The 72,089-nt window shown below is 38.8% G+C and overlaps 3 protein-coding genes and 1 non-coding gene across 4 annotated transcripts; 3 read left to right on the forward strand and 1 right to left on the reverse strand.

Moving 5' to 3' along the window:
• Positions 1-18,866: 18,866 nt before the first annotated feature.
• Positions 18,867-19,280, reverse strand: LOC143621855 (uncharacterized). The gene has a single exon (XM_077093155.1). The coding sequence runs from the start codon at positions 19,278-19,280 to the stop codon at positions 18,867-18,869; it is 414 nt and encodes a 137-aa protein (XP_076949270.1).
• A 1,103-nt stretch (positions 19,281-20,383) lies between these two features.
• On the forward strand, positions 20,384-20,490 carry LOC143622505 (small nucleolar RNA R71). Its single transcript, XR_013151721.1, has one exon. It is a non-coding gene; the product is annotated as a small nucleolar RNA R71 (small nucleolar RNA).
• Positions 20,491-41,776: 21,286 nt separating this feature from the next.
• On the forward strand, positions 41,777-42,250 carry LOC143621866 (uncharacterized). Its single transcript, XM_077093163.1, has one exon. It carries the CDS (start codon positions 41,777-41,779, stop codon positions 42,248-42,250), a length of 474 nt encoding a protein of 157 aa, XP_076949278.1.
• Positions 42,251-53,863: 11,613 nt separating this feature from the next.
• Positions 53,864-63,461, forward strand: LOC143622204 (vacuolar protein sorting-associated protein 54, chloroplastic-like). The gene is made up of 20 exons (XM_077093409.1): positions 53,864-54,766; positions 54,836-54,898; positions 55,041-55,120; positions 55,389-55,506; positions 55,592-55,666; positions 55,762-55,918; positions 56,025-56,113; positions 57,245-57,483; positions 57,561-57,732; positions 58,579-58,662; positions 58,746-58,928; positions 59,802-59,890; positions 59,985-60,138; positions 60,222-60,303; positions 60,786-60,865; positions 60,950-61,111; positions 61,198-61,265; positions 61,942-62,022; positions 62,141-62,371; positions 63,245-63,461. Exons 1-19 carry the CDS (start codon positions 53,966-53,968, stop codon positions 62,277-62,279), a joined length of 2,916 nt encoding a protein of 971 aa, XP_076949524.1. The 5' UTR covers positions 53,864-53,965; the 3' UTR covers positions 62,280-62,371; positions 63,245-63,461.
• Positions 63,462-72,089: the final 8,628 nt, after the last annotated feature.

A 72,089-nucleotide genomic window follows, 5' to 3' on the forward strand; every position in this document is an offset into this window, starting at 1 on the left:
GGCAAGTTGGCCCCGACTTGGGAAGGACCTTATAGAGTTAAACAAGTGTTATCTAAAGGTGCCTACAAGTTAGAAAAGTTGGACGGGACTGAGATCCCTAGAACTTGAAATGGGGCCCAATTGAAGAAGTGTTACATGAAGTACGTTTTTTCCTTTTTGGCATGCGCGCCCAAATAGATTAGCAGAAAAATGTAATTTCATCTTTTGTAATTCGGCTTATGCCTGATCTATGGAAATTTTATTTCATTCGTATATAATGTGTATTATTATGTAATCCTCTATTGACAACCAAGAAAATCCTACAAAAAATTACATTATGAAGAATAAGACAAAGTGTATCGGAAAAACAAAACTTCTTATTACTTATCAAAAGGGATTACAAAGAGATCTTAATTACAAGGAAGAAAATTTATATCTATGATGCTACGTCTTGGTCTTTTTTATCTTCCGCATCATCTTGTGATTCTTCATCTTCTCCTTCAAAATCAAGTAGAGCTTTCAACTACTCCATGCCGTCCTCCTTATCCGCAAGCTCGGATATCTGCTCCGCGAGAAAAAACTTCAAAGTATCAATTTTTTTTTGTTTTCTGTACAAGTACGGAAGCAGTATCTTTGCCATGTAAAATGTGTTCTTCTGGAAGCTTAGATTCCGAGGAAAATTTATAGCCTTCCTTGAAGCCCATTTGACGACCAGCTTGCTTGGACGCATTGAGAAGAACGGCGACACAATTCCCGAGTTCATCACTCGCCCGGACTTGGGTGATAACATGGCAAACAAATTATAAGCAAGTGTTTCACGAGTGATCATGAGAATATAAAAGCACAATTACCTCTGGGATTCCTTCCGCCAATAACCACTTTCTGTCCGCCTTAGCTCGGATAAGTTCCATTTTATAACCAGCACACTCCAAGGCCTGATCGCGGCTTTTGGTGGCTAGGTCAGTCAAACGCTTGTCCATCGCTGTTGACTTAGCTTGAAGAGTTCTTATCAATTCTACCTGTTCGTCCAACTGCTTTTGGAGGATGGTCCTGGCTTCATCTGCAGCACGACGATTAGCCCTCTCGGTTTCCAAAGCTTGACGGCTCTCTTTAGCTTCATCCATCGCCCCGAGGGCTTTTTTCTTGGCTTCAGCCAAATTAATCTGTAAGTCATCCCACTCCTCATTCATCGCTAGCCAGTCTCGGCATATTTCCTGGTTGGTGGAAATAGTATTCACCAAATGATAAGAGTTTGAGCTTAATTACTCTTGGCGAATACGGCGACGTTGTCGCTCTCTTTCCACGAGAGGAAGGCTTTCCCGCAGATATTCGAAACATACATCCACGTCGTTTTGCGTCGAATTTCGACGTAAAGACCAACGCGGATGATGTGGGGAACTATCTTCCTCATGAGGAGGAGGAGAGGTCTGACGCCCATAGGCGAATGCACTAACACCTTCCTGATCCCTGAAGCGATGAACATTGAAGGAAGGTGACATATTAAAGCAATCAGTGTCACCAACTTCCTTATTCGTCAAAGGAGAATCATCCGCAATAAAGATTGGATCTTTGGTGGTGTTAGATGGTGCAGATTATGGAGGCAGTGGTGTTGTCGAGCTCTTCAAACCTGAAATATATCCGTCATGGCCACTGTAAGATAACAACCGTCCGTTGAGGAAATACGTTTGGCATAATACAAAAATTCAGAGAATGTTCAAATTACCTAAGGAAATATCCTTAGAAGAAAGTTCTTCGAGGCGGGCTTCCAAGTTTACTGTCTTTTGTTTCTTGGACGGGGCGACCTTGGTATGCTTAACTTTACGCTTGCCAGCCGCCTTAAAAACTCCCGCGTCAGCAGCTTGTGGTCCCGCCTTGACGTTAACATCCCCAGCAATGGGATGATCGCCCCCGGCAGTAGCATCAACACCGTCATGGTCGGCCGCTTGGCTGGTAGTTGCTTTCTGACGGGTCAAACCTGCAGTTGAATGCACGACATTAATAGCATCATTTGGTAAACTTCCTTTGCAGAGTGACGACTCCTCGCTAGATGAAAAGAGTACAATCACTCCGCCGGAAGTAATAGTAGTCACGGGTCGGGGGTTGTAAAATGCCCTCACCTTTCTGAATGAACTCTTGAACGTAATCCTCACCTTTAGCGTACATCGCTTCGGAAACCACAGGTTCCGAACGAAACGCGGTGTGAAATAGAAAGTTGACACGTGTGCGTTCCAAAAAGGGCACGTCCCTTGGATCGATTGGATGGCGCACCATCATTCCCCCTTCATGGTCCAACAGGGTGGCGGAACCATCGCATGTACGAGCAATAATAAAAGTCAGAAATCAGACACTTATTAATTGGAAAATTGAAATAACACCAAGCTTACTTTTGTTGGTCCTCTCGTAATAAGGCTCCAAATCCGGGAATGGCCACAGGCGGCTCATCTTAGCACTCACCATCGCCCCCTCGTGTATGGGGCGCATGGGATTTGGCGTGGCGGTCATGTCATGAACCACGGAAGACCCTCATGAGCAGCGGCCAGAACCACTGGCATCGCGTCCTCCGCCTTGCGATGAGTCATCACGAAAGGAACAACATCCTCTCGGATCCAGAAAAATTTTGGTTTTCAACCATGGAGGCTGCGGATCCATTCCGTACCGATGACTCCCTTCCCGGTAGTAGCAAAGCTATACCAACCATCGCGGTAGGTCATTTTGTAAAAAACGACAAACATGCCAACAGACGGCTCAAAGTCACGAGCTTGAAAACAGAATTCAAAGTGTCGAATTCTTAACATTCCGAAAGGATGGATTTGTGATATATGAATTCTGTAGGTTGTTAAGATCGATTGCACAAACCTCGTCACCGGTATCCGGAAATTCCCCGTCGTAAAATGATCCACATAAACAGCCATCTTCTTCGCGGGTGGACTGGTTGCAATAGAACCACTCGTTGGATGCTCTGGTTCCCACTCAGACGCCAGGCCATATACGTTAACAACGTCTTCATAATCCTTCTTCTTGAGGTTCACAATGACCTCATGAATAGCAGGAGCACTCTTATTGTCTTCCACCATCTGAATAAGATCGGTATACTAATATCTTAGAGAAGAACTTGAATCAAAAAGAGTAATAGAGAGGAAGAAATCTCAAATCTGCTTTCAATAAGAAAAATGGAGAATTATGTAAGTGGTAAAGGTTGATTGGGAGATGGATATGATCTATTTATATGCATCGCAATTAATGCGACTGATGGATTGCCAGAAGAGAGAGAAAAAGTGGACCAATAAATGATGGACACGTCAGGCGGGAATGACGAAAAAGGAGAACAGGCTGTCAAAAGGCGTTGCACATGTCCTGTCAATTATCTCACTATATTTCTCTTTCCACCACGTCACTATAACCATCTCACTTGCAATAATTCAAATTATTGATAAGGCAAAATATCTCAGAAAATATTTTCTTACAATAATATAATATTCACAAAAGTTTCACTTTCATTCATAATCAAAAAGATAATTACAAAATAAGGAATGAAATTACAAAATCTAGCCTATCCTATCCTGTGGATTAGGAGCAACAGTATCTTCCGAAGGAGTTGGTGGCGTGTCCTTAGATGAGGCGTCCTCAGATTCATCGTCAAGATAATTCCTCTGCTGTTGCACACCATCATTGCCGGAGGCAAACTCCGGAAGCATATTTTGCAGCTGGAACACCAGGTTGTCGTAGCCCTTGATCCGCAGGTCATATTCCCGCTTCACATCAAGAACATGAAGCGGATTAATATCAAAAGAACGCCCGGATTGAGCGTACACCATCCCTTCGTTAAAACCTTTCACTCGACCAAGCTGGGAGGAGGCAGTCATCAAATTTGCAAAGCAATCAGTAAGCTCAGCACTCCCCTTAATATGGCGGATGACCTGATAAAATAAAAAGATAATTTATTCAGCACCAAGGCATGAGATGTATAGTAAACAACAAGTGAGGAAAACTCACAGAATCAAGCCCTCGAGTGAGGAACCATTGGCGGTCTTGCTCTGCACGCTCAGCCCTCTCTCGAAGTCCTTGGAACTCCTCGGCCATTTGTCGTTTTTTGCTCAAGGCTACAGTGGCACGGGCTTCTGCTTCTTCACGACCTTGCAAAAGAGACTCATAGGCAGCTTGCACCTCAGCAGCACCTTTATCCTTAAGTTCAACCTGCTCCCTTTGCAGCTTCAGTTCTGCTTCAAGTTCTTGGATTCGGTTTCCTTGAAGGGTCACTTGGCTTTCCAGGATTGAGTTTGCTTCTTGGGCCCGCGCCAAGTCATCCTTTTTCTTTTGAGTTTCAGCCCGGGCAGCTTCAAGAATGGCATTTTGCCTTTCACAGGCCTCCTTTCATTGACGGGCAGCAGCAACATTTCGATCCTGTTCACCCCTAAGGGCGATATTTGCATCCGTTTGTTTCCACTTGGCTGCGCTAGCTGCCAAGCAATGCTCTTCAGCCTCTATCCTCGCAGTCTCGACAGCTCGAGAAGCTTCACCCAGTTTCCCGCCCATGGTACGCCATTCGCGTAAGATTTCCTGGCTACAGGCCAAAGTGTTAGCAAAGGAAAAATATAAGTCAGTGTGAAAATCATGGCGGGAACGTTCACGCTGGTGTGCCATTTCTTAGGTGGCACACAGTGTTTGACAAAACTCATACAGGTTCCGGGGTCGGAAAACCGGGACCCATTGACAATATCCAAAGGCGGGACGAACAGATCAAAATCATCTCCTAGATTCGCCTCCCCATAATAATGTGAACTTGAAGTTTCAAGGCGAACAGGGATCGAGGAGGACGGTTGAGGAGCACCATGTGTTGAGCCTCCTCCAAGCTCATGGACAGATGGTCCAAATTGAAAACTTCCACCTACACCCGTAGTCAAGGGTGAGGAAGTAGAGAAAAGTTGAGGAGGAGATCGAGGTGGAGACTCATTAATCCTGAAACCCTTTTCGTTAACCTTAGGGTTATCATTCTGGGAACCAGCAACGTTCCCAGACCGGAACAAATAGTCTAAGGAGTCATTAGCTCCGGACTGACGATTGGACCCCTCCACATTCACGCCAGTGGGAGGGGTAGAAGGCTTATCTTCCATCTTCTTTTCTGGAGGAGGAGAGGGTTGTTTCTCGAATGTCGGGGTGGGTGATGGTAATTTCTCCGACATATCATCCCCAACAATCGGCGGATTTGTACAACAAAAACCGCGCTTAGCTGACATTCCAAAGCAGTAAAAATATAGAAAACGAAATACGTACCATCAACCGTCTTCATGCGTTCTGTGAGGCTAAACTGCGGCTTTTTACGACGATGAGTCCTCCGCTTATTTTTTGAGGATCCTTCTCCGGCGTCCGCGGTACTCTCTCCCGCATCACTCGCCTAAAAGAATGTGAAAGACCTCTTTTTCTCCAACTCTGCTAATAAGTGTGAGACAGAGGAAAATTCAGAGGCATCGTCATCAGAGCTCCCTCCTTCTTAGGATGAAGAATCGTCACTCAAGGATATAATGGCGATCACCCCATCAGAAGTAAGGGCATTAAGTGGAGGAGGGTTTAAAACAAACGCACCTGATTCAAAGGTTGTGTCCGAAACTAGGGGTTCGGCTCGCACCTTCGTTGGGAAAAGGAATCGGTCCTTAGTCTTTTCAAGGATGGGTCTATCACCCACATCACAAATTTTTTCCAGGTACAACCCCTATCCTCGAAAAGAGCGTTGAGCATAGGACCCTGACCTGTAAAAGAGACATAAAAAATCAATCATAAAGTTCAAGCAAGAGAAAAATCAAAGCGGGTAACTTACGTTCGTCCAAGCCAATAAAAACATGCTCCAAGAACTCCGATGGCCATAGGCGGCTCATGCCTGCCCAGACAAGTGCCTCCTCAGGTAACGCCTGCATCGGCGGAACCTGGTTCCGACATTAGGACACGAAACCAATCGCGACCCTCATGAGGAACCGAGAAAACTTCCGGGAGCATGTCATTGGCCGGACGTCGGACCATGGTAGTAGGCACTACGTCCTCAGATATCCAAAAGAACTTTTTGCGCCAATTCTTTGAGCCCTTTTCAACCTCATAACCGATACTCCTATCGGAAAGCCCCTGGCACGTGAACCAACCACCACGGTTGGCAAATCGGTAGAAGACAGGGAATCGGTTAAGGTGACGTAACATTCCATGTGCTGTACACACAAATTCATAATGACGAATTCGCATGACGGCACGGGGATGCAATTGGGATAAATGGATCCCATATGATCTCAACACCTTCATGAAAAATTTTGTCATGGGAAAACGGAAATTCACATAGACAAAAAAATCGAAATACACAGCCATTTTGCCAGGCAGTGGCAGGCTGGCTATAGAACCAGGAGAGGGAAATTCTGGTTCCCACTCTGGTGAGATACCATAAATCTAAATCATCTTCTGGTAGTCAGATTGATCCCATTGACCTTCCACTTCGTCAATCTCAGATTGAACAGTTGTCATTATAATAAGATCTAGTGAAATGGCAAGCGATTATATGAAAAATTGAGTGGGTAAGTCAAAGGTTCAGAAAGAGAAAGCAAGATGATAATCAGAAATCAAAGGCGATAAAACTTCGGACATAAGATAACTCCCACTATTTATACCCATCACAATTAATGCGATGGGATATGAACAATGGAGAGAGAATCATCGCCGAATCAAAGACCGCCACGTCACGCGGGAAATTCGAAAAAAAGAAAAAGTTGTACAGTCGGGTACAGTAACAGCCGTCATAAACGTCTCATCATTTGTTCACACGGCTGCGAGCGTTCAGCTTGTCCTTTTTCATGATTATCCACACCAATAGAAGATATTTTCTACCAAACTTCAAAATTCAAAAACTCCCAATTTTACCTTAAGTCCAAAATTTCGCCCGCATAAAAACTTCAAGCGGAAGAAACACTGAACTGGGGGACTTATTAAGGTAGGGTACCAAAAAGGCCCAAATACCCTTAAGTACCATCCTCGGGTAGGAGAGGAACCCCTCACATGCCACCCGCGGAACATACGGATCACCCGCACAACATGGTAGAGGAAGAACATCCTTACACCACTCGCGGAAGCATCTAGGCACCCTCAAAAGTCATTCGCGGGACGAGACGTCTGTCCGCCAAAACGACCGGAAGGCAATGCCAACAGGACAACTGTAAATAACTAATTACCTTCTAGAAGAATAACCATAATTGTTACTTGAAGAATACGTGACCTGTCAGCCAATGAATGAAGGACACCTGGCCAAGTTGTTATAACCGTGCACATCGCCAGGGTTTAATTCGTCCTATCATGAAGTGACGCGTATCCAAGTTGTTATACCTATGCACATGGGACGTATAGCTTAACCTATTACAAAGAGACACGCGTCCAAACGGTTACCGAGATCTTCTAGAAATGGACAGCTGGCCCAATCACCTTCCCACATCCTTCGGCTATAAATACCTTGTCAAACTGCATGAGGTATTCATTCACTCACATATACTCTCGCTGTACTTACTCTGTTTACTTTAGTACTTTTCTCTCTTAGGAACGTTACTGATTCTCACGCCGGAGGGTGGTTACGGGTAGACCCCCCTCTTGTCCTTCCCATAACGAGACTCACGGTGTCTGTTTTGCAGGTTCCGATCACTGGACTTTAGGAAGTTGTACTCATATTGTGTTGGTTGTTATCGTATCCTACCCTGTGGACTCATTGGATCCAGGACCCGGTTAGGGGAACGGATCCGTGTTTCTTCAGAAAGCACACACACGAGTGTAGAGGATAAGGTAGTTACATACAAACTTCAATACCTTCAATACCTTATGTAACGATAGTTATATATCATATAAAATTAGTAAACCCCCCCCCCTCCCCTCCCACCCCACCCACAACAATGTTGTGGTGGGGTTGTAAAACCATGAAACAAGTATTCTTTCATCTTTGTTATGATAACATGCTCACGTCATCATCATTATCGTACTCAGTTTATCCCACCAATAGCAAAGTTATGGTAGGGTCTGAGGAGGGTAAGATGTAGACAGTCTGACCTCTACCCTTTAGGAATAGAGAGGCTGCTTCCGGTGAGACATCTGGTTCGATAGTAGTTTTGCATCAAGCCTTGAACATAAGGCACATAACACTCAACCATCGGGACACCGCCGATTGGTGCATGTACCCTTGTCTTTCGGCTATCAACGCCACCACATGATGCCTGATTAACTTTCCCCCACTTTTAACGTTATTTTCACGATATTAGTAAAATAACGTCAAAATTAGTGCAATTTCACTTTTGCCCACCTGAGGGTTCACACATATATACATTATATGCGCGCACCGCAAGCAGGGCGATATGATATAATACTCACATATGTTTAAAATTTGGAATTATTACAACAAAGTATGCTAGTGTTCTTAACTCCTTTTTTTCTTTATAAATTTGTTAACTTGTGATTTTTTGACATTAAATTTCATATTACTCTTTTGCATTACTATCTAGTATCAAACCAATATTTTTCAAAAATTTTTATTGAGACTATAGTTGATGACTGAATTTCTTAATTATATTAGGTGACTATGAAGAAGAAAAAAAGTTGGCCACTTTATGCCGAAGATGCGGATTTTACATACGAGCAACCCAACCCTCGCAAATGGTCTATGAATTAAGTATCTAGCTTTCATTTCGCAATTTGTGTTATATATGTGTTAAATTCATAGTGTTACATCTTAATTCATAGGAGTAGAGTTGTACTTTAACCGACTAATTTATATACATACAATTTCGGGAGAGTTTGGCATTCATCTGTTGTACTACAAGCTGTTTCACTGGTACTTCATCTGACTGTGTGTTGCATGCACCTTTCATTTGTTAGGTGTTGTGACGTATGTGAATATATATATATATATATTATATATATATATATATATATATATATATATATATATAAATGTAAGTAAAAGTTCCACACAAATCGGGTTTTAAAATAGGTTTTACCTACAACTAAACCACACACGAAAGGCAAGTGTACCTATCGTTTGTAATAAAGTGTCGGTATGAACCGAGTATCAATCATGGACATGACAAATTTCTAGAACTAAATCTTTGTAAATGACCAACCGAACAAGTAAATCTTAATTTGAATTTTAATTAACTAAATTTGCATACAATGAAAATAAGCAAGTAAAAACACAAGAATATAATCAATCCAACAAACTACCTAGACATGAATCCACTCTACTAATATGATAAAATAGCAATAATATAGTAAAACATCATGAATCTAAACATAAATACTAGATTACTGTAAAGCAACCTAATATTAGCAAATAATCATCATGATGGGTTTTCAATCAAGAGATAAACATAGACTAACTTGTTTGTCAAAACAACAAAGTCTCATAATCAAAGGAAAGCTAGCATGAACAACATTCTAACCACCTAAGATTACACTAAAGTAGCCAAATTCATGAAATTAGTATAAACTTATGAAAATTTAACTAGCAAGTCATCACCAAGTCAAGAATCATAACAACACTCATCAATTTTCCAATATTAAGTGTAGGGTTTCATACTCATCAATAATTATATAACCAAGTTAATTTTTACTAGTCATTCCTAACTTAGTAACGTAAACAAAGATTTCATGAACATTTAAAGTTTATAAACAACCATCTAGAACATAGTTTTCCAACATGAATGCCTAAACATTTGCAAAACTAACAAGGTTATGTAACATAACAAGCATGAACACCATCAATATCAACTTAAAAATTCAACCATATTCTTGAAAGAAAACCACTTTACCAAAATCATGCATAGATAATATATCACATTAATAAGAGTTTCAACATTGTCTAGATAGCAAAAGTAATTAGCCCATAAGGCTTAATACAACTACAATCAAACTAGAAATAAGCTTACAAAACATGTTCAAGAACAAAGGAATGAAACTAAGATCAAGCAAGGATTGAAGAATGGAATGATGGATCTTGAGAATGGTGGAAGCCTTCAAACTCTCAAGTAACACATAAACTAATTTTCAAGGGTTGAGAGAGAATCACCAAAGCCCCACATACCAAAATGAAGTGAAAATAAGTGTTTCTAAGCTTCTGGACAAAGTGCATGGTCATGCACAAAAAGTGCATGGTCGTGCACTATTTTGGGTAAGTTAAACTTTCACTTTCGGTGGCTCAGAGTTGCAGGTTCCAAAAAAGTGCACGGTCATTCATAAAAAGTGCATTGTCGTGCATTTCCGGAACTAGCTAGTGCACTTTCAAAGTTGATGTGTTTTGTTCTCGGCATCAGATAGTGCACGGGCTCGTGCCCTCGGGAATGCACGGTGGTGCACAAAAAGTGCATGATGGTGCAGTTTCACTTTTGGCACGATAGTAGATGTGCACGGGTTCCAATAAAGGTGCACCATCATGATGGTGCAGTTTCACAGCATGGTCATGCACTTTGGCACGATATCAGATGTGCACGAGTTCCGATAAAGGTGCACCATCATACCCATAAAGTGCATGATGGTGCAGTTGCTCAGCATGGCCATACACTTCCTTAGCATGGTCATGCACCTGCTCTGCATGGTCATGCGTTTTCTTAGCATGGTCATGCACTTTTGGCAGATTCTTGATTTTTGTCCGAAAAACGCCATCTTTTCATCGTTTCTTCGTCAGGCGGGCGCCCGGACCTGCAAATTCATAAATAACTCAAATAAGTACCGAATACAGCGAATTTTCATGGAGTTTTACTAAAATAAGAGGATAATTTGATACTAAAAGGTGTACACTTTGTGTTACATCAAACATCCCCACACCTAAAATTTGCTTGTCCTCAAGCAAATGAAACAAACTCCACAAAAACAAGAATAACCCGTAAGCAATAATCATTCAAATTTTTTAAAAGATTTACAAGAAAGCACTATTGATGTTTCCAAACAAGCCTATTAAAAATGAAGACATAGTCTAAAGAACATTAAATTTGTTGCCATCACATTCCCACCTTGCAAACCTCACAATGTTCACTCATACACTTGGCTATATTTAGTGATCATATATGTAATATTGTATGTTGAGAACACTCGATGCCAAGACGATGACCAAACAAAGCATAGGCTTGTTTAAGGCTCAAATTTAACCGACACATACATAGCATAAAACACGAGTACTTGAGGGTTGTAATTTGGCTTAGGGTTAGGGTGAGGAATTTTTGGGAAAAGTGGCTAAAAGGCTAGAAAATCCGGAACTAAGCTAGCTATAAATGAAAACAAACTAACTAAACCATGTGGTCTAAACAAACCGAGAGCTAACGAACCAAAAATTGCTCTTTGAAATCAAACTTCATCTATATAGAATGAACTAAATTTCTTATTCTTCTCTTCTTTTCTTGTAACATTTTTTCTTTTGCTTCTTTTTTTTTTTCTTTTTTTTTACCATAAAGACTATACAAATGATACAAACTAATAAAATACTTTGGGAGATAGCATTGTGCTTCTAATATTCCCAAAGTGATAAAATACATGAAAATGAAATGAAAAACAAATTAACTTAGCCTAACCGGATTTCTAACCAAAAATGGGTGAAAAATAAAATGCTTTATGGCTAAGTGGGCGATAAAAATAGGGCGAAAAAGAAAAACACAGGAAAAGGCTAAACATGGGCTACTAGGGGAATAATGTGGGTAAGGGAATATAAGTGGAAAATGGCTAGACATGGGTTTATTCTAAATTCCTCAAATGATTTATACTATGTATGTGTATATGGTTTGAAATGCATGCCAAAAACAAGTTCTACTTGCAATAATCACCCGGCTCACTCAATTGCCCGCAAAAACATGAGCAAAAACAACTGACGAGGCTAACTCACGAAAACGGGCGGAATGGGTAATTTTTGCAAAGTAAGAATGTGAATCTTTTTGTTTGTCATGTTTAAAGGTATGTCTTTCTAAAGATTTTTGGCTTGAATATCTTAAAGATTTGTGCTTCAGGACAATGCAATTAAAGTTAGAACTAAAAATTGCTTAATGGTTATTATTTGTTACAAAAATTTATTTAGGAGTTTTGCAAAAAAAATTTAATTTTAGACAAACAAAGTTCAAATTCCCTCCCCACATTTGAATTGTACAACACCCTCGATGTACAACAAAAACTATAAAAGTAAAGTGCAAAAGAGAGAACAGAAAATTCCCTGAAATCCAGAAAGCTGCTAGAAGGTGACTCCCAAGACTCGGCAATGTGACAATCCAAAGACCCGACCATGCGACCGTGAGCATCCAACAACCAACCTGGCAAAGCAACCAAAGCAAAACAAAACAAACCAAACCAAAACTTGCCCTTGACATGCTCAATAAACACAACAATCTCAAATCCATAACATAACAAAACAACCAAATCCATAATACAATCCATGAGATAAAGTCTACACACCAACAAAGTACTACACAAATAAACATAAGCACAAAGAAACACAAAAACACATAATAAATAAAAAAAACTACGAAATTCCTAAACATGCTAAATTTTGAAGGAGTCGATAGCTAGACTCACATTCCACACTTATTTCATGGGGTGGAGGGCGAGAACCTCCAAGGCAACCTCGACCGGCTCACCCAAATAGTGTTTCAAACGGTGACCGTTCACCTTGAAGATGCGTCCATCCTCATGGCCAATCTCAACGGTACTATAGTCGAATACTTGCCTCACACTAAAAGGGCCGGACCATCGGGATTTCAACTTCCCGGGGAATAAACGAAGGCGAGAATTGTAAAGCAAAACATGATCGCCCACTTGGAATTGTTTGTTGTCACACCCCGACTAGGTAGTTGCGGAAGCGTAAAACGGGAATGTAACAGATAATACTGGTATCAACAACATTGTTTATAAAGAAATTCACAAACTAATTTACATCATATTACATGGGTTGGTACTATGTTTACAAACTAGATGAGAATCACATAACCGGTTTACGAGCTTCTTATTCAATATTATATATCTGCGTCTATTCACAGCTATTCAACTTCATTCCTAACACCAAGAACGTAAGCAAATCATTCTACCTTTGCTTTACCTGAAAAGCATGTTAAAACGGGTCAACTACGTCTAGTTGGTGAGTTTCAAGTTTCACGAGTATCAACGAAATCAGTATACGAGTTCGTAAAGTTTACAGTGTGTATGTATACATGTATGTGTATGATGTATTATACTAAGCCACAAGTGAAACCGAAACGAGCTAAAACACATGGCCACCCCTGCCCATACACTCCCGTTGGCATTTAACAGCCACTTTGCCCCAAGTATGTACTATGTCTAACACCACATAGCAGTATGTAATAAGTTTAAATGACAATGTGCAACTAGGTTAACATGTTCCGGCATACCCCACCGGCTCTGTCAGTTGGGTTTGTCAAACCGATAGTACTATCCACACGTCACCGGCACGAAGTTAATCACTTGTGTTTGTGGGGACTTTCAAGTGTTAGTACTTAGATAATTCACATCATCACACGTTTTCAAGTATATAAGTATATGTAAACATGCTTTCCACCCCAAAAGTTCGTAAAACAGTTTAGGAAGTGAGGTCGTGAAACTCACCATATTGTAGTTTGAGCAGGTAATATACGTCAATAAGTGTTATGCCTCGATTATAACTCGTATCCTATAATCGGTATCGTACTGTTAATACTAGTACAGTGTTTAAACCAAATTGGGCTGTATAACTAGTCTGGTTATAGCTGTTAGGCCCAAAACATGACCATAGTCTTAGATTGTGACATTGTATACTGTGAAATACTTAAAATCAGATTTGGCTCAGTTTCACCGTTTTCCGAGCCTAGCCAAGTTGATCGTTTACGCGTTTCGGGAATAAGTAAGATCATAAAAACTTAAGTAAACATATTGATTGATAAAATGATTTAATTTATAAAAGAATTTTAAGGTTTCGGTATCTGGATTGATCGCAGGGTCCGTTTCCGTTTTCACACGGGTTTGATTATACAAAACACGTACAATCCACCCAATTTGTCCGGAATTCTCGTAAAAGGTTTGTTTTTATAAAATTCATTCGAAACTATGATATTTGACTACTTTTGACATTTTGACATACCAGTCAGTCCGTTAAACACGAAACTGCCGGTTCGTTAAAACAAATATAGTTTAAATCTTTGATTAATCATAACTAATTATGTACTTATATATAAATTATGGAAATTTTAATAGAAATAAATTAAAATATGGAGAGATTTATATAAATATTTTCAGAAATTTTATGATTAATTATCTATTAATAAAAATTCATTTAATTTGCTATAATTGAGTAATAAATAGCCCGTTTATACCAAACGACATTCGAAAAATCCGATAATTTTTCCAATTGGTCTCAATATCAGTAAATATCCCATGCAAAATCTCCAGAATCTAACTCTTTGGTCAAAATGCCTTTTTGTGCTTTTTTCGGCTATTAAAACTCGGTTAAAACACAATTGCACAAATAATACCTAGTCATCTCCAAATGTTCTCAAACTTTACCAGTGATCTTAATATATCATTTATGGGTTACAAACCAAATTTCATAATTTTTCATGATGTTTACCTATTTTTCCCGAATAAACGCCAATAAACGGTAATAAATTCGCCAAATATTCTACGTTTATCGAAAAATTACCAAGTTTGATAAGGGACTCATTTAAATGATCCCTAATGTCCCTGAAAATTTTCACAAGCTAAAAACAAGAACGTCACAACCTAATACTAAACAGCCCCTAAACGAGTGTTACGGGTTTACCTTGTCGGTTTTCGTGAGTTTTGCTGGCTTAAACGACTTTCCTGGTGTCGGGTTGCAAACTCAGTGTATCTACATATCATATAACATCAAACCAAGCATAAATCATCAATGTAACAGCCTTGATAATTAGGGTTTCGGTTTTGGGTTCAAACCGAACTTTCAAACCGGAAAAACGTTGTATTCATGTTCTAATCCGCGTTTTTGACCAAAAAAGTATATGTTCCTGGTTTGTAAAGATGTTTAACATCAAAACATAATTTTACTTGATTTTTATGATTTTTGAATGGTTAAACATGTTTAAAACTAAACAAGACTTAATTTTTCATGCTTAAACTTTGTTAATCAAGCATGAAATGGATGAAAATTTGAAGATTACCTTTAGGGTTTTGGCTGGATAATAAAGAACTTAGCTGTGATTTCTTATCTAGGTTGAAGTTTGTGTGAAAATATCAAGTAACAAGCTTGTATAACAAGCCTTATACAAGGGGTCCCACCCCATTTTTGTGGTCGGCCCATAAAGGGGCCCATTGGGCCTCCTTTTGGCCCATTAATGCCTCGGTTTCCGTGCCATGCGTAAATATCGGTCCAAAATTTAATTCGGATTCGGTTTTTCGCAAAAAAAACTAGTTCGAGTGTGAAAAACAGCGCGAAAACGAGTGTTTTTCAGCATATTTTTGTAAAATAAGAAAAACGTACTGACTCATTGTAAAAATCCAAAATATTTTCACGGATTGCTTAGAACATGTAATATAAGTGTTTTATAAATCTTTTTCGGTTTAACGGATGCTAAAATGCTCGTTTTGATGTTAACGATTGCGTTTAAACTCATAGCGTATCAATAAACGAAACCTTTTTCGTTTAAATGGTTTTAAACGTACTGGGGCCTAAATATCAATACGTTAGCCTCTATAATATATAAATAACTCGTTATGACCCCTCAGTATATATACGAGCCATAATCAGTATCAGTCGGTTACTCGTTTAAGCACTACGAATTAACCGATTTATCGTTTACTCGTTACGTATTAAATAAGGTATACCTCGTTTTGTCACGAATGTCACATTTGTGGTCCTTCAAGTGGGCATCATGAAGCCTTTTGGTCCTCTCCTTGTAAATTTTCTAGTTTTCATAAGCTTGGCCTCTCAATTCCTCAAGCTCATGAATCTGACCAAACCTATTTTTGCCTGCACATGCAAGATCAAGATTAACACTTTTCAAAGCCCAATAGACTTTATGCTCGAGCTCAACAGGGAGATGACACGCTTTCCCGTACACCAATTTAAATGGTGTCGTACCATCCGGAGTCTTGTAGGCAGTACGGAAAGCCCACAATGCGTCATCCAGCTTCTCGGACCAATCCTTACGGTTCTGACTCACCGTCTTTTCAAAGATTCTTTTGATACCCCGATTGGTAACCTCGACCTACCCGCTCGTCTGCGGGCGATATGGTGTAGAGAAGCGATAATGAAAACCATATCGGGACAATGCCTTTTCCAACTGGGCTTTACAGAAATGAGTCCCACGGTCACTGATCAATGCTTTGGGGGCACCAAAGTGAGAAAACAACTTCTTCAAGAATTTCACCACCGACCTAGCGTCATTAGTGGGCAAGGCTTGCGCCTCGGCCCACTTTGAAACATAGTCAAAGGCTACTAGGATGTAACGGTGGCTGAAAGAAGTCGGGAAAGTTCCCATGAAATCGATGCCCCACACATCAAAAACCTCGCAAACCTGAATCGGCCGCTGGGGCATCTCGTCTCGTGATGAGATGGTGCTTGCCCTTTGGCAAGCATCACAAGACTGCACCATGTCATGAGCATCACGGAAGATGGTTGGCCAAAAGAAATCGGCAGCAAAGACCTTCTTCGCGGTGGATGTCGCTCCATGGTGTCCTTCGGTCGGGCCATCGTGGCAGTGACTCAGGATTTTGCGTGCTTCATCACCATACACGCACCTACGCATGAGCTGATCGGCTCCGACAGGAAACAAATAGGGATTCTCCCAAAAATAATCCTTAACATCAGAAAAGAATTTCTTCTTTTGCTGATGAGTAAGGACCTTTAATATGATCCCACTTGCGAGAAAATTTGCGATGTCCGCGAACCGAGGATGATCATCATCTCGCGTCTCGATATGCATGAGGAACTCGTGGAGGAAATTGTCATTTATGTGGACCCCCATTTGTTCCGATGAAGCTGAGCACTCAGGACGAGAGAGATGATCGGATGCGATATTTCAGCGCCCTTTTTGTCACGGATCTCAATGTCAAACTCCTGCAGCAATAAAATCCAATGAATGAGTCTCGGCTTCGCATCTTGTTTACTGAAAATATTACGAAGTGCTGCATGATCCGTGAACACGATGGTCTTAGAAAGGACAAGATAAGAGCGAAATTTATCGAAGGCAAAGACGACCGCAAGGAGCTCTTTCTCGGTAGTCGTGTAATGCTCCTGCGCGTCATTTAGAGTCCTGCTCGCATAGTAAATTGGGTGAAAATGCTTATCCCGTCTTTGACCTAAAACCGCCCCAACTGCAAAATCGCTAGCATCACACATCAACTCAAAAGGTAGAGTCCAGTCGGGGGCTACCATGATAGGAGTGTTTACCAATTTCTCCTTCAACAACTCAAATGCACGAAGGCACTCGGAGGAAAAAATGAACGAGGCATCCTTCTCGAGGAGCTTAGTCATCGGGCGGGCGATTTGGGAAAAGTCCTTTATGAATCGCCGATAAAAACCCGCGTGACCAAGAAAACTCTTAATAGACTTCACCGAATTCGGTGGAGGAAGCTTAGAAATGGTATCAATTTTGGCTCGATCAACCTCAAGCCCCGTCTGTGAAATCTTATGCCCTAACACAATACCCTCCTTCACCATGAAGTGGCATTTCTCCCAATTAAGAACAAGGTTGGCCTCTTCGCACCTAGCTAACATTTTCTCCAAATTTCTCAAACAATGATCAAAAGAACTCCCCAAAACAGAAAAGTCATCCATGAAAACCTCCATGGAGTCCTCGATCATATCATGGAAAATCGCCACCATACATCTTTGAAACGTGGCAGGGGCATTACACAATCCAAAGGCCATCCACCGGTAGGCGAATGTGCCATAGGGACATGTGAATGTCGTCTTCTCCTGATCCTCAGGAGAGACGGGGATCTGAAAATATCCCGAGAAGCCTTCGAGAAAACAATAGAACATTTTTCCCGACAGTCGTTCTAACATCTGATCAATAAAGGGGAGGGGAAAATGATCCTTTCTCGTGGCGTCATTGAGTTTGCGGTAATCAATGCAAACTCTCCATCCCGTGACGGTACGAGTAGGAATTAACTCGTTTTTCTCATTCATCACAACCGTCATACCGCCCTTTTTCAGAACAACCTGCACAGGGCTCACCCATGGGGAATCAGAGATTGGATAAATCAATCCAGCATCGAGTAGCTTGATGACCTCTTTCTTCACAACGTCTTGCATATTAAGGTTGAGACGCCTTTGATGTTGCACCACAGGTTTGTACTCCTCCTCCATCAAGATCTTATGGGTACAAAAGGATGGATTAATCCGTTTTATATCCATGATCTTCCAAGAGATCGCATGCTTGTGCCTTTTGAGAACCATAAGCAATTTAATCTTCTCCTCACTCGACAGACTCGAAGAAATGATAACAGGCAAGCGGGACCCATCCTCCAAAAACGCATACTCCAAATGGAACGGAAGTTCCTTAAGATCAATGGATGGTGGGTCCTCAACAGAGGTTTTGCCTTAGGCTCGGCAACGCGATCAACATCCTCAATTTTCTCCAAACACTCAAGAGGCTCGTGGTCTACACCATAAACCAACTCCTCAAGTAAAGGCTCAATGACAAGGTCAGAACCAACTCCACTAATCAACTGAGTATCCAGATAACTCTCCTCACACGTGTCCTGAAGGTGTTCACACACACAAGAATCAATGGTATCAATGTAAAGTACGTCATCATGATCCTGTGGGTGTCGCATGGATTTCCCAATATCAAAGGTTACCTCCTCGTCTCCAACTCTAAGAGTGAGTATGCCGGTGCAGACATCAATGAGAGCTCTAGCAGTGGCTAGGAAAGGGCGACCTAGGATAAGTGGTACATTTTATCCTCATCCATGTCTAAGATCACAAAATCGACAGGAAACACGAATTTATCGATTTTCACAAGCATATTCTCAACTATACCGCGAGGATATTTCACAGAACGGTCGGCAAGCTGGATGCTCATGCGAGTAGGCTTAGGCTCACCTAGGTCTAGTTTGGAATAAACAGAATAGGGCATCAAGTTTATGCTAGAACCTAGGTCGGCTAAAGCATTACTAACCGCCAAACTACCGATCAAACAAGGAATGGTGAAACTACCCGGATCGGTCATTTTTTTAGGCAGTTTATTCTGAAGGACCGCGGAACACTCCTCATTCAAAGTAACACAAGAAAGCTCCTCCAACTTCTTCTTATTAGAGAGGACCTCTTTCAAGAATTTAGCATACTTCGGCATTTCTTTCAAGGCATCAAGGAACGGAAGATTAATGTGTAACTTCTTAAAAAAGCTCTAAGAATTTCCCATACTGCTCTTCCATCTTCTGCTTCTTCAAACGGCCTGGGTATGGAATGGGAGGAACATAAGTCCTGACTGGCTCACTGGTTTGTGCGGTACTTGCTGGGTCTAGCCTCGAGTGCACCTCACCAAAAGTCTCGGTCTCGATCTCATCCGCAATCGGTTTTGGTGTGGAGACCGATGGGTTAACAGGAATGGTAGTCCTACCACTCCTCAGGGAAATAGCCTTAACCTTAGCATTTGGATTCCTTTCGGTGTTACTAGGAAGTCTACCCTTCTGTCTCTCAGAGAGGATTTGAGCAATCTGTCCAACATGATTTTTGATGGTTTGCATGGACGCTTTCTGATTCCTCAACTCAAGATCGTGCCTCTGGAGAGTCTCATCAATTTTCAGGTTCCTTTGCTCAGCCAAGTTTTTTGAGGTTTCACTCTTAGCCAAAAGATGGGACAAAAGGCTTTCAACGCTAGTCCCCCCACCTCACTGATTACCACTGCTGGAACCCTGAAATTGATGTTTTTGCTGGTAAGATTGATTTTGGGTTTGACTTTGATAATTCGGCTTTCTGTCAAAAGCCGGTGGCATTTGATTTTGATTGCTACAACCATATTTCTAGCTGAAATTGGGGTGGTTTCTCCATCCTGGGTTGTAGGTGTTGCCGTAGGCATTGTTTTGGCGGCCCACAAAGTCAACATCCTCCACCATCATGGCCTGCTGGCACTGACTGGTCTGGTGTTTTCCGTCACACACACCACAACGAGAACTAGATTTGACAAGATCGGATTGCATATGGTCAAATCTTTTAGTAAGAGCTTCTAACTGGGCAGATACAAGGGTGTTTGAATCAACGTGATGAACACCCTTAGAGGAAGGAATACTACGAGGCGGATTATACGCGAAACTCTTCTTAGCGGCTTTCTCCAAGATATCAAGTGCCTCATTTGGGGTACACCTACCGAAATCTCCTCCTGCAACCTGGTCGACGGTCTGCTTTTGTGCCCCGGATAAAGCGTTAAAGAATGTATGACATTGAAGCCCGCGGTTCAAACCGTGATGAGGGAATTTTCTCAGCAAGCCCTTGAACCTCTCCCATGCGGCATGAAGTGACTCGTCATCATCGACACGAAAACCAGTGATGTTTTCTCGGAACTTAGCAGTTTTATCGGGTGGGAAATATTGAAGAAGAAATTGCTCAACTAATTGATTCCAAGTGGTGATGGAACCGAAGGGAGCGCCTCTAACCACTGCAGAGCAGACCCGCGAAGTGAGAATGGAAAAAGTCTAAGTCTCACGGCATCATCAGAACAATTATTAATTTTGAATGTCGCACATAATCGAAGGAAATGTGAAACGTGAGCATGGGGGTCCTCGTTCTGGAGACCATGAAAAGAAACCGAGTTTTCAACCATATGAATGATGCTCGACTTGATCTCGAAACTCACTGCAATTTCGGGCTGCGTGACGCTGCTGCCATAACCTTCAAGTGATGGTGTGGCAAAGTCGTCTATGTGACCTTGATCGTTCGGTTCCGCCATCTCTTCTTCTTCTACCTCGGGGGTGTCGGTATCCTCTACTTCTTCGTTTTCGATTACCTCAGCAACCTCGCGTGCTCTCCTCCTCAAACCTTCTCGAAGATGTCGCTCGGGCTCAGAAAGAGGTGAAACAAGCTCATGACCGGGCGTGGTGGACATTCATCACCCAAAAGAACGCGGAACGGAAAACGAACAAAGACACGGAAATAAACTAAAATAAAAAAATAAGATGAATAAAAATGAAATAAAATAAAATAACATAGATAAAAAAATATCAACAAAGCTAATCAAAGACTCAGATCGTTCCTTAAAAATCACTGCGTCCCCGGCAGCGGCGCCAAAAACTTGACGTATGTGAATATATATATATATAAATTTAAGTAAAAGTTCCACACAAATCGGGTTTTAAAATAGGTTTTCACCTACAACTAAACCACACACAAAAGGCAAGTGTACCTATCGTTTGTAATAAAGTGTCGGTAAGAACCGAGTATCAATCCATGGACACGACAAATTTCTAGTACTAAATCTTTGTAAATGACCAACCGAACAAGTAAATCTTAAGTTGAATTTTAATTAACTAAATTTGCATACAATGAAAATAAGCAAGTAAAAACACAAGAATATAATCAATCCAACAAACTACCTAGACATGAATCCACTCTACTAATATGATAAAATAGCAATAATATTGTAAAACATCATGAATCTAAACATAAATACTAGATTACTGTAAAGCAACCTAATATTAGCAAATAATCATCATGATGGGTTTTCAATCAAGAGATAAACATAGACTAACTTGTTTGTCAAAACAACAAAGTCTCATAATCAAAGGAAAGCTAGCATGAACAACATTCTAACCACCTAAGATTACAACACTAAAGTAGCCAAATTCATGAAATTAATATAAACTTATGAAACTTTAACTAGCAAGTCATCACCAAGTCAAGAATCATAACAACACTTATTATTTTCCAATATTAAGTGTAGGGTTTCATACTCATCAATAATTATATAACCAAGTTAATTTTTACTAGTCATTCCTAACTTAGTAATGTAAACAAAAATTTCATGAACATTCAAAGTTTACAAACAAACATCTAGAACATAGTTTTCCAACATGAATGCCTAAACATTTGCAAAACTAACAAGGTTATGTAACATAACAAGCATGAACGCCATCAATATCAACTTATAAATACAACCATATTCTTGAAAGAAAACCACTTTACCAAAATCATGGATAGATAATATATCACATTAATAATAGTTTCAACATTGTCTAGATAGCAAAAGTAATTAGCCCATAAGGCTTAATACAACTACAATCAAACTAGAAATAAGCTTACAAAACATGTTCAAGAACAAAGGAATGAAAACTAAGATCAAGCAAGGATTGAAGAATGGAATGATGGATCTTGAGGATGGTGGAAGCCTTCAAACTCTCAAGGAACACATAAACTAATTTTCAAGGGTTGAGAGAGAATCACCAAGGCTCCACACACCAAAATGAAGTGAAAATAAGTGTTTATAAGCTTCTGGACAAAGTGCATGGTCATGCACAAAAAGTGCATGGTCGTGCACTATTTTGGGTAAGTCAAACTTTAATTTTCGGCGGCTCAGAGTTGCAGCTTCCAAAAAAGTGCACGGTCATGCACAAAAAGTGCATGGTCGTGCATTTTCGGCACTAGCTAGTGCACTTTCAAAGTTGATATGTCTTGTTCTCGGCATCAGATAGTGCACGGGCTCGTGCCCTCGGGAGTGCACGATGGTGCACAAAAAGTGCATGATGGTGCAGTTTCACTTTTGGCACGATAGTAGATGTGCACGGGTTCCAATAAAGGTGCACCATCATGCACATAAAGTGCGTGATTTTGCAGTTTCACAGCATGGTCATGCACTTTGGCACGGTATCAGATGTGCACGAGTTGCGATAAAGGTGCACCATCATAGCCATAAAGTGCATGATGGTGCAGTTGCTCAGCATGGCCATACACTTCCTTAGCATGGTCATGCACCTGCTTTGCATGGTCATGCACTTTTGGCAGATTCTTTATTTTTGTCCGAAAAACGACATCTTTTCATCGTTTCTTGGTCGGGCGGGCGCCCGAAACTGCAAATTCATAAATAACTCAAATAAGTGCCGAATACAGCTAATTTGCATGGAGTTTTACTAAAATAAGAGGATAATTTGATACTAAAAGGTGTGCACTTTATGTTACATCATATTGCCACGTCTTTCACATATGTTCCTCTCTCCCATTACTTTTGTTTGTTTTTTACACATGATGACTTTTTCCATTTTCCAACACAACTTTTCAAAAGCGGTTCCTTTCTCTTCCTGTTGAATCTCCGGTATGACCTCCGATACCACCACATACCACCATCTTCAACCCCGCTATAGTGACTGTTGTCTTCAGCCGTATGCCCACCTACTGTTGTCGGATTCCATTTGGAAACCCTAGGTGGCGGTTGTCTGATGGTGGCGCTGTTTTGAGACGTGCCGAGTGTTGGTAAAACCCGAACGTTGTCAATCCCGGGCGTTGAGATGGTAAGTCGACGCAAATTCGGTTGGTATCTGTCACATTTGTTACGTATTAGAACTAACACAAAAAAAATTTGGCATTCGGTCGGGTTTTCATCACATTTGTTACGATACATAAACTAAAACAAAATATAGTGAGCTTATGCACATTCGGTTGGTTTCTGTCATATTCGTTACAGTACCGGAACTTAAACAAATAAGAAAATACAAAATTGTTATTCAGTTGTGGTGCCATTTACATTTGATGTTTCAGATGGTTGATGTTTTAGGGAGACAGTCGGATGAGGGCGGGGCTTCCGGTTTGACCGAATAACAGCCATGCCGGGTTCCTTCCGATGGTCCGGACTCCGGAAACTCTGTCGTTCTAGCTGGATGTTTGATTTTGGGTGAATATATTTGCTACCGCTTTCGAACCGTGATGGTGTTACACCTGAGTTCTTTTAACCAGCCAAAACGACGGTTTTGACCGCCTATGGTGGCGGTAGAGTTTCAACGGCCGTCTGATGGTCCGGCGACTTTGTCATAGCTTATGAGACAAACAAGCAATGTTTATAGGCGATGATGATCAGGAGTTTGTTGTCTGAGAAAATCGAGCAACTCTTGAGACTTACTCTTGGCAGGGTGGACGATGAAAATTACCAAATTGGTATTTTTTTGGCGGTTTTGTTCCTCTTTATTTTGATTATTATTAATGAATCTAAGCCTATTTGAACTTTATTCTTATTCATATCTTCCTTTAATTTCTAAGTTTGTTCTTATTCATATCAATCAACTAATAATATTGACTTTCTTATTCGTATTTTCGTTCACTGTTTATGTTAATCTGTGTAATTTTTTGAGTTGGACGTATACATTGGTTTATGGTCTTTGACTTAATATGTTATTTATAGAGGCTATGATGACAAATTTGAATATGTCTACGGGTGTTTTGGAACAAAGTTATGATAATTAACACTCGGGAGGGCAGGTCGGATGGAATGCAACAACATGTTTTCTGGTTGAAAATAACATCCAAACACTCTTTAAACCATCTTGGATTAATTTTATATTTACCTTTTGGGAAAGTATGTTTTATAATCCAAAAATGAACTTTGTATTCTTTTGTGTGTTTGCCCCCTAAATTTATCTCATAGTCAGTTCTTTTTGTTTTTGGTGATATTTATCTTTTTCAAGATGCAAAACCTATGACATTTTGGTCAATAGTTGAGTCCACATTGAATATTTATGACATGGGTTAGGAAGTTTTCATGTGGACTCATTATTAAAATTGCTAATATTATGACTTAAAATGCAGTTCACATAACCTGGCGTAACGCTCGGGTGTTAAAAACTATTTTGAGCTTATTATTTTACATTTGGTTGAACCATATTCATGTCATTTTGTCTTCACTAGATATTAACTTTTGTTGTACTTGAGAATGCATATAGATGAAAAGATGCAATGAATAAAATGGGGGCATAAGCACCTTTGGTGATGACACAACCGAAGACACAAAATATTATTGGCAAAGGCTAGGCAATAATTTCTTGTAAAGAAACCTTGATCTTTTAAGTATGTAGTAGTCTAAACCCCAACTACATCATAAATGACAACATGGGTATTAAGATCTAGACGTAAAATCTTTTGTATATCGTCCAGCGACTATCAAGCATCAACATGTAAGTCTCGATTGTGATCATATAAAAGCGACTATTTTGCGCCCAAACGTCATGTTGGCGGACCAACTACGCCGCAACGAGGCGGGTAAACCAACTAGTTGTAACATATTTTAAGTGAATCCTGTTTTGTCCCTCACTGACAAAAAAAATCTTGGATTTGTCACCGATGTAATTATTCCACATCAACCAATTGAGTATCATTTGAAATAAAGGGAATATGGATAGCAGTCTTGTATACATATAGACTTATACACATAGAGCTTCAAATTGTGTCATTTTTATTGCTGATTGAAATGTGGTTTTTGTAGAGGTAGAGTACTAAACCCATCATCAAGTTGATATACCTGATGAGGACAAATGATGCGTCAGTCGAATGGCTTGGCGCCATAACCATAGCCTAATAAAAGTGGGCAGACTATGCACTGACCGGACTGCATGGCGCCAAGACCAAAGCCTAATATAATAAACATTCCCTGACACCTCGGGAATGGCAGTGCAAATATTTGTATCAGCATGGGACAAAAAGGAAGGATTTACATTGGAAATATCACCCCACCAATGGGGATCTAACAACATATAAAGGACGGCACAAAATAGTACAACACGTCCAGGGCAAAAGGCCATGATGTCCACCAACCTCCATAACCGCGCGAATGAAGAATATTATTGGTGGAGAGGCTGACAAGGCAGTTGGCCATACTCTCTTTCCTCCGACTATAAATACCAACACACCTGCAAACGGTAAAGGATATCCACAATCCAATATTATAACTCTCTCTCAGTATATTTTAACTGTCCTACCAAAAACTGATTCTCACGACGGAGGGTGGTTACGAGAGAATCCCCCCTATTCCTCGTAACGAGCTCACGGTGTTCTGTTTTGCAGGATATATTCATCTGCACCAAGAAGGATTATAACCCATCGTGGGGAATAAACCATTACCCGTGGACTAACTAGTTAGACCTTGAGGGGTGGATTCGTGTGTTTTCATTGGCGCCATCCGTGCATATTGCTAGAACAGTTAAAACTCTCAAAACACTCCTTTTTAGATCCAGATGAGTGGCAAAACTCCAGCTAAAGAGGTTGGTCAGCAGTCAAAGGCCAACCAAGAAGGAAACATAGAAGTTCTTAATGTAATGGGTAGTGGCGAAGGCATCGCTGATACGTCCACCTTTCGCGCTACCGTTACAGAAAAAGCAAAAACGAAATCACGTTCACAAGCGACCATGCCACCACAAATAATGTCCTGTTTAGAAGCTAAACAGAAAAACTTCTGGACAGGGTCCAAGAAAAACTAGCAGCAGTTGTTCAACCAAGAACACTGTTCGATGCGGAAGCCAGCAGTAATGGTAAAGAAGAAGACAAGTACGAAGAGGAGTCAAATCCAGCTCGTACAAAAACACCAGCTAGCAAAGCACCAGTCGCTCGGCAAAATAGCAAAGCAGAAAAGTCGAATCAATCACGTCTGGAAGGTGACTCGCGGCTAGAAGAACCCGACTATGAAGAAAGTTGGAGGGGTGGGTCTAGACGCCGTCACCAAACACTTAATAAAATACCACCCTGACGCGAATGAGGAATTTTCCAAACCATACCGACCAACAACCTCGGCGGGAAAGTCAAATTTGTAAGGAAGATCGCCGAAGCGGAATTGCCGGAAAACCCAAAAATCCTGCCAACAGTAGGCCAATACGATGGTCTATCAGATCCAGACGATCATTTACAAACTTACATAGCCGTTGGGTTAGTATCAGGGTGAACCATGCCATTATGGTGTCACATTTTTACACATACGTTGGTCGGAGCCATGAGGGCTTGGTTTGAAAGGTTACCAGAAGGCCAGATTATAAGTTGGGAGGATTTATCAAGTAAATTCATCCAACAATTTAGCCAACGACGTCAGATTAGTGACCCAGCAGACATCCTTAACGTAACCAAAAGAGATAATGAGACGTTGGAAGATTTCATCAACAGGTTCAACCAGGAGGGCTTGAACATTGGTGGTGTCGGCAAAGAGCTCTTGTGCACAGCCTTCTACCAAAACGTAAGGTGTGACGACTTGATTCGAAACCTGACGGGCAAGGATGGCATGCCTCACCGTTGGGACGATGTCATGACCGCGGCCAAAAGGTATGCGTGAACAGTAAAGAGTTTGGGCAAAGAGCTTATGCGAAATGGCGCAAGAAACGATATCCACAGAGCCCGGCAAGGCAAAAAGATATCTTCTGTATGGTCAAGATTAAACAACAAAAGCCAGCAAAAGCAGACCGCGTCTATGAGCCCTTTAAAAACAAGAAAAAAGGGCAGACACGCGCGTCCAACAGATGGACCCCGCTGACCAAAAGCTTAGCACAAATAATGTATACGGAGGGTATCCAACTCAAGAAGCCAGCTCCAATCAAACCAGGGCCGAAGACGGACATGAAAAGTTACCTGTGACTATCATGAGCAACATGGCCACACAATAAATCAGTGTTCGAACTTGAAAGATGTCATTGAAGAATATGTCAAAAGCGAAAAGTTGGACCACCTAGTCAAGAGTATCAAAGGGAAATACAGACGCCCGCCTCCACGCAACGGTGGGAGAGCGGAAAAGAAAATCAAAGACCTCCATGCTAACATGATCTCCGGCGGCATGAGAACCAAGAAGCGCAGCCAGGTGGAACATGCCGCCTGGAAAGAAAAACAAGTAATTTTCCCAAAGGTAAAAGGAGGAGCGAATAAGAAAGCGCCGCTAGTTGTTACAGTAGTGTTCGGACACTACCGGACGCCTCGCTTCTTTATCGATGCGGGGGTGACGTCTGACATCATGTATCGCCAGTGTTTCGATCTGCTAGAAGAGAAAGACAAGCAAAGGTTAATACCCGTCAACACCCCGATAACTGGTTTCAACCAGAGTATTGAATACCCGCTGGGACAATTGACGTTTCCCGTTACGCTCACCGACGGGACACATTCGATAACATAAGAGGTGGACTTCCTAGTCATGGAAGCGTCACATCCACATTATGATGTAATCCTGGGAAGGGAGGCGCTTGGAGACTTTAACGCTAGCCCCTCAACAACCCATGGTATACTAGGGGTACCAACCCCAACAGGAGTGGTGATGATCCAAGCCAACAAGGAATGTCACGTGGCAGAAGTGAAAACACCGCCATAAAAAATGTTGATGATGTGTTATAAAACACACATTTTTCCTTGCTAGTTTCTATGTCGTTTTGCGCTTAAACGTTAATGAATATCATTTGTTTTTGCTTGAATTTACATGTTTGTGTATGTGATAGGTCCCCGGCAACGGTGCCTAAAACTTGATGTGCGAAAATGTATCTACGAAAACTACGACTCACAACTAAGCTTTAAATTAAAACGGAATATCCCAACTTAAGTTCACACAACCGGCGAGTGTACCGATCATATGTAGTCAAGACTAAGGAAGTCCGAGTATCGAACACAAATACACGTGAGGCGGCTCAGATTACTAACCCTACTCAAGTCTCGCCTAAATAATATATTTGTTTTATTATATATCTAAACTAACTTAACTTAATGACCTGAGTTGAGGACTTGCTTTTTATAGATTTGTAGATATATTTAGATTAATATAGTTTATTTTAGTATTCTTTTAAATATTATAATTTTAGATTTAATTAATTTTCGTCTACTACTATCTAGTGCCCGTGATCCGTTTTTGTTTAAGTGTGCAGTAATGGAGACTTACAGGAATGGACTCAAAGAACAAAAACGTTACACCATTTGGCAGATGGAGATAAAGAGGATTCTGGATTGAAAAGAGAAAAATCAAGTGAAACCCCGGTTACGTTTGATGTTTGATTTAGTGGGGAATCTTCTGGGTTATGAAAACTCATCCGGCGAATTCATTGAGCAAATACCATATCTGGATGAGGTAATGTTTGATTGGTTGCGCATCATCCCTGATACAAATCCAAATGCCCCATTTCCGACCCAAGAAGCTTTAGATGGAATTTGGCTTGGTTTAATGAGTCAGTCACAACTTATTGAGCCTATTATCGAATTTGAGAATTTGGAGATGGAAAAGCAGTCAGAGGAGTATGTTCCCTCGTGGGAAGACGAGTTTAAGGGTGAGTTTGGAAAAGAGTTGATAGATTTTACCATGATGGATGAAGGAGAGTTTGACCCACTTGGTGATTTAAAGTTGCTTGAAGATCTATTGTATAATGAGCCAAATTGTGGGGATCAATAAGGAGCCTTGTAAGGAGAGCCATGAGGTGGTTGGTGATTCAGTCTTTCCACCATTGCACTTTGAATGTGAAAAACCAAAACATGAACCGTAATCAATATCCATTCGGGATGTGTCGAGGTTTAAAAATTTGGCTAAAAAATTAAGGAGGATATCTAGGCTCAGAGATCATGGTGTGCAAAAGAGTTCGTCACTCCCGTTTCATTTCAAGGAATCATTTTTGGGGGAGTCTACGAGTTGGTAGGCCAAGTTCACATCGTATGTTTGGGCCCATGAGAGCGGTGTAGTTGGTTTCTTCCCGACCAGTTGTAAGAGGAAAGTGTTAAGGTGTATTGATGGGAAGAGGATCAAGGAGAAGCCTCCTGGTTGAGGTTTCGGGAGTAAGTTTGGCTGAAGACTTTTAGTAAACTTAGCGCTTCTCGGGAGGCAACCCGATTGTTCCAAGGTTGCTTATGAGATGGTTGATGGGATATGGTTTTAAACAAGTGCGGGGATGCCACTTGTTTTCGTATTGCCGCTTTTGTTCGTGAAAGATGACGTTATTTGAAGATAGTTTTCTGATCTCGTTCGAACTGATGAGCGTGGAACACGACTCACGAGGCATATCGTAAATTTACCAAGGGAGTCTGTTTCAATTTATTAGTTTATTTTTATTTTTTGCATAATTTAACTTGTAATTTCCTTATTCTCACATTGAGGACAATTTGAAATTTAAGTGTGGGGATGGGAAATTGATGTTTTTGGCAAAAATAAAAACAAAATTTTGGAGAAAAAAAATTGAAAAAAAAATTGTTTTAAAAATTAAAAGAAAAATGTCCAAAAAATTTAATGAATATTTTTGCAAATAATGGAAAATGATAGTAAATCAGAAATTGGTTTTTCAAACTACTAATAATATGAGATATTATAAAAGAAAATGCACTTAACTTGGGATGTGTCGGTAGGCTCAGCCTTAAGAATGAAAGGGCAATTTGATAAAATGGGTAAACGGAAATCTTTTGTGGGTAAAGCGTTTTGTCTGTGGAAAATAAGTAATGAAAGGTCGGGCCATACTCAAGGCTCAATTCTTGGTATGAAATGTGAAAAATATTATAAATTTTAAGTTTGAATACGTTATCATATGATACTTGGGTAGGTTTAACGTTAGAGTATGCCAAGTAGCCGGTGATATAAATATTAAATCGTTTAGTTTTAGTGTTTTACACTTCATTGGTGTATGATTTTATAATCTTAATTCTTGTAATGATGGGATACCTTGGGTCCAGAGACCATGGGTCTGTATGCAGTCTATTCATCTGGGTATTCACAATACCTAAGTGGGGTTGTGAATATTTAAATAAAAGCTAAAAAAGAGCAAACCCGCAGTTTTCTGCCATATAAGTCAATAAACATGATCACTACGTACTAAAGGTACAAATAAACTATTGACTTGATCATCCACACTGTTAGCCATGTGGGGTCCTCTTGCTTGCGTCTCATTACCATTAAGAAACGGACCACAAGGGACACGCTACATGTAAACCCTACAAATGAAATTTTGCATGCTCACCTATGGTGATGGTTCGGGGTATTGCTTGATAACGGGGGTATGTCATGCTGTGGGGAACACTAGCTAACTAATTAATTGTTCCTTAATCGTATCTAATGGCTTCTTGGTAGACTTTGATGCTTAAACTTAGGTGGATAAACAATACCCTTAATCGTCTTAACTATTCATGAAAAGGTAAAATAGAGCAACAAAAGTTTTAAATCTGCTAATTTTGAGGTTTAAGTCAAGTTGGGGTGGTCTGGTTCGGTAAAAGCTAAAAATAATCGGGTCTTAATTATGTAAACCACTGAGTAATAAAATTGTAGGATCTTATCTGTCCTGGTAAAGATCAAGGTATGGGTTTAAGTGGATAACTATATCGGCAATCGCGGTTTTTGCATTTATCTGAGCTTTAAATTAACCTACATGTTTTTATGGTCATATGTTCCGATTATGAATCCATTTCAATTTAGCTTTTTCATGGACGAAAAGGGTTTAAGTGTGAGAATGTTTGATGTGTTACAAAACACACATTTTTCCTTGCTAGTTTCTATGTCGTTTTGCGTTTAAACGTTAATGAATATCATTGGTTTTTGCTTGAATTTACATGTTTGTGTATGTGATAGGTCCCATGTTGAAGAGACCAAGAAAACGAGTCAAATGAAGAAAGAATCAGCTAAAACGGAGCTCGGATGAAGCCGGTACGCACAAACGAAGTTTAAACGAGTCAGCAGTCGATAAACGAAGACCCAAAGGGCATGGCCACGCCGCACGGCCACCTGACCCTTCTTGTTCACGTAGTGTGGCGCCCTAGAGGTGTTCCATGCTGCCCAAATGCATCAACACGACTATTTTGTCTTATATGGGCTTGTTTGGACCTAGTTTGGCTTGTTTATCAAGTTTAGTGATATATTTAAGAACGCTAAACCCTAAAAACGATTGGATCACGATTCCAGCCACCAAAGATATGTTCCAAATGAAATACCAAGGAGGAACAACAGTCGGTTCGTTATTTCATCACCCGGTTTTCGGTTTTGAGTATTTTAACGATTGTGAGTTCGTTTTTGAGTTTTAGACATTCAAACAAGTTGTAATCAGATTCTAATGAACATGTTTATCATATTTATCTATTTTATCTGCTGTTCATTCATTATGCTTGGCTAAACTTGTTTGAATCACCTAGGTTTGATGTTTAACGGGTGATTTATCACTTTTCGGGTGCTAATATGAATACATTAGGGCTTCTATTTACCTTATTTTTGATCACACACCATTATGGTATTTTCTTTTCATATATATATATATATATATATATATATATATATATAGGATCAGGATCATGAGAGAACTTTTTTGAAATTGAGAACTATGAGAACCATTTTGGATCACAAAAAACCCAAAAATAAAAAAAATCATAATAAAAAAAACACAAAAACAAAAAAAGTAAAAAAACCAAAACTCTTATTTTATCATCCCGGTTTCATAATAAAAAAAACTCGGTTTAGCTAAATTATATACACATATATATAATAGATACATATATGTACATTTACATGTTTTTTTTTGTACACATGTGTATAATTTAAGATAAATGATACTGTACATATGTGTATATTACGTAACTAAAGATTATATAAAATTATACATATGTGTATAATACGATGTTTTTTTTATTTTTTTTGTTATTTTTATTCTTTTAATGAAACCGGAATGAAATATAAGAATTTTGGTTTTTTTTTACTTTTTTAAAATTTTTATTATGTTTTGTTTTATGATTTTTTTAAATATTTTTTTAAAGATGTTTTTAGTGGTCCAAGATGGCTCTCAAAGTCCTCAATTTGCAAAGGGTTCTCTTAGGATCATTACCCTATATATATATATATAGTATTATCATTTTTACTACGTGCTATTATCAATAATACTATAGTTGAACTTTGATTTCCTTTTATATTGCCGCATACATATGTAGTCAAGAGCTGAGGGCCTCTCTGAAAGCCACCACTCTATCTCATTGGATAGAGGTACGGTGTACCTACATCCTACCCTCCTCAGACCCTACTTATAGCTTTGCTATTGGTGGGACTACACCGGGTATGATTGATTGTATTGTAAAGTTAATAACTTGTGATATTATTCCATGAACCTTGCTGACATTAGATGTATTTTAGGTTGCATGAGCCCGAGTAGTTGATTATTGCATAAATTTGCTTCGTGTAGTCGTTAATTGCTAATGCGGTTAATACTGAGTGTGTTGATTGATTGTAGACGCGTGCCATTAGGGTTTGTGTTTCCTTAATCATTTAGGTCATTAGGGTTATCCTCTTTGAGTTGGACCAAAACCTTAGGGGTTAGCTTATCTCTCTGCTTTAGTTGATTTAGTTACCCATTGCGAGACCACGTTCGGTTTTCTAGTTATCGACTATATTAGTTTGTAAGTTGAGTTATTTTATCCTTATTATTGAATTAACCCTCTCTTCCTAGGTCTGTAATTAGCTAGAGCCTTAGTGAGGATTGTGATTTTGGTACGGACCAAGTAATAAATCATTAGGGTACGTAAATAAACAACCGTTAATTAAAAGCTAGATAGACGTTGTTAGGTTTTCTGGTAAAACTGACCATAGGGACCAGTTGCCTTGATTACATATATCTTAGTTCATCTTTAGAAGCTGGTTTCAAACACATGTTAGCACCTGAGCCATCCTATACCCGTTAAGTCATCTTACCTAGGTGATTCGTTTTCTTATTATCGTTAAATACCATTAAGTTTCCAGTTAGTTTCGTTACACCGTTAGTTAAGTTAAGTTAGTTTAGATATATAAGTTAAAACAAATATATTATTTTGGCAGGACATGAGTAGGGTTAGTAATCTGAGCCGCCTCACGTGTCTTTGCGTTCGATACTCAGACTTCCTTAGTCTTTACTACATACGTTCGGTACACTTGCCGGTTGTGTGAACTTAAGTTGGGATATTCCGTTTTAATTTAAAGGTTAGTTGTGAGTCGTAGTTTTCGTAGATACATTTTCTCACATCAGTTGAACACAAGCAAAGCAACAGAAGTGGAGAAATCGGTGCTCAATAGGAAGTTCCCAGAACAAAGCGTGGCCATTGGGCCCATCCTTTCTGATGAAGCGTGAAATGTGCTGAAAAAGTTGTTGATCAACAACGTGGACGTGTTCGCATGGACCCCGGCAGACATGACAGGCATCTCAATAACCAAACACAAATTGTAAGTTAATTCGGCTTTCGTCCCATTCGTACAAAAGCGACGAAAAATGGGACCAGAACAAGCAAAATCCTATGATGAACAGGTTCAACAACTAATAGACGCAGGGATAATCCGCAAAATTCAATATCAAACATGGGTGGCCAACTCCATAATGGTACCAAAAGCAAACGGGCAATGGCGCATGTGCATCGACTTTAAAGATCTTAACAAAGCATGTCCTAAAGATTGCTACCCTTTACAAGAAATCGACTTAAAGGTGGACGCGTTCATCCCCTTTCAGTTCAAATGTTTCTTGGACACGTATAAAGGGTACCACCAGATTCACATGGCGGCAGGGGATCAAGACAAAACGGCCTTCCGAACAAACAATGGAACATATTGCTACAAAATGATGTCGTTCGGGCTAAAAAACGCAGGGTCCACGTACCAACGCCTAATGGACACAGAATTCATGTTCCAAATTGGGAGAACCTAGAGGTTTACATGGATGACTTGGTTATCAAAAGCGAGACAGAGAAAGCGATGCTAAAAGATACTGAAGAAACTTTCAAGACGCTGCGCTTGATTAACATGAAACTCAACCCTGGGAAATGTTCCTTTGGGATGGAAGAAGGAAAATTCCTATGAGTCATTGTAATCAACGGAGGCTTCAAAGCCAATTGATGTGCTAAAAGTAGTCAAATAATTATTAACTAAAAATAAGCTAATCTAGACACTAAGTAATAATTCTAGACTCTTAAACTTAACTTAAACTACTAACCGGCAAGTGAACCGGTCGACTCTAGTACAGCTAAGTAAGTCCGGATATCGAACCCACAAGACTCTTTAAATTACGAAACTAGCAAATAAGACTCAACTACAAGACACGACTATTTATTAAATATATTTGAGGGGGAATTTAATACTAATAATTAAAACTCTAAATAATAATTAACTAAAATTAATTAACTTACTAATAATTAACTAATGATTACTTAACTATTAAACTAATTACTAAACTAATAAAATCTAACCCTAATTTATACAATAATGTTGGTACATAATGTCAGTAGTTCAGTATCTAGTGTATGTAATCGTGTTAGTTTGTTTTGTTTTGATTTGTATAGGTTGTCTCACAAGTTCGCCTAATATAAGAGAACTTGTGGACAAGCGAAGTTATTGACAACTTCGCCTAGTCTGTTAGGCGAAGTTGTCGATAACTATATATGTTTAGCTACGGCTTGTTTTATGTATCGATTCCAGTACGTGTAATTGTGATTTGCGTATCACGTGTTAAAGGAGTTGCAATACAACGTGTCTTTTGAGTATTGTAACGTGTGTTCGTGTTCGGTATTAACATAGTTTACATCCTTAAACTATGTTAATTAATTAATAAACCTTTAACCTAATTACTTTTAAACTAATAAACAATTTAGAAACCTAGGCTAGAATCCCCAAAGTTATGGTTATTAATTAAATGGAAAACTCATGTTATGGAACTAGGATCATAAAATAGACCCTTGACAGAAAACCCGAACAGGACCCTTGAACTTCAAGAAGACGCCTATGGATTTCTAACAAGTTTTAAGACTCACCAGTTTATTAATTAAACTTCCTTACGGTTATTTAATAACTTATGTCTAAGTATCTTTATGACGAAAACCTACCTTACAGCGCGGAATTCAAAGATAGCCTAGCAGACTTAATTAACTTAATAGACTAAGCTGACAATCAAACCTATACGGACTCCTTACGAAGAACTAAATCTAGCAATCCTGACAAGCAAAGATCTATTAACAGCCTATCACCTTACAGCTTTCTAGGCTGGCAGTTCACTTTTATCTATTTACTTGATTTTATTGTTTCTATGATTTTAATGCATATTAATCACAAACTAGCCAAGAACACACAGTAATTGACCTAACAAACCCTATCATATGAAACAATCAACAAGGGCAATGTTAAACAATAAATTCAAGTAAACAAAACCAAACAATCATACGCATTAATTAAATCAAACTCAACAGTTTACTTAGAACATAAAATCCATAACGAAAAGAAATCCAAACAAAATCAACCCGAACAATGGTTCATCACGACCTAGGTAGTTTATGGAATTTAGCCTAGCATCATAAAGTCTAAATCAAACAAAACAAATAATAATGAAAACATGGTGAAAATATAAGAAACGGGGAATCGAAGATGATAAAACCCGTAAACTCGAACGTGGACGTGTAGCTCTTCACCGGATGTTCTCTCGCCTTCAAAATCACCAACAAACTCGTAAAATAGCTCCAAGAACTCTCCAAAATCGACCAAGAGTTTCAGGTTCTGTCAGGTTTAAGTTAAAGGTGTTTAAATACCCAAAACAAGGCTCGACAAGAAGCAAAAACGAAATAAATCTAACCCAGTGTTGCCAAGGCGCCGCGCGGCCGGGTTTGGCCTTCCCCCTTCACGCGGCGCGGCGTGCTTTTTCCATGGGGCCCGGTCTGACCGGTTCTCTGCTCTGGCTCCTTCCTGACGCGTTCCGAATCTCCGTTTCGTCTCGTTTTATCTCGTTTTCGCCCTTTTTAATCACGATCAAATCTCGAAACCTACGACGCACAAAAACGTTAGTAGTATACAAATCTTGACTAAAAAGGAACAAAAACAATTAAAATATTAAACAAAATAAACAAGGGAAACATATATATTTAGCATTATATCAAATATCCCTACACTCATTCTTTTTTCGTCCCTGAAAGAGTTTGATGCAGTTGGATCGATATCGGAAAATTAAAGTCTAACAAACATATAGGTTAATTTTTAAAGCTCAGAAAAACACAAAAACCGCGATCACCGATATTGTTGTCCACTTAAACCCATGCCTTAATCTTTACCGGGACAAATATGATCCGACAATTTTTTACTCAGTGGTTTACACAATTAAGACCCGCTTATTTTCAGTTTTTACCGGATCAGACCACCCCAACTTGACTTAAACCTCAAAATTAGCAGATTTAAAACTTTTGTTGCTCTATTTTTTTCATGAATAGTTAAGACGATCAAGGGTATTGTTTATCCACCTAAGCTTAAGCATCAAAGTCTACCAAGCAGCCATTAGATACGATTAAGGTTCAATTAATTTATAGCTAGTGTTCCACACAACTTGACATACCCCCGTTATCAAGCAATACACCGAACCCATCACCATAGGTGAGTATGCAAAATTTCATCTGTAGGGCTTACATGTAGCGTGTCCCTTGTGGTCCGTTTCTTAATGGTAATGAGACGCGAGCAAGGGGACCTAACATGGCTAACAGCGTGGATCATTAAGTCTATAGTGAATTTGTACTTTTGTACTCTTGTGATCATGTTTATAGACGTATAAGGGTTTCCTCTTTTTGGCTTTATTTAAATATTCACAACCCCACTTAGGAATTGTTAATACCCAGATGAATAGATTTCATACAAACCCATGGTCTCCGGACCCAAAGCATCCCATCAATACAAGATTTAAGGTTATAAAACCATACGCCGATGAGGTGTAAAACACTAAACTAGCAGTTTTAAGTTTGTATCACAAGCTACACGGCATACTCTAACGTTAAACCTACCCAAGCATCATATGATAACGTATTCAGATTTTAAAACTCATAATATTTCCACTTTTCATACCAATAATTGAGGCTTGAGTCTGGCCCGACCTTTCATTACTTATTTTCCACGGACAAAACGTTAAACCCACAAGAGATTTCCGTTTTAACCATTTTATCAAATTGCCCTTTCATTTTCAAGGCTGAGCCTACCGACACATCCCAAGTTAAGTGTGTTTTCTTTTATTTATTTCATATTATTAGTAGTTTGAAAAACCAATTTCCCGATAAATATCATCATCTCTCACTTTAACGCAAAAAACTATATTCAAGGGACATTTTTAAAACATTTTTCAATTTTTTTTCAAATTTTTAAAATATTTTTTAATTTATTTATTTTAAAATTTTAAACATAAACTTGATTTAAACTACGACTCAAATATCCTATCCCCACACTTAAATTTTGCATTGTCCTCAATGCAAGGATAAGGATGACTTTAAAAAAAAATAAAGTCGGACTACAAAAACTAAAAATCTAAAAATTAAAAAAAACAAAATAAAAAATTAATAAGCTAGATAAATGGAAAAGACTTAGCTGGTAATATGCGAATGGAACATGATGCCAAGGTCTTCTTCCATGAATGCCCTCCAACTACGAACGTGCTCAGCAAAACAGTAACTCCTTCTCTCACATACAAACGTAAGCGGCAAAACAAAAACAAACATATCTAAAATGTATCTCATCAAACTGATAGATATTAAACATTCAAAGTATTTCACCAATAAATATATAAAATATAATAATCAGGAGCAAATAAATATATATAAAGTATACGGCTCCACTACAACTCCATCCCCACACTTGTCTTTTTCATTAAATTCTTACTTTGGGGATCGTCTCTAGCTCAATCTTTCTTCAAACTAGCAAAACTTAAAACACAAAAACAAAGACGTACTACAAAAACGACGTTATACAAACTCTGCGAAACCTCCCCACAATTGAACTTAATCAGGAGGTTTCTCCTTGATCTGGACCCTATCTAACCCGTTTAGTTCCACCCGGAATTTATCAAATATTAATATATCAATGATGGAACCGCAAAATATTAACTTAGAATTAAAAATCAGTACCGGTTCAGACCACCTATATTTAAACTTACCTGGCAAGAGCCGAATGCATTGTAAGTATTCCAAGAAGACTAGTCGTGTTTGACAAGCAAAGGCTTTTTCACTCCCGTAGACCATCTCCTAAAATATACGCAAGTTCGATTTTCAGGTAATTTCTCATCCTCGACCTTCTCCCGTGGTTTTAATTCCCGATAAGCATTCAAAACACATTCCACAGGCCGGAAATAGTGTTCTTCCTCTAACACCACATCCTCATCTACACTGTCCTCTACAAGTAGGGCCTCGGAAAACGCAACATCCTCATTAACGTCCAATGTGTCTCCCCTGTCATAATCCGACAATCCATCAAACTCCAGATTCTGGAATTCATCTTCCTCGTTAAGCTCATTATCAACCTTCACCATATCCTCAACACCAAACATCAGCTCGAGTGACTCCCCCAAATCCACTTCATCCTCTATCTCTTCTTTCTTCATTAACGACATCAGATAAGCATCCTACTCTTCTTCGTTTATCTCATCATCAGAGTCACTCCAAAAATCAATAATAGCATGTGAAACCGGAGCTGGGACTTCAACATCCATTTTTATCTCTGTTACTTGAGTGATCTCCTCATCTGACTGCTCAACATATTCCAAGGAGCTCAACCTCTCCATTTCATCTTCTTCATCCAGTCTCCTAGAAATTTCTTCTACTTGACGTTGGAGATCTGTAATAATATCCTGGTGATTTTTGAAGATGTTATCATGCTCAGCGAACATCATTTGGGTATCTGTAGCCATGTATTGGACCAACATCTTTTCTATCCTACCCATAGCAGCTACATCCTCATCAGAAAGGCTTTTAGAAAATTGATCATAACACTTCTCCTGGTTTTGCTGAGGCTGTTGATACGAATTATCAAAATAATATGGAAAAGGTCCCTGTGAAAAATTTTGCACCGGCTGCACAGAAGGGTTAGTAAGATTATATGGACATGCACGAGTCATATGACAACCAGCGCATCTGTAACAAATAAAGCGAGAACCCTTGTATGGAAAATCATAGTGTAAATGAGAACCCTTGTATGGACATTTAATGGTAAAGTAAGGTCCATTACAAATTTCACACATAATTACAAGAATCTAAACAAGCAAAAGACATGGACAATTAGACACTTACGACTCAAAATAAAAAAAATAAACACGTAAAAAGCTAATTAACTAAAACCCTAAAAACTCAAAAGCAAAAACACAATAGCACGTATATAGCACGTAAGTCCAATCAAAACTAATAACGCAATCGCCAAGAGTCCCCGGCAACGGCGCCAAAAACTTGATGTGCTAAAAGTAGTCAAATAATTATTAACTAAAAATAAGCTAATCTAGACACTAAGTAATAATTCTAGACTCTTAAACTTAACTTAAACTACTAACCGGCAAGTGAACCGGTCGACTCTAGTAAAGCTAAGTAAGTCGGGATATCGAACCCACGAGACTCTTTAAATTACGAAACTAGCAAATAAGACTCAACTACAAGACACGACTATTTATTAAATATATTTGAGGGGGAATTTAATACTAATAATTAAAACTCTAACTAATAATTAACAAAAATTAATTAACTTACTAATAATTAACTAATGATTACTTAACTATTAAACTAATTACTAAACTAATAAAACCTAACCCTAATTTATATAATAATAATAAAACATAATCATAACCTTAAACTAATTAATTAATTAATTAATTAATTAACCTTTAACCTAATTACTTTTAAACTAATAAACAATTTAGAAAGCTTTGATTAATTCAGATGATGAAGATAACTACCTAGGCTAGAATCCCCAAAGTTACGGTTATTAATTAAATGAAAAACTCATGTTATGGAACTGGGATCATAAAATAGACCATTGACAGAAAACACGAACAGGACCCTTGAACTTCAAGAAAACGCTTATGGATTTCTAACATGTTTTAAGACTCGCCACTTTATTAATTAAACTTCCTTACGGTTATTTAATAACTTATGTCTAAGTATCTTTATGACGAAAACCTACCTTACAGCGCGGAATTCAAAGATAGCCTAGCAGACTTAATTAACTTAATAGACTAAGTTGACAATCAAACCTAGACGGACTCCTTACGAAGAACTAAATCTAGCAATCCTGACAAGCAAAGATCTATTAACAGCCTATCACCTTACAGCTTTCTAGGCTGGCAGTTCACTTTTATCTATTTATTTGATTTTATTATTTCTATGATTTTAATGCATATTAATCACAAACTAGCCAAGAACACATAGTAATTGACCTAACAAACCCTATCGCCTACAAAATGTGTTAAGCAAACCAGATACATGTTCTCACCAATTATCGCCTGCAAAATGTGTTAAGCAAACCAGAGTTATCCGGAAGACTGGCCAAGTGGGCGACAGAATTGGGATAACAGCAATCGAATACAAACCTAGGCCAGCAATCAAAGGTCTGGTTTTGGCAGACTTCATTGCAGAGGTACCCCAGGAGAAAGAAGAAGAATGTCGAAAAGAGATAGAACCCCCCGCAGAACAACAAAAAGAACAAATTTAGAAATTGTTCACTGACGGGGCATCCAATGATGAAGGTGCAGGCGCGGGGTTACGAATAACCAACCCAAAAGGGCAAGACTTCACATATGCAATACGCCTCGAATTCAAGAGCACAAATAACGAGGCGGAATATGAAGCATTGTTAGCTGGCCTGAGAATAGCCAAAAAGCTGGGGGCTCAACATTTGGAAGCGCACGTCGATTCAATGTTGGTGGCGAATCAAATAGAAGGATCATATGATGCAAAAGACGATAAAATGGCATCATACCTAGCGCAAGCTAAGGTGCTAATGGGAACCTTCATTACGTGTAAAGTAAAACATGTGAACGAAGCGAGAATAAACAAGCAGATTCCCTTAGCAAATTAGCATCGGTAAGCTTTGAACACCTCGCCAAAGACATCCGCGTAGAAGTGTTAGCAAACCCTTCAACAATCAGTAGAGAAGTCTGTGTATGCTCCGCAGCTACAACAAACTGGATGACACCAATTGTCAACTTCTTGTCGACAGGAATTTTGCTAGACAAAAAGGCGGAGGCCAGAAAGATACATCACAAAGCGCTGAATTATACACTTCAGCGCGGCATTTTGTACAGACGGTCTTATTTGGGGTCACTTCTCCGATGTGTGGATGCACAAGATGCGAATTACTTGTTGAGAGAAATTCACGAAGGATTTTGCGGCATCCATACAGGACCAAGAATGGTGGTAGCCAAGATCATGAATACGGGATATTATTGGTTGGGCATGCACGTAGACGCAGAAAGAGAATTTAGGCAGTGTAGCGCATGCCAACGCCACGCACCAAACACCTTGTGCCCGAAAAACACAATGATCCCGGTAACAGCATCTTGGTCGTTCCAAAAATGGGCAATTGACATAACAGGGCCATTTCCAGAAGCGCCAGGACGAGTGAAGTTCTTAGTCATCGCAATCGATTACTTCACCAAATAGGTTGAGGCAAAACCGGTGGCAACGATAAATGCGTCCAGTATCAAGAAATTCATTTGGGAGTTTATCATATGCCGTTTTGGATTGCCAATGAACTTGGTTAGCGATAATGGAACACAATTTGCAGACCAGCGCATTAGATAATGGCTCAAAGAGTTGAATATCACTCAAACGTTCACTTCCGTTGCCCACCCGCAAAGGAACGGGGAAGTAGAACGCGCCAACCGAAGCATTGTCGGTGGCATAAAAAGAAGGCAGGCATATTACAAGTCAGGATGGGTTGATCAGCTCGCGCATGTCCTTTGGGCGATGCGCACTCAAAAAAATACAAGCAATGTCGAGACGCCATTCAGCCTGACTTATGGCACGGAAGCAATGATTCCGGCAGAGGTCGGAGTGCCATCGCCAAGAATTATGCTGCCAAGTGACAATGAAAAAGAACGGCGGTTGGACTTAATGCTTCTAGAAGAACGAAGAGAGTTGGTAGCAATGCGTGAACAGAATTACAAGCACCAACTCCAGAAGTATTATGATACACGAGTGAATATTTGTGAGTTCAATGTCGGAGATTACGTCCTTCGCAACAACGAGGCATCCAAAGCTCAAGCGTAGGGAAAACTAGCGCCAACATGGGAAGGTCCCTACTTGATAAAAGAAGTATTGGGAAAAGGCGCCTATACGCTGATGCAACTCGATGGCTCGCCAATTCCAAGAACATGGAACTCGGCGCAGCTGCCAAAGTGTTACATGTAAATAGATTTAAAATTTGTAAAAACGGGCCAAGGGCCAATGAAGAGAAAATGAAAACGATACCCCGCATTTCACAAGATTAGAGTGAATTTCATTTCATATATGTACAAAAATATTTACAAACGGATACCAACATCAGCAAAAGAAAAACAAATCCTAACTATACAAATCAGTGGGGAGCCGTAGTCAACATCATTTACACTCTTTCCCGTCTGATCAGGAGCAGCAACAGTATCTTCACCACCACTTGCGTGACTGGTAGAAGGACCGGCTTGCTCAGGCTCTAGCAGCTTCCTCAGCAACTGCACGTCATTTTCTTCATTGGCGTACTGGGCAACGGCAAAAAGGATGGGAAACGAAAGAGCGTCATACTCCATCTCGGCAGCTTTGTACTCCGCTTCCACATCGATGCTTTGAAGAACATAAGCTTCAATGGGAAGGTTGTCACACAAATGCGTGGTAGCCTCTTGAAAGCCAGTCTTGTGCTCTAGTTGCTGCGCAGCGGTAGCAAGGTGTCCAACACACTTCGTTAAGTCATCATCGATAATGATGCATTGGGCAACCTGCAAAAGAATGACGTTAGTATTCTAATAGAAAGAGAAGCAAAAGCAAAAAAGTTACCTTGCAAATGGCATGCTTCAGCAGCCAGTCGCGGTCAGCGGCAACAGCGGCGTGTTTAGCACTCAAAGACTCGATAGTCTTCTTGTGAGAAGCAAGTGTGTCAGCCAGCTTGCCCGCATCCGCCTTCCTCAATCTAGCTTCCGCCTCCAACTCTTCAATACGCTTGCGCAGGGCAACGTTTTCATCCTCGAGTTTAGTGGAAGCCTCCTTGGCAGAAAGAGCACGACTGTGCGCATCAGCAAGATCAGCATTAGATTTCTTGCACACAGTCTGGAACTCCTTATAGCGCGCAACACTTTCACGGACAGATTCCGCCAAATCTGCCTCAACTTTGCCAACTTTTCCTCAGCAACAGTCAGACCCTGGTGGTGCTCTGCTGCTTCCCGACCCGCCTTCTAGGCGGCAGCCACGGTGTTTTTCACCAATTGTTCAATATTCCTCATGGCGGTAGTAATCTCGATCTTCTCTTCGTGAAGTGCGCGATTTTCGCGCACCAGTTCCGCGAAGCTGGAGAGAGACTGGACATGGAGAAAAACATCGTCGGAAGACAAACTGTTCCGAGGCTAGAATGCGCTCGCCGGGAAGAAAAACACGTTCCAAAAATTCTATACAGGTAGCAGGATCTTCAAAACTGGTGCCGCGGGTGACCTTCTATTTCGGCTGATATATACGGTTTGCCTCAACGGAATCGCGAGGATCTGTATCTACACTTAACACCCACCGCTAGAGCCATCACCACTACTCCTTGGAAAGTCAAAAATCTACCTTGCACCACTACCCCGACGCTAAAAGGGGGCGGCTGCACAATCTCATTACCATCAAGAACATACGACTTGTCTGGTGAGGAATTCTTAGACTTAATAAAGTCGGCGAATGAAACACCCGCCGAATCGCTGCTGACCTTTGTCAAATCGTCCACAATTGCCTTCATTGGTCCAACTGACACCGTTGACGTAGGGTCGGACGAAATAATAGATTCCGCGGACACAGGCACCGTCGTCACAATGGTCTCGGCCTCAGACGGGCCAACCACACATGTCATCATTGGAAAAGTCATCATCTGTACAAAGGGCATCGCCTCAGACAAGTTACCCACACTTGTCATCATCGGCAAGCTAGCAAAAACAGCCGACAGTGAATAAGCAGCAGCAGACACCGCGAGAGCTTTCGTCGAAGAGGATATCTTCGACGTCGCTGCAACAAATCAAGTTTACATGAGAAAGGTCAAAGCATATATAGAATATAAAAGTATAACACGCTATACCTGGAGACTTGACTAAACTGATCATCTTCACAAAGCCACCAAGGCGGGGCTTCTTGAAGAGGCAAGACGCCTCTTCTTCTTCTTCATCACCCGCGGGTATAGGCGCGACACTGTGTGGGACAGTGAACACCCCAGCGGCAGCAGAACAAGAAACTGGACTGGTAGATATGATGTTCGTATCCACAACAGTTCCAGGAGCGGAGGCTGCAGAAGACACAAGACATGTCTCCAACAAAATTGGAGTAGCGACATGCGGACTTGTGTCCAAAACAGACACAACAGTCACAGGCTGTGAGACTCAAGGCAAGGAGAAGCCAACAGAAGCCTGATGATAGGGAGTTGGGAGTGACACCGCGTCACTGCCGGAACCAGGCGGCACAAGTAATGTAGCCGAAGAATATACTGGAGGCCCGAACGACATGTTGGACACAATGGCGACGTCGTCATCATCATTCACGGCGTTTATCGCGGCGGCATCCTTCGGCGACGCGACCGCCTTCCAACCGCTGGATTGTGCGCCTTTCCCACTGCAATTAGGAAGGCGCACAATATGAGACCGTTTACTTGAAACATGCAAACAAATAAGCATCATGAAACGTGCAAATGAAATCAAATACTGTTACAAACTTACCCTCTTTTGGGTTAACGAAGTTGTGAGGTGGCAGCGGCCGCGGAGGAAGTGACTGCCCCATACGAAGAGGAAACACAAAGTTGGAAGCAGTCTTCATGTGGATTGGATCCTCATGGGGAACTAACTCCCTCTGGTGCAAGACATTCACACCCTCCGGCGTAGGTTGCAGAATGAGCATGGGATTCTTCACCTCTTAAAAAAAAGAAACGTTAGAAAACACCAACGTAACAGGTGGTAATCTGTAATAATAAAATAAATTACTAACCCTAACCACTGTTATGGATCACCGGAACCTTAGTCGTATCTTCCCAACTACGACTCATGCCGAATAGCACCAGCGCGCACTTCGAGTAATGACAGAGTGGGGAGAGGCTGACCTGTAAAGTATTAAATCAGTCAGTCCCATAATAGGGGACTGGTTTAGGCTCGGGCAGCTCCTTCACGTTCGTAAATGCATCGCATGTGCTATTCGGCATGAGTCGTAGTTGGGAAGATACGACTAAGGTTCCGGTGATCCATAACGGTGGTTAGGGTTAGTAGTTTATTTTATTATTACAGATTACCACCTGTTACGTTGGTGTTTTCAAACGTTTCTTTTTTTTAAGAGGTGAAGAATCCCATGCTCATTCTGCAACCTACGCCGGAGGGTGTGAATGTCTTGCACCAGAGGGAGTTAGTTCCCCATGAGGAGCCAATCCACATGAAGACTGCTTCTAACTTTGTGTTTCCTCATCGTATGGGGCAGTCACTTCCTCCGCGGCCGCTGCCACCTCCCAACTTCGTTAACCCAAAAGAGGGTAAGTTTGTAACAGTATTTGATTTCATTTGCACGTTTCATGATGCATATTTGTTTGCATGTTTCAAGTAAACGGTCTCATACTGTGCGCCTTCCTAATTGCAGTGGGAAAGGCGCACAATCCAGCGGTTGGAAGGCGGTCGCGTCGCCGAAGGATGCCGCCGCGATAAACGCCGTGAATGATGATGACGACGTCGCCATTGTGTCCAACATGTCATTCGGGCGAGACTCTTCCATTCGTGCAAACTCTTCGGCACCTCCAAAGCAATGGCCTTGGAACCAGGATGGGTAAACAAATTATACCAACCCTGGGACAAGCGCCACTGGTAAAAGGCAGACAACTTGTCAGCCGTAGGCGTAATGCCAAAGCAATGACAAGTGTACTCAAAATGGCAAAGGCGCGCCATTCTGAGTGGATGTAACTGATTGAGGTGCAGCCCAAATGCATCCAAAACCTCCAGCAAGAATCGGGTAATGGGAAAACGGAAGTTGCCCATGAAGAAGTACTCCTTATACACGACAATCTTGCCGTTAGGAGCCTGTCGAGCCGTTTGGCCCGGAGCAGGCAACTCAGGCTCGAACTCAGGGCCAAGGTTGTAAACCCTGACCACGTTGTTAAAGTCCTCGGCAGACATACGGCAACTGATGAACTCCATAGTATTGCTCTTCTTGACTTTCGTGGGTTGAGAAGATTCAGCCATAAAACGAAGGAGGAGAATCAAAGGAGAATGGAGTATACAAGAAGGGAAGTTTGTTGAATAATGAAATACCAAAGAGGTAACTCTCCTTTTTTTACCCATCGCAATTAATGTGAGAGAAAGGGTACAGAAGGGATGAAGGCCACGCGGTCCAATCGCCAGGTGACACGCCAATGAAATGGCAGGGAAATGTGTTACAACTGGGTGCATCACCGGGATTCTCGCCCACGCGCCTGACACATGCGAAAAAGCTGCACTGCGAAGTGTAACCGTCGTCAAACCGTCATGTCAAACCATCGTTTCACTGACATTCATTTATTACAACATTTCCCGCCAAATAACACGTCACCACACCAGTGTGAATGGAACGATGACAAGTGTTGGCAAAATAGGTTCCTCCATGGGATGGTTTTTCAATAACCACCCGCCAAAGTAGGCTCCGCCACGGGATGGTTTTTTAATAACCACCCACCAAAAAAGGCTCCTCAATGTGATGGTTTTTCAATAACCACCCGTCAAAGTAGGCTCCACCACGGGATGGTTTTTCAATAACCACCCGCCAAAAAAGGCTTCGCCATGGGATGGTTTTTCAATAACCACCCACCAAAAAAGGCTCTGCCATGGGATGGTTTTTCAATAACCACCCACCAAAAAAGGCTCCGCCATGGGATGATTTTTCAATAACCACCCGCCAAAAAAGGCTCCGCCATGGGATGGTTTTTCAATAACCACCCGCCAAAAAAGGCTCCGCCATGGGATGGTTTTTCAATAACCACCCGCCAAAGTAGGCTCCGGCACGGGATGGTTTTTCAATAACCACCCGCCAAAATAGGCTCCGCCATGGGATGGTTTTTCAATAACCATCCCCCAAAATAGGCTCCGCCACGGGATGGTTTTTCAATAACCACCCGCCAAAAAAGGCTCCGCCAAGGGATGGTTTTTCAATAACCACCCGCCAAAAAAGGCTCTGCCGTGGGATAGTTTTTCGATAGCCACCCGCCAAAATAGGCTCCGCCATGGGATGGTTTTTCAATAACCACTTGCCAAAGTAGGCTCCGCCACGGGATGGTTTTTCAATAACCACCCGCCAAAATAGGCTCCGTCATGGAACAGTTTTTGTTAAAACGTCCAAATAGGTAACGCCAAATCAAACAGCCACAAATCACGTCAGATATCAAAAGCCCATGATAAGTCCATAGCCCCCCTTTCTTCAATAAGGGCAACTAAAGACTAGGGGGACTTGTAGGGGTAGGGTACTAAACCCACCATCAAGTTGATATACCTCATAAGGACAAATGATGCGCCAGACGGATGGCTTGGCGCCATAACCATAGCCTAATAAAAGCGGGCAGACTATGCATTGACCGGGCTGCATGGCGCCAAGACCAAAACCTAATATAATAAACATTCCCTGACACCTCGGGAATGGTAGCGCGAAAATTTGTACCAACATGGGACAAAAAAGAGAATTTACATTGGGAATATCACCATGGGGATCGGACAAAACATAAAGGACGGTACAAAATAGTACAACACATCCAGGGCAAAAGGCCATGATGTCCACCAACCTCCACCAACCTCCATAACCGCACGAATGGAGAATATTATTGGTGGAGAGGCTGACAAGGCTGTTGGCCATACTCTCTTTCCTCCGGCTATAAATACCAACACACCTGCAAAAGGTAAAGGATATCCACAATCCAATATCATAACTCTCTCTCAGTATATTTTAACTGTACTATCAAGTACTGATTCTCACGCCGGATGGTGGTTACCCGAGAATCCCCCCCCCCCCATTCCTCGTAACGAGCTCACTGTGTTCTGTTTTACAGGATATACTCATCTGCGCCAAGAAGGATTATAACCCATCGTGTGGAATACTTAACAATTACCCTCAGACTAACTAGTTAGACCTTGAGGGGTGGATTCGTGTTTCTTCATTTTTATACCACCATTCCACTAAAGTAATTCATTTGGTCCATTTATTCAAAGCTTCTATTGCCACACTCCACATATATAATTCCAAAAACCTATTCTTTCCAAAATACCTTGTAACCTCATGAATTCCTTCCAAAATTTGCTCACAAATATGTGATTCCTATAAGATATACTATGGTAGTAGGATTACCATGAAATCTGAAAATGTTATATAGGAATACTAGTGCCCGTTGTGCAGCTTTGAAAGGATGAGCTAGACGTGTAAAGTGACCATATTTGATCAATCTATCCACTACCACCAAGATGGTATCTTTGCCTTGTGTTTTGGGTAGGCCACTAATAAAGTTGTACACTTGTTTGAGACACCCTTTCTAATTAATATCAAAAAGTTGTTAACTATTTAAGCGTTGGAGTGTAACCAGAGTGACCACCCACTAATGATGAGTGCATCAACTGAATTACGCCATTCTTTAGGTTAACATCTACGCCTAAACACCACTATCACCACCATATCACCATCAACTGACTCACCACCACTTGAGCAATGACCACCACCAACCGATTCTGACGGTGGTTCTAGAGTTCCGACGACCTCAATAATTGTGGCTTTTTACTAGAAAAAAGGTTCCTAAAGGTCCGATCCAAGGTTACAAAGATGTTTGGGATGAAAATGTAGAGTTTTCCGGGAAAAATGTGAGTTTTCCTGCCAAAAACGTCTTTCTGGCGACCTACAACTAACGGTGTTAAAGTTCTGTTAGTCGCAAATTTTTGGGAACAAATATGATAAAATGTGAGATCGTTATCAGCCAATTCGGTAGTTGGGACCGACATGTCATAAAAGATAAGAGTTGAAATTAATAAAAACCAATACACCATTTTTATATAAGATCTCGTATAGGTGTAACCCATGAGCTTAGTTAACCATCTATGTTGCAAGGAAGTAGTTACTTTTTGAGACAAGAAACCTTTGAGACTCTTCTTTTATTTATCTTTATTAAAAAAGTTAGGTAAGAAATGGTTATGTCATTGTAGGGCCCAACGTTCTTGAAGGCCTAAAGCGAACTAAAATGTTGAGGCCTCATTCAAAAAATTATTTGCTATAAACCCTCATCTTTTACCTGGACTTGGGACCGGCAATAATAAATTAACAAGTGTATAATTGGCGGAGTTAAAACCCTCCTCCTTTAAGTGATTTCTTTTTAGCTTCTATTTTATTTATCTTTAAACTTTTAGGATGACTTGATTCAAACATTAGAATTCTATAATGACAGTATAAAAAACCTAACTATAGATCATCTACATTCTAAGTACCAACAAATTGCATGCAATTCACATAAAGTCCAAGTAGCATATATATATATATATATATATATGAAAAAAATCACAATTCGAGAATTATAAACAGATTCAAATTAGAAATTAGAAGCGTACCTTCAAGGCTTAAATATAGGTTCAACTGGAAGTGCAATCTAGCCTTAGAACCAAATTAATCAAATTAAGAATTGGGCTTTAGATCCCGCCTTCAAACTAGGTCTTCCACCTTATTGATTTTAGATTTCAATAATCAAATTCAAGCCTTGAATAATTAAATTTGAGATTCAAGTTCTCAAAATATATCTTATAATTGATTTGGGGTGACGGGAATCAGGAGAAACCTTCATCTTTAATACTCAAACCAATGGACACAATGATTAAACTAGAATATTGGAGAGTTGGAACTTGTATGCCTCACCCCTGATATTGGACGGCCGCCTTAGTAACTATGCGTATTATTATTTTATTTTTTCTGTTGTGTGCATAATCAAAGGATAAACTGGGCCTTAGTCTTAGTTTATATGGCCCATCAACTGGTTATTAATAAAAATCCTATAATATTTGGAGGCCTAATAAAGTTGGAGGCCCAAAACAATGGCCTGACTTAGCTGGCCCATGGGCCGGGCCTGTGTCATTGTTGGACTACCATCATAGTAGTTGATAATTTCTTTTCATACGTAGACATCATCAATTATTTGGTACATAGTGCAATACTGATGTTAGCTATAGAGTGGTTATCTTGCATTAAAACGACTACTAAGCCCTTAGATGATGCAATGGTTTATACCACAATCAATCACAAATGCGGTTGCTAAATCTTGCTTGTCAAAAAGTTTTTGCAGTGCTAGCGCAGAAGCGGTTGCTAAAACTGGCTTTTACTACTCAAAGGCACATTGTGCTTCATTATTCCATTGGAATGCTATTATTTTTAGTAGCTTTGTTAATGGCCTAGCTAGGACTTTAGAAGATTTGATATCTATAATAACTTGCAAGGCCTAAGAAGCCTCTTATTTAAAGGTTTGAAGACTGGGCCACTGTTGTATTGCTATGATGTCAACCCGATCGGTTGCTAACTTGCTACACCTTGACAAGAGATGATATGCCCAAGATATTCCATTTTTGGCCAGCAAAGGAACATTTTGATTTCTTAGCAAACAAAGAATTAGCCCTTAACAAGGATAAGATCTCTTCTAACGAAAAAATATTGACTTATTAGAACTACTATTTGGCGTATTAAGTCCTTGAACTTCCAAGTGTAACAGTTAGGGAAGTGAAAGAGGTGTAATGGAGCTATCTTTTCAAGTTTCCATGCAACACATAGGGGGTGTTTGGCCTAGCTTTTTTAACCAAGCTTATAGCTTTTTTAGCTTTTTTTTTACAAAATAAGCTTAACTTGGTGTTTGGCTTAGCTTTTTAAGCTTATGCTTATTAGCTTATATAAGCTCATTTGAAGAAACTTATTTGAAGATGGTTTTTTAGCTTATTTGATACAAGCTTATTTGTTAAGGGTGTAAATTACTCATTTGTTCTCAAATTGTGGTGGATTAGTAATTATTACTCTAACAAATTAAAGAATGTTGGATTTAACAACTTATGGCACATAATTAACTTGTAGAATATAAGCTAATCCAAACACTTAGAAAGAGCTTATCAAATAATAGAAAAAAAGCTATAAGCTAATTTTATATATAAGCATAAGCTTAAAAATAAAAACTAGGCCAAACACCCCCATAGTCTATGTTAAGCTTTTATCGACATTCTTAGCGTTCACGACCTTTTTGTTGTGGGAAATAAAGTTTATGTAGCCATAGACCATTTTGTATTGTTGTGAGAATGAAACAATAAAGCTTCTATTAAATGATTTGAGATTGATGAAATAGAAGGTTCCCTAGTTTTTACTAGTAGCTTAATGATGAAATCGAAGGTTCCTTTATTCTTAGTTTCTTACTAGTAGCTTTACCAATCTTGAACCATTTGAAGTGTTCCATGGCTAAGCTTTTATTATTTTTTTTATTTACCTTTTTTTCCCTAAAAAGTTATATTATTTTCACTTCAAATAAATCAAGAAGTTATTATTTTTTTACAAATACAAAAGTAATGCAGTTCCTCACACTTTTCCCGACCTAATTCGGTTTAAATGCCGCTCAATCGCACACACCAATCCAAATTCCAAATGCATAATTTTGTTTTGAAAATTAGGGGCCTTAAAATGTGAGGGCCTAAAGCTTTATTTTCATTTTACTCTCCCTAAAGCGTTCTGTAGTTTCCTTAGTCTTAATCCCTCACCCTATCCCAAACATAATAATTCAAGAGGTTTTATCCTTCATGAATAGTCTTAAGACTCAAAATTAGAACAAAATGATTAATATTTAAGCATGTAGTAAAGAAAAAGAATTGTATATCAATAACCTCTCACAATAAAATAACCAACTAAATCTAGTTAACTTTCGAGATGAAATACATAACTTAAATTTAAAAAAAAACCCAAAATAATAGTTTATCCTTTATCGCAATTTAGCTATGGATACTACTAGACGCCCATCATCTAATGGCATTATATGGACCACATGATATAAGAACAATGATCAATAAGTCATATAATGACTTTATTAGTTGCGTATTTCGTCACATCAGTCTCTTATATGTTCATCTGACACATTATACGATTCTTATGATTTAAAGGACAACACTTAACATGTATAACACGCTACACGACTAGTATGGTGTCTAAAATACCCGAACCCAATTAACCCGAACCAACAATAAGATAACTATGGTCGGGTTAAATATGGTCAAAAAGTTTTAATAGGGTTAATTGGGTTAGCCTGACAAACCCGAATTATAGTTATGGTCGGGTTCCGGTTTATTTTGAACAAAAAAAGAAAAAGGTTTTGGGTTAACTCGAAATACGTTGAAGTGATACAATAATGTAATTAACTAATCACTTTACGTATATGTTTATACTTAAAATTTAAAGTTTAAAATATAATAACAGCTTCATTTATCTAGTTATAAAAATGTATTACATATGAGTGAAGCCGTCTTTTTAGTCTTTCTTTTGTTTTCGATATAACTAAAAGAATTTCTAATATTCAGGTGACAATTTAGAATATGTTATATACTACATCTTAAAACTATATATAGAGCTAATTCAAAAAATACATAATTAGTTATCGTAGAAAAGAAAACAATCAAATATTGCAATAACAGGAAGTAAAACTAATTATTTGATGATGAACTTTGGAAACCGACTAACTCGACCCTGTTAACTTAAAACTTAACTAACCCGAACCTTATCAGTGTCGGGTTTTTTTGATGATGAATTTTGGAACCGGCTAACCCATCCTATTAACCCACAACTTAACTAACCCGAACCTTAATAGTGTCAGGCTACGAGTGATTCTAGAAAAACCCGACTAATCTGACACTAATAACCTGAAAGCCGACCAGGTTGACCCGATTAACATCCGGGTATAGCCTAGCTTTTGTCTAAAATAGTCGAGATCGTGAATTCGTGATACCAAAGCACCACACCAGTCCATCGTCCTCACTTCCGATCTACATCTCTGCAACTTGTTCTTCTTCTTATTATACATCTCTTATTATTATTATTATTATTATTAGGGTTTCCATTCACTAAACTCAAATCAAATCCGTTATTTCAATTCCAATTGCTTGATGCTCTGCAAATCCTGAACAGACAACCATGGATCCAAAACCTTCTTCTCACCAGCGGTCCGGAAGGTCATTATTATTATCCAAAACACTCTCAGATGCAAGCACTCAGAGCTTATCTTCCATCCTCAACAACCCACACCTCTCCGACACCTCCTGGTCCGCCTGGTGGTCCAATTCGTCCGCCGCCGTCCAAATCCCAGAGTTCACCACTCCGTCCGTACACAAAACCCTAGGCCTTGATATCTCCCGATCCGATTTCACTTCTTACGTTTCTTCAATCGCGGATCACTTTAACCGATTCGAAGACATTCGAAACGACGAGAAGAAAAATAATAATAATCATAGTAATGATAATAATAACGGCGGTGGCGAGAATGCTGAGGATGCAATTGCAGGTGAAGCGCTGGTGGCGTGTTTACGAGAAGTTCCGGCGTTGTATTTCAAGGAGGACTTTGCGCTCGAGGACGGCGCGACATTTCGGGCCGCATCGTCGTCGTTTTCGAATTCGGTGTCGGAGGATGTGAATTTGCAGGAGAAGCTGTCGCAGTATCTGGATGTGGTGGAGCTGCATTTGGTGAAGGAGATCTCGCTGCGGTCGAACTCGTTCTTCGAGGCGCAAGGGCAGTTGGAGGATTTGAGTTTGAAGATTGTGGAAGGGTGTGGTAGGATCAGGGAATTGAAGGAGACGATTCGGATTTTGGATGGGGATTTAGTGGATTCGGCGAGGCAGATTCAGGATTTGAATCATACGAGGAGTGATTTGCTCGCGTTGCAGGAGAAGCTTAGGGTTATATTATATGTTAATCAGTCTCTTGCTGCTCTTAATTTGGTATGCTGTGAGTTTTATTTTGTGTTAGATTGAACCACATTGTTAGTTTCTTGTTTATTTGTTTTATAGCTTGTCTCATCTGGTGATTGTGCGGGAGCTTTAGACGTCACTGATGATTTGAAGCATTTTCTGGTACATGAATATGATACCTTGTTACACTTAATTAGTTTGTTGTTATTAGTTATAGGTGAATGATATGTTGAGTACAATGTTTATGTTAATTATTGAAACATCAAATTGAACTGAATCTATATCTAATTCTTGTTGATTATAGAATGGCGGTCAACTTACTGGCTTACATTGCTTTCGTCACCTTGAGGATCATGTAACTTCTGCAATTAATTCTGTAAATAGGTTAGTATACTTGTCAGTTTGTTGTCAATGTGATTAATTCTTCTAACTCAAGAATCTAATGAAAAGGTTTGTTGCTTTATTAGTTTTGCCACTGAAAGATATTTATTTAAACACTAAAAAGAATTTTAAACTTACACATAGATAATTATTATAAACCGCTCCACTCTAACCGATTTTCTATTGTAATTATTACTTTATGGTTAAAATCAGCCGTTTTGATGATGCATATATCTTTCTGTGTTGTGACTTATGGTGTTTATACGTGTAGCATTCTTTCAGCAGAGTTTTTACGTGTATCTGTTAATGAGGCTGGAGATAAAGACGCGTTAATATTATCTAAAGCAAAAGCAAGGATGGTCTCACCAGGAATTGAAGAAGATAATGAAGTATGAATAAATTATATGCTAATTATGTTTATTGCTGATTATGTGGTTCAAATGTGAGATTAATGGTGTTGATTATGTGATACAGGAATATTGGGATCAAGAAGATACCTCTAGTTTCCATGATCGACTTCTACCTCTTATTATAGGCTTACTTAGAACCGTGAGTACCTTTATATATATATATATATGTATATATCTGATATATGTGGAAAGAAATTATGGGAATTGCATTTAAGGAATCTTGATGATTTTCAGGCAAAACTTCCAAGTGTGCTGAGAATATATCGCGATACGGTTATATCTGACATGAAAACTGCTATTAAGTCAGTTGTTGCAGAGCTGCTTCCGGTTCTTGTTGCCAGACCTTTGGACTCTGATTTTAAATCAGGCGATAGGGCTGTTGATGCAGATGGTACGCATAACTTATTTGTGTTCAAAATGTAATCCTTTTATGTGTTCAAACTAATTACAGATTTTGAAACAAAGTTGTTGAAACAATATTTGTTATATATTTACAGGTGGAGGTTCATCACTTGCAAATAAGTTAAGAAGCCTTTCTTCTGAAAGCTTTGTTCAACTTCTTGGAACTATTTTCAAGATTGTACAGGTAATGTATACCTTATTGGTTTCTTGTGTGCCCTAACTTTGATTTAAGATTAGTTAGATTTCTGTAACTATGCAACTAATTAGAATTAAGTTCTTGTGGTAATGATGATGACATGAAATGATAAAAATGTTAAAAGGCACATAGTAGGAGTATAATAAGAGAACACACGATATATGCATGTTAAGAAGTTATGTCTTGCATAGTTGCATGTTAAGAATTTTGTGACCGGAGATTATTTTTTTAAGCTAATTACATTAAGAGATATAAATTGGTGTGTCTAGGCCTGTAAACGAACCGAACGTCAGTGAACTGTTAGGCGAGAAGCTCATTTATGTTCGTTTATTTTATGTAATAATGAACATGAACAAAATTTTTTGTTCGTTTAATTGAATGAACATGAGCATGTGTTTGCTGTTCATTTACGTTCGTGAACACCTGTTTATGTTTGTTTATCTTCATTTTTTTATGCCTTCTTTTATGTTAGTTTACTTATGCTAGTGGCTATTGTAGCCCACTTAATTATGGCAATAAATTGATTCTTAGGCTGACCCACTTAATTATGTTACCTGAGTTACCCGATCATGAATGATGAAAGTATGAAACTTTTAACTCCATTTGTTCCTTTATGTTCATGAACTGTTTGTTTAAAATGTTAATGAACGAACATAAACGAATACAAACATTTTCATTTTCTTAACGGACGGACATGAACAAGAATATCCGTTCCTTTAGTTTTTCGTGTTCGGTGGAAATTCACGTCTTCATGAACAAAAACAAACAAATTGGATAAACTCCCAAATATTGTTGATCAAGAAAACTTAACTCAAAAGCTTGATTACATTTGTTTAAATAACCTAGCCAATCCTAGCTAGGCTCAAACTCTTTATTAGATACAAACTCTTCTGTATCTAAACTTAAAATTGATACACACTAGTTCTCTAAACCAAGTTGCTTAGTGATTTTTGATTTTGCCCCTCAAGTCACACCGACTTGTGATAGAGGATTCACCCAATCCATGACCGGTGTCTCCGTCCAACAGAACAAACATGAATATGCCCTTGTTCTTGTTTGTTTACATGCCTAAATGAATCAGTAAATGTAACTTGATTTATATTCTACTAGTGAATGCAGGCACACTTGATTCGAGCTGCTGAAGTTAAAAAAGCCATTGAATGGATGATGTCAAATCTTGATGGTCACTATGCTGCTGACTCAGTTGCTGCTGCAATTGCTCATGGTGCTTTGACTTTGACTTCAGAAACATCTTCTACGACTGACAGTCAATCCGAATCCTTCCCTCTTTCAACTCAGAAAAACCTTATTAAGGTTTCTCCAGCCACAAATTCATCAAACTTGTCAAAAAATTTCAGGTCAACTCGAACTCATTTTGACCCATTAATTATCTGCCCCTTGGGATCTAATACTGTGAATGTTTTTTTGTTAACAGAACTGATGTATTAAGAGAAAATGCGGAAGCAGTGTTTGCTGCGTGTGATGCAGCTCATGGAAGATGGGCAAAGCTGCTTGGTGTTCGGGCTCTTCTTCATCCGAGGCTGAGGTTACAAGATTTTTTAATTATATATAACGTGTCCCAAGAATTTGTAGCTGCGACAGAGAAGGTACTGTTATTAGTTATAATTCCAAGTTTGGAAATTGTCATAAATATGCATTCTTAACTAGGGGCGTAAACATGCTGAGCCGAGCCCCAGTTTGTCTAGGCTCGGGTCGGCTGTTGTAACTTACGAGAGCAAGATTTCAGCTCATTTAATTCAATAGAGCTTGAGCGCTGCTCATTTCGAGCTTTGTTTTTAAATCTTGAGTACGGCTCGTGAGTAGTTTTATAAGCTCGAGCTCAGCTTGTGATTAATTTTCAAGCTCGAGGTCGGCTCGTTTATTGTTTTTTAGGTTAATTTTTATACATTTATAATTATATTTTATGTGTTTTAGTTATTGTTTTATGTAACTGAATGTTTATCATTTGGAAGTATTTATCATAATTTTGTATATTAATGGATATTAACATTATGTATATTTAGGCTTGTGGGTCAACTTGAGTCATTTATCAGTTTTTAATTAATTTATATACATAATATTTATGTTTTAAATATTTTTAGTTATTGTAATTATATGTGACATAGTATACTCTATTTAGTTATTTATCATAATTTTGCATATAATAATGATTATTATAAAAATATATATTTGATATGTTAAATACATATTATATGCGTAATAGTCTCGTTTGGTCTTACAAGCCAGCTCGAGCTCGTTAGATAAAGCTCGGGTTCCGACTGAGGCTCGTTTACTAAACAAGCTTCCTTTTAAGCTCGTGCTCCTATAAGCTCAGCTCAATTTGAGCTTTTAGTGAGCCGATCTCTAGTAGCTCACGGGCAGCTTGGCCTCTGTTTACACCCCTATTCTCGACTACACGTGCTTATTATATGAATTTATGTTAATGTCAGTAGATTGGTGGAAGATTGGGATATAGCATTCGTGGAACATTACAGTCTCAAGCCAAAGGTTTTGTTGATTTCCAGCATGAATCTCGGGTAGTTATTGGATTTTATGATTGGTTAACTTGTTGCTCTGTTTTATGGTCATGATTTATGAACACTTATTTTTATTATTGTAGATGGCGAAACTGAAAGCAGTACTTGATCAAGAAACATGGGTTGAAGTAGATGTTCCTAACGAATTCCAAGCGATTGTGGATTCACTTTTTAGATTGGAGTCTGTCTCTGAAGATGACATGGCTGCCAGCAGTTTAGAACAGCCATCTCAGTCTATTGATGGAAGTGTAGATTCCAATGGGCAGGTGAAGTCTTTATTCTCTGTATGTTTAGGTGTGTAAATGAGCCGAGCCGAGCGCGATTTTTACTAGGATCATTTAATTTACCCGAGCTCGGGCTTGGCTCGTGAGTAGTTTCTCAAGCTCAAATTTGGTTTGGGCACGACTCGTTTATTAAATATTAGTTAACTTATTATACATTTTTAATATATTTTATATTTATTCTAGTTATAACTTTTGTATGTGGCATAATATATACTAATTATTTGTCTTTGTCATAATTTTATACATAATATGGTTATCATATAAAGGATTAGGGCCACTTCAGAACTTCGAAATATGCTATGAACATTAAGAATTCTTAACCACCAATCATTTTATTTATTTATACTATATATTAAATATTATTTGAGGGTAGTTTGTCATTTGTTGTATGTAATAGGTGTATTATTATATATATGTAATTTGGTTATTATTACACACATGTAAACTTGTGATTACATACATGAAATGACAAAACCACCCTCAAATAATATTACGTGTATACAGTAAATAACAAAATGACTGGTTGTTAGGAGTTCTTAAAATTTTTTGGAGTTCTAAAGAGATTCAAACCCTATTTATTTAGGATATTAAATAATAGGTATATAAATAATAGGGCCAGCCTGCTTGAACTTGATACGTGAAACTAGGGCATGGGTCCGCTTATTAAACAAGCTTATTTTAGGCACAAGCTCATTTGAGCTCTGCTCAGTTGAAGCCTTTAGCGAGCCGATCTTGTGTATATCACGAGTGGCTTGGCTCGTTTACACCCCTAATTCTCTTTCAAGGGTTATTAGAATGAAGTTGATGTCAATGAGAGGAGTTTCTAATTTCTAATTTCTAATTTCTGTGTTTCAGGTTAACAACATTAAAGAAAAGAACGGACACACAAAATCTTCTGTTCATTTAATTTCATTCAGAGGTATCGGGTACCACATGGTAAACTGGTTAGTAGTCTTCTACAAACCCATCATAATATTTAAGAATCTTGTTTTTAAATGCTATTATAATAATAGGATTAATTACAATCTTGTTTGTCAGTGGCTTAATCTTGCTGAAGATGTTATCTGAGTACATTGATATGAACACTGTTTTGCCAGCACTTTCATCCGAGGTTATTCACCGTGTACTTGAAATGTTGAAATTTTTCAACACGAGGACATGTCAGCTTGTTCTTGGTGCAGGTGCCATGCAGGTAATTGTATTGTTACAGCGGCAGAATGATGAATTGTTATTATATGCGGGTTATAATTATATATGGTCTATATGGAAATGCAGGTCTCTGGTTTAAAGTCTATTACATCCAAACATTTGGCACTAGCAAGTCAGGTTATAAGTTTTGTGCATGCTATTATGCCTGGTAGGTGTGGTCTCATACTCTCGTTTAATTGAAAAAATATTATTCAATGGGAATATTAGGCCGGTAGATAAACCGAACTTTCAGTGAATCGTTTGATGGAAAATTCGTTTACGTTTGTTTATTAGTAAATAAATGAACAAAAACAGATGTCTCGTTCGTTCGATTATGTTCATGAATGTTCGTATATGAGGCTCAACAAATTGTTCACATTACTTTTAATTAGCTCAGTTATTTTTGTTTGTGAACCATTCGTTTATACTGTTAATGAACAAAACATTAATGAACATGAACATGTTCATCTTCTTAACAAACGAAGATGGACAAGGAAACCTGGCTTACTAAATGTTCGTGTCTGATCATTTATCGGGCTAAACTTACACAAACGGGCATACGCCGTTCATGTTTCTTCGGATTGTTTACAGGCCTAGGGAATATACTTTCTTAAATTTTCAATAATGCCTTTACATATGTTTGTATTCAAGAAATTAGGAAGGTTCTTATTTTGAAAGTACCCGACGCGCGAAAAGTAATGCTGCTATCAGAAATCGAGCGCGTGTCACAGGTAGTGTGTGTGTAAATCCTATATACATAACATGAATATTAATTATTTATATTTTTTATGAACTTTTAATTTTCATGACTTTAGGATTATAAAGTGCATCGAGATGAAATTCATACAAAACTGGTGCAAATAATGAGGGAACGGTTGTTAGTTCATCTTCGCGGATTGCCACAAATTATTGAAACGTGGAATCGAGTTGATGAATCCGATGTACAACCGAGTCAATTTGCTCGATCACTCACAAAGGTAATAAATTAATTGACTGTAAATTTACTTGATTTATATTTTATTTGTTTTTTATTAAATGAATTTTGTTGTACAAATATTTTCAGGAAGTTGGATATCTTCAACGTGTTCTTTCTCGGACTTTGCATGAAGCAGATGTTCAAGAAATATTTAAGTGAGTCTTTTTAATATTTGGTAGGCTTGTCAATGAAGACGAATGGAGCATGTTCGTATTCTTTTGTTGAACTTTAACCGAATAAACGATTGAGCATAAACTATTAAGCAAACGGGGTTTTTTTGTTCGTGTTCATTAAGAAAATGAACATGTTCGTGTTCATTTGTTAACAGCATAAACGAACGGTTCACGATCGTCAACGAACATAGATGACAAACATAATTGAGCTAAAACCAGTAACAATAGGTTGTGCCTAAAAAGTTATTAAAACTAGACTAAGTTGTAATGGGTCAAAAAAATTTGAATGAATAAATTTACGAACGTAAAGGAACAAACGTAAACTAACGAACGTAAATGAACATGAATAAATCAGAGTTCACAAACATAATTGAATGAACAAAACAGGTGTTATCATTCGTTTAACCAAATGAACAAATTTTTGTTCATGTTATTTCGTTTATTAAATAAATGAACTTCCCGTCGGATGGTTCACTAATTTTTCATTTAACGTTTGGTCTGTTTACAGTCCTAATAATTCAAATAAGACTTCTAATGCTAGAGCTATAGGCTTTTGTTTGATCGTTTTATGGATTTTGATCTATATTAAACACATGATTTTGATCGACCAATATTTGTACTTGCAATAATAATTACATTTTTTGTATCTATCTTGCAGAGAAGTAACCATTATCTTTGACATTCAAATCTCTGATGCATTTGCAAATGTGGATATTAACACTCCACAAGCAAAAGCCAGGTTCTTAATTTTTTTTCATGTTGTTTACTTATTGTTACTGTTATTGTTACTGTTATTGTTATTGTTATTATATGTTATATAATCCTTTATGTTTACTTTTTGTTGATTATTGTGGCAGGCTTAATTGTGAAATTCAGCACATTCTTGGATGTATCAAATCACTTCCTTCTGCCAAGTTGAATATTGAGTCCGGGACTCCCATTGCGGGTCAACTTGAGTCGTTAATTGAAAGAATATCTGCTGAACCAGATCAATAATATTATATTTGGTAGCTACTTTCTTTAAGCATTCACAAAGACCGTGCATATATCATTATTCAAGAGAACCGTCATAATGCAAATGAAGTGAGGTAATCTACTTCTATTATAATAGTAATTATAATTTATAATTACTTATTACTCAATACCCTTAGAGGTGACAAGATGGGTGGGCTGGGTGACAGGCCAAAACATCTTGTTAAAAAAGGATCATTTTTGGTGCAAGTGGGGATTGGGCTGACCAAAACACTTATTTTGGCACTCTGGTATACTTTAGAGATAATTAGTGTTAATAATGAATTTATGATTACATAAATTGTATAATTTACGTTATACAATATACTATTTTAAGTAAAATGGTTTAGGATGTTTATGTATGAAAAGTAGTGGAGTTGTCCCGCTCAATGTGACTGGAATTCTGTATATGTAATGCCTACAATCTGACCTATCAAAGAGCGTCCGCAAGCTGTTTACAATACCCAAAAGTACTTTATTTACGAATACAACTCCAATTTCAATAAAATTTAGATGATATTTTAAAAAAATTAAAGGGTTGCTAGAGTTGGTTGCTAGAGTTGGCCCACGTCTGCTATGGGATTTTATCAAAGCATGTGTGAATATCTTTAGCAATAAAAAAATATTTTCTCTAATGCAACTTTGTTTTATTTAATCTTATCAGATTGTTGAGAAAAAAATAAAGCTTATCATTGTTGTGTATTTAGTATTGTTTTGAACATTAAAAAAGAAAAGTTTTTATAAAAAGATAGATGGAATATTAATTATAAAATTTAGTGGGTTAAAGATGTATATTATATTATTATGTATGGTATACTTTTAGGGGTGAAGTTTAAACTTAAAAAAGAAATGTAGCAAACTGTTATTGGTCAAGTTACTATCCATGATTTCTTTGGTGTTTTGATTGTGATTGTGATATTCTTTTATTATTATATTTTGTTGGGCCTCAGGTTGCAGTTTTCCATACAAATTTTGTGAAGAGAATGAGGCTACTTTTGGTTCGGAATGTATAATAATTCAATGGTATAGATGATAGAATGATGTAACAAGTTGTTTGATTTTGTTGGTGCTTTTATTTCTTAAGAGGCGTCCCAGGTAGTAGTGAATTTGCATTGGTTATTTGGTTACAGTATTATATTATGTATGGATTTGAGTGAACACAACCATGACAGAGAATTTTCAGATTGAAACCATGATTCTGATGAATATTGTTTATAACAGAATGAAGTTATAATTGGTAAATTATCTAATTACATTGAAATATTAGAGCTCAAATCATAATGTTAATAACACAATCCGAATGGGTTCATAAAAAGACACTAAATTATTAAAGCATTTAAATGTGGATCAGCCTATTATTTGTTTAGTTGTATAGTCGGTGCCTACAAAGTTTTAAGGTTGCAACTTGCAAACAAATGATAATGGTAGAAAATGAAATGGCTATACTGTGCAACTTTAAATGCACATGCACATCACATGGTGATTAGTAAATGCAAAGATTCCGTGTCACGTTTGACTCTCAACTCGTCCGGAAAACTGTAACATGTGAACTACTTTAATTATTAATTAATCAATTCCATTAATTTAGTTTTTCACTTCTCAAACGTCTTAATTCAGACATGTCTTGTGTTGGTTCAATCAGATGTTCACCTCTTAGTGATTTCATTCTGATGTAAACAAATAGAGACTTTATAAAACTTAAGATAGGAGGCATGCAAGAAGAAATGTAACGAGATTGATATTTACCCGAATGATGAACCCTCAAGATGATAAATAATATGCCACCAAGAAGGTCATAATAAAAACACTTTTCCAAATTCTCAAACCAACGTTTAGGTAAGTTTAGGGTGGTTGTCCTTTTTTGTAAAATAAAGGTGGTCTAATTCTTGTTGAAAAAGAAGAACGAACGACAAACCATATATATAAACATGTTACTGTCAAGAAATGTGACAGTTTGTATATGTTATTCAATCATTCATTGACACACTGACACTAATCATTATATAAGTTAAAAACTTAAAATTTCCTGTCCCGCATGTAAATAACACATTATTTGAACCTATGCACAGGTATAACCCATTCTTCTACCATGTGAACCTAGCTAGTCAGTATGTCACATAAGCGATTTACTCATTCTTTCACAAACACATGTTTACGATATTCTTTAATATTTGATTTATTGAGTTGTGAGGTAAAGAAAATTTAAAAACCTACGTGTTCCGTTCATAGCCACGTGCGTGCTAGGAACTTCGGTTATCGTCTTTCTTGGCATGCTAGGCAAGAAAAGATTAAATACGGAGTGGATAGATATGAACAATTAAATTTGTTAAGATTTAATTGTTAAAGATAATTATCATGTCCAAAATAACACTAGTTAAATACAATCCTAATCGAAGTTTAATGTGATAGGTTGTATTATAAATAACGTGTTTTGGGTATTTGAGATTGTAATTGAAGTTTTGTGAAGTTTCTTAATAATAAACGTGTTTGGGTGTTTCGTCAGTCTTGTGTTTGTTTTTCTAGTTAAAGAGCTCTTGTGTTTGTTTTATTACATAAGACATCCCAATAAAAGAGAAAAGGCCATAACGGTCCTTGACACATGCAAATCAGTAAAAGACTTAAAAGCAAATTAAACAAACAACAATAATGAGATAATAGACGAGCCCGGTTCGTATCAATACCCCCCCCCCCCCCCCCCCCTTAACCCACTTGTTGTCCTCAAGAAGTGAGCTCATTATCAGTACCTTTATCGCGACCTCACGATCTTGCATCATTTCGTCAACCTCATTATCAGTTGTGTCCTTTGGGATATAAGGGATATGCAGGGGAGGTCGGTACCCGTATAGGGCCTCAAAGGATGATTTCCTGAGTGACGAATGAAATGTCATGTTGTACCACCACTCGGCCAAGGACACCCATTTCACCCACGTGTGAGGTCGTTCCATCACCATGCATCGTAAATACCCTTCCAATTTGTCCATCGGTTTGCGGGTGGTAAGCCGTGGACAGCTTGGCAGACACCCCTTGTAACTTCAAAAATTCCGTCCAAAATGAGCTCAAAAACACTAGGTCACGATCTGAGATAATACAATTAGGGCAACCATGCAACTTATAAATATTATCGAGAAATACCTGAGCAACATCTTTAGCCGAGAACGGGTGGCCGAGAACCATGAAGTGACCATACTTAGTAAGTCGGTCCACTACCACGAATATTTTGTCCTTCCCTTTGACCTTCGGTAACCCGCCAATAAAATCCATCGAAATATCGGAAAAAATAGTGTCGGGAATAGGTAGGGGCTGCAATAAACCAAGTGAAGATACGTTCTCGTACTTGGCTCGCATACACACGTCACAGTTGCGCACCACCTGAACGTACCCCCTTCGATACACCTTTCCAAAAAAACAGCCCCTTCACCCTTTGTACCGTCGCCCTAACACCCGAATGCCCCCCCCCCCCCCCCCATCGGAGACTCATGACAAATTTTAATGATTTCAGAACGTAAAGGCACATCTCCCCCTACCACCATTCGGTTCCCTTTAGTCACCCATTTCCCATTCCATGCAAACCTGTGTGGGTTCTCACCTGCTTTTAATTTTTGAGTAATGGCTTGGACTTCTATATCATTATTTTGACTGGTTATCACCCTTTGGATTCTTTAGCAAATAGTTTATTTTCTTTCATAATAGATAGAACTTGATGTAAGTGTATGAGGTGTTGATCCTCACTACGGCTATAGATCAATATATCATCGAAAAACACTAGGACTCCCTTACGTAGCATGGGCCGGAAAACATGATTCCTTAGCGCTTGGAAGGTAGCCATTGCATTTGTAAGACCAAATGGCATAACAAGGAATTCATAATGGCCCTCATGAGTTCGGAATGCCGTTTTGTGAATATCCTCAAGAGACATTCGAACTTGGTGGTACCCCGAACGCAAGTCTAATTTTGAGAAAAACGTGGTCCACCTAGTTCATCTAGAAATTCTTCTATTAAAGGAATGACAAACTTATCCTTAAATTTCGCCTCGTTAAGCCGATGGTAATCCATACACATCCGCCATTGCCCATCTTTCTTTTTAACCAAAACCACCGGGGCCGCAAAAGAGCTTTGACTGTTACGAATGACACCAGACTCTAACAGTTCACGCGTGGTTTTTTCTATAACATCTTTTTGCACGGCGTGATATCGGTAGGGTCTTTGGCTAATTGGCTCAGTTCCATCCTTGAGGACGATGCGATGGTCGAAGGGTCGTATAGGCGGCAACCCTTTCGGCATTTGAAACACTTCCGGAAAGGACCGAACTAAATTCATCCAAGGGAGCTCCTCCTGTTTTTGGTTTGGGTCACATAGTATTTTAGATTGGTAGGGGGTTTCGAATTCTAAAGTTGCTAGTTGAAGGCTGAATAGTTGCAACGACCCATCCCTTGAGTGTTTATGCAGTAGCTCCTCCACCTTTTCCACTGAACAAACCGAAACCTTATTATTTTGTAGCCCTTTCAGTTCATATTGTTTATCGTCGACTTCGAACCGCATAGTCATCTTTTGGAAGTTCCAAAGGATGTCATGTAGTGGGAGGAGCCACTGCATGCCCAATATCATGTCATAGTTTTCTAAACCAATAAGTAACACCTCTGTGGTAAACCAATGACCGCCCATTAAAAATCAGAACATATATGGGTGCAACTTAGTTTCTTTCCACCCGCTACGCTAACATTAATCGATGGAATGTCGTTCACCTTTCATTGCAATCTTTTAGCTAACCGGCTATCAATAAAGTTGTGGGTGATCAAAATGTGAAGTTGGCGGGTCCTCATCGAGCCTTGAACTCGCATTGTGGAGTAGGAAGGAAGGCCCGTTAAGGTGTGAATTGAAATTTGGTGGTCTTTTTCTTCCTCGCCACTCAATGTTTCATCTACCCTTGCATCATCTTCATCCTCTATTTCAGTGATATACAGTTAGTTCCGGTTCCGAGGGCATTTATGACCCAGAACAAATTTCTCCATGCACCAAAAACACTCTCCTTTTGCTCGGTTTTGTTCCAATTCTTTACTCATGAGACGACGTTCACCGCGATGGTCTAGTAGCATTAGTGGTTGTTCCGTTAGGTAGCGGTAAGAGTGGTAATTTTGTAGAATTAGTTGGTGGCACAATCTTGGAATTGGTGTTATTCTTGGTGTTACCCATGTCCCCTCTTCCCGGGTTAAGTTTAGCCTCCCAGATATCATTATTTAGCGCTTGAGTCTTAGCTAGCCCATATGCCTCATGAAAAGTACGCGATTTTAAACATCTTAACGGGACCCCTAGTATCCAGCTTAAGGGCTTTAAGATACAAACTAACAGCTTGGGCCTCACTGAGTATTACTTTATTCAATAATGAATCAAAAGTTGTATTGAGATCATGAAATGAACCCGTTTGGTTGAGGGAAGCTAACTATTCAAGGGGATCCTCAAACATAGCATTTGAAAAACGAGCTGAAATAGCCCGCACATAGTCCTCCCATGGGACTTCGGATACGGTAGCTCCACGTATGCGCATAAAAGCCCGATGCCATTGAATCGCATCCCCTTCCAAATGAACAACCGAACACCTAAGTTAATCTTCCTTGGGAGTTTCATCCATCTCGAAAAAGTGTTCGCAACGGTAAATCCAACCCTCCACGTCTTCACCCGAGAACCTGGGAAATTCAACCTTCCCAATTCGCAAGGGTCGGGTACTCTTCGAGTCTACATCGCTAACAGATAACGAAGAACCCGAACTAAACCCACCGCCGTTGGCCTGTCCTGATTTATCCCGTACCGCCTTTAAGATCTCTTATTGTTGTTTTGATGATTGTTCTTATTGTTTCATTAGCGCTGATAGTGCTGCTTGGATCTCTGTGATTGCCTTATCGTGATTCTTGAGGGTGTTTTCAACATCTTGGTTGCGAGTGTTCGTCATGATAATGCGAGATTCTGACCGGTGATCGAAATGGATTTGATACCCTTGATAGGGCTAGATACAAGAAGCTAGAGAGGTATAGAGGAAACCGATTTTCTGGATGCCCTAGAATGATATTGGCACTAGGGTTTTATTATCAAACCATAATAACCAGAGTTACATAAGACATCCCAATAAAAGAGAAAAGGCTATAACGTTCCTTGACACATGCAAATCAGTAAAAGACTTAAAACAAATTAAACAAACACCAATAATGAGATAATAGACGAGCCCGGTTCGTATCATAAGGATTACACAGGTCAAATTTGATAAGTTGGTAACTCATATTTGGACTTTGATTGTGTAGACTAGAAGGAACTGAACCAGTTACATCAAAGTCCTATTTGAATTTCTACTACATCCTAAGAAACAAGATGAGAGACACAAATCATGCTGGGGAAGGGGCGATCTCCGAGTCGTTTCACTCTTCACTTTTGACCGCAACGAATTACACGATTTGGAATATAAGTATGGAGGTTATTATTGGGATTCATGAACTTTGGGATGTAATTGACCCGGGCTCTACTGACGCGAAACAAATGACATCGCAAAGGCGCTTCACACCCCGACAAACGACAGATTATACATCTGGGCACGACCGCGATTACTGATAGTTCATGACACTATTTAAAGTTTCTAATATTTAATCATGTCACACTGAAAAAATTCAAACTTTACACTGAGTTTCAAATAAACATAACAAAAACAAATACAAGTTCTTTTATTTCACAATAAACAAAGTCCAAAGTTACCGATAACATCTCTTGATATGACTTCAAGCAATAGTGCATGCAACATGTATGAAAATAGTGTAAACTAATACGTTGGTGAGTAAATATAAGTTTGTATAATATGTATTATTGAGATACACAATTCACATATCAGTCAGTGTATAATCCAAATATATATATGTGTATGTATCAAATAGATGTATATTCATTATTATGAATGAATAAATTATTGAGAATGAACACATCGAGTTTGAGTATGTGCATCCACCGCCAACAAAAATGTAAATACATAATCACATAACACATAGAATTAACTAAAACACACAATGACATATATCGTGAATTGTTTTTGTAAAAACTGTGATAAATATGAGTTTGATTGTAATCATACATGCCACACCTCAAAAATTGTAAAAGTGAAAAGAGGGTTATGAATACTCACTTTGATTAGTTAGTGAAAAGATTGAATGTTGGTGTGACTTGATTAATCTAAACCATGAAGCTCTAAACCAAATTTTAGAAAGATGTTTTAGGTTAAGGATGAGGAATTCTAAAACTACTTGTACAAAAGATATCATAAAAACAAGGAAAAGGTCTAAAAGGAAGATTGAATACAAATTCAATTTTTGGACAACAAACTATTGTTCTAATTTGTTTTAGGTTTTCAAAATATCAAATAATTTGTTAGAAATCAAGACTTTCCAGTCTAATAAATTAGGATGTTTTGAACAACCTTTATTTAGAAAAGATTTTCAAATTTGGACCCTAAACAAGTTAAAACAACCATTTAAATCGGAGGGTACGAATCTATGCACTGTATCTAAAATATTGATTGTGAATTCTTACTAATGAACTAAGACGCGCAAAAATAATTGGTTGAATTGTATTTCATGAAGTTTATCATAGAATCCGGTCTTTCATTTTTTCAGTTTGTTATGAACAAGATATGGCTCATTCTTTTACGGCCAGATCTAATTTCAAAACTAAAACATTGCTAGAAGCAATGTTGTGACGATTTTGATGGAATAAACATGTGGACTTTTTAGAATATGAAGATATAAAATTTATGAGAACGCATCATCAATAATCTCCGGGTTCTTTGAATATAATATAATGATTCAAAACAAAAAATTAACGACGTAAGAACATTTCAAGTGTGACCTTTGTATAATCGATCATCTCCTTGTGTTCTTTGTCTCATCTAACCTATACACCATGGTGTATGATTATGTGAATTCGAAGACATGATTGTGTTATGTTTATATGGCCGTTTGATTCAACAAAAAAAAAACAAGAACTTGGAAGAAAAGAATAATAAGATGATGCTATCATTTACATAACTATTACCTTCTAAACTTTATGATGGACAACAAAAAAAATAAGGTGAAGATGGCACTTGGCTGATTTTTCTTAAAAGGAAAAAGGTAGAATTTTATTATTCTTAGGGTATGTTTGGTTGGAGGTAATGGATTGGAGGGGGAATGAAATGGACAAGAGAATGAAATTGATAATTATCTTTCATTTGTTTCGTTTGAATGGAACCAATTATTACTTTTTATTGTTTGGTATTTGATGTAACACTAAGTGTACACCATTTAGCATCAAATTATCCTCTTATTTTGGTAAAACTTCATGCAAATTCGTTGTATTTAGTACTCATTTGAGTTATTAATGAATTTGCAGGACCTGGCGTCTGCCCGATGAAGAAACGATGAGAAGATGACGCTTTTCAGACAAAAATCAAGAATATGCCAAAAGTGCATGATCATGCTAAGAAAGTTCATGACCATGCTGAGCAAATGCATGACCATGCTATGAAAGTGCATGAACATGTTGGGCAAATGCACCATCATGCACTTTATGGGCATGATGATGCACCTTTATTGGAACTCGTGCACATCTGATACAGTGCCAAAAGTGAAACCGCACCATCATAAACTTTATGGGTATGATGGTTTACCTTTATTGGAACCCGTGCACATCTGATACCGTGCCAAACGTGAAACTTCACCATCATGCACTTTTATTGCACCACCGTGCACTTCCGAGGAGACGAGCCCGTGAACTATCTGATGCCAAGAACAAGACAAATCAACTTTGAAAGTGCACTAGCTAGTGCCGGTAATGCACGACCGTGCACATTTTTAGCATGGTAGTGCACTTTGGCAGTTAACCACCGTGCACTTTTTGTTCATGACAGTGCACTTTTTTGGAACCTGCAATTTTGAGCGGCAGAAAGTGAAAGTTTGACTTACCAAATAGGTGCATGACCATGCACTTTTTGTACATGACCGTGCACTTTGTCCAGAAGCTTATAAACACTCATTTTCACTTCATTTTTGGTGTGTGGAGCCTTGGTGATTCTCTCTCAACTCTTGAAAATTATTTTATTTATTCCTTGAGAGTTTGAAGGGTTCCACCATCCTCAAGATCCATCATTCCATTCTTCAATCCTTCTTTGATCTTAGTTTACTTTCAATTGTTCTTGAACATGATTTGTAATCTTATTTCTAGTTTGATTGTAGTTGTATTAAGCCTTATGGGCTAACTACTCTTGTTATCTAGACAATGTTGAAGCTCTTATTAATGTGATATATTATCTATGCATGATTTTGGTAAAGTGGTTTTCTTTCAAGAATATGGTTGAATTTATAAGTTGATATTGATGGTGTTCATGCTTGTTATAATTACATAATCTTGTTAGTTTTACAAATGTTTAGGAATTCATGTTGGAAGACTATGTTCTAGATGTTTGCTTGTAAACTTTGAAGGTTCATATTTTCTTTGTTTACGTTGTTAAGTTAGGAATGACTAGTAAAAATTAACTTGATTATAATATTATTGATAAGTATGAAACCCTACACTTAATATTGGAAAATTGATGAGTGTTGTTATGATTCTTGACTTGGTGATAACTTGCTAGTTAAAGTTTCATAAGTTGATATTAATTTCATGAATTTGGCTACTTTAGTGTAATCTTAGGTGGTTAGAATGTTATTCATGCTAGCTTTCCTATGATTATGAGACTTTGTTCTTTTGACAAACAAGTTAGTCTATGTTTATCTCTTGATTGAAAACCCT

The sequence above is a fragment of the Bidens hawaiensis genome, unplaced genomic scaffold, assembly GCF_021521415.1.
Source record: "Bidens hawaiensis isolate Kalapana, Puna unplaced genomic scaffold, B.hawaiensis_p1.1 tig00000326_1, whole genome shotgun sequence".
NCBI lineage: Eukaryota > Viridiplantae > Streptophyta > Magnoliopsida > Asterales > Asteraceae > Bidens > Bidens hawaiensis.

What these genes read in the sequence shown, in the direction of transcription:
- LOC143621855 (XM_077093155.1), bottom strand. Translation starts at nt 19,280, where the DNA reads ATGCCGAAGTATGCTAAATTCTTGAAAGAGGTCCTCTCTAATAAGAAG.
- LOC143621866 (XM_077093163.1), top strand. Translation starts at nt 41,777, where the DNA reads ATGACACCAATTGTCAACTTCTTGTCGACAGGAATTTTGCTAGACAAA.
- LOC143622204 (XM_077093409.1), top strand. Translation starts at nt 53,966, where the DNA reads ATGGATCCAAAACCTTCTTCTCACCAGCGGTCCGGAAGGTCATTATTA. An exon ending in TTATAGGCTTACTTAGAACC is followed by an intron (nt 55,667 to 55,761) that starts GTGAGTACCTTT and finishes GATGATTTTCAG; the next exon opens with GCAAAACTTCCAAGTGTGCT. An exon ending in GATGTTCAAGAAATATTTAA is followed by an intron (nt 61,266 to 61,941) that starts GTGAGTCTTTTT and finishes TCTATCTTGCAG; the next exon opens with AGAAGTAACCATTATCTTTG.